Source organism: Mesoplodon densirostris, chromosome X (assembly GCF_025265405.1).
Source record: "Mesoplodon densirostris isolate mMesDen1 chromosome X, mMesDen1 primary haplotype, whole genome shotgun sequence".
Lineage (NCBI taxonomy): Eukaryota > Metazoa > Chordata > Mammalia > Artiodactyla > Ziphiidae > Mesoplodon > Mesoplodon densirostris.
In genome coordinates this window covers 80,857,180-80,929,268 of record NC_082681.1, presented here as the reverse complement: position 1 = coordinate 80,929,268, position 72,089 = coordinate 80,857,180, and positions in this window count along the sequence as shown.

Below are 72,089 nucleotides of genomic sequence, written 5' to 3'. Positions count from 1 at the left end.
GATCCCCAAGTAGGCTGTGACTTTTGGTTTCTAGTTCTCTGTCCCCAGGGGAAAAGAATGAGGTCAGATTGCAAGGGATCAGAGAGGCTGTGTCACCATTGACCTCCTGAGGGGCTCAGGGGAGGACAGCAGGACCCTGGGGCTGCTCCGAAGGAGGCTCCACCCTTGTAGAGGATGTTTGCTTCCACCTCAAAGCTGTCCCTGACGCTAAAGCAGTGGTTCTCAATCAAGGGCTACTTTGCTCCCCAGGGGATAATTTCCACTGCCTTGAGACATTCTTGCTTGTCACATATGAGGGACTGGGGAGGGAGGTTAACTGCTAGTGGCACCTAGTAAGTAGAGACCAGGGATGCTGCGAAGCATCCCACAAATGCACAGGACAGCCCCACACAACAAAAATGGTCTGGCCGAAAATGTCAGTAGCGTCAAGGTTGAGAAATTCTGCTCTGAAGCAAGGGTTCTCGGCCCTGCGTGCACCTTAGAAACACCCAAGGCTTGGGCTCCAGCCTAGATCAATTAGAACAGAACCTCTGGGCTGGGGCCCAGGCATCGGCATTTTAAGAGTCTTCCCCAGGTGATTCTAATGTGAAGCCAGCCTTGGGAACCTTCTGACTAGAGCCTACTTTCTGGGGAAAGCTTCCAAGGATGGAGACCCACTAGCCCCGAAATCACCCAGGATAGTCTCTGCCTCAAACATTTTGCCCCACAGCCAGGCCCCGGGGCCTGCTGGTCATTTTGGCAAATCTGGCTGCAGCGCTCGTGAGGTATTTCAGAGCGCTGAGGGGACAGCAGAGGCCCTCTCTGCTCCCCCTTCCCTCCCCTGCCCATCTCTGAAGGGGGAGGGGTGCTGGTGAAGGAGAGGGGAGGGGCTGGGGAGCACAGCTGGGATTCCAATCACCTCCGACCACAAAAATCCATATCAAGCCATCTTTCCCCCTTCTCCCCCTTCCAAGCTGTGTTGTAGAGAGAAGCACTCCCTTCCTGAAAGCAACCCAGAGGCCCCAAGCTGATGTGGAAGGAGGGGCTCGGCGGTGTGGAAGTTGGGGAGGAGGGGCAGGAGCCCATGGCTTCCTGAGCTGGCCCTAGTTTGGGGAATGTGTGTGAAGGTCTCCACACCTCTTGAATCCAATCAACCCTGGGCCTAAGCAGGCCCCCTGTCCAGCGAAAGGAAGGAGCTGGGTAGGTGAGGAAAGGTGGGTTTCTCTGCCATGGGACAAACTTAACCCCTCCCTCTAAAATAGTGACTTCAGTGGGCAGACCCAGCCTGGCTCCCCCATTCCCTCCCCAAGATGGCATTAGGTATCCATAGCAGACTGTGGGCCTTCCTCGCCGGGGAGAGCCCCCGCCCACCTCCACTGCTCTCCCGGGCCAGGCAAGCCCTGATCCCAGCCTAGGCAATACCAGCCAATGCTGCTTAGCCACAGAATGCTAGGAAGAGGGGAGGCTGGAGAGAGCAGGCTTCCATGGAACACCCTGACGAGGAAGACTTCTCCAGCCCAGGAGCTGCTGGGATTCAAGATGGGAGAGGCCACAGTTCAGCCAGGGTTTGACAGTAAGCCTGCGAGAAAGTGAATAAGTTAAGCCAGATCTGGACTTCGGGGCCAATTCCTGAGGCCTAAATTGGGAAAGCCATTTCCAGAGGGCCAGAGCGGAGGCACCCACAGAATGAAGCTGAGAGGCAGATTCGTGCTGCACAGAGTTAACCCTGGAAGGAGATCTCTGAAAATGACAGGGGAGGCTCCCGAGAGCACTGGAGCGAGATGCTGACTGCCCTGATGTGGTGAGGGCAAAGGAAGGGGGATGGGAAGTGGCAGGCTGGTGACATTGGAGTAAGACCCTGAAGCACAAGGGAGAAATTGCAGAAGACAGAGAAGAGTAATCAAGTGAGGACAAGTGGAGGCAAATGCCCAGAGGTTTGCTGTTTTGGGGAGCTGGCACATTGGGGCTTGTGGATAGAACGCATGGTGTGAGCAGGCCAAGGGTGACAGAGCCGGGGTGGGGGCCGGGCCTGCTTGGAGTCGGAAGGTCTGTGTATTCACCCGGATGAGAAACCTGACTTTATCCTGAAATCCATGGGGAGCTATGGATGTACTTGAAGCAGGGTAAGTGATATGATCTGATTTGACAGATGTAATAGTTTTTCCCCTCACGGTTGGAGGCTGGATTGGGGCATGGGAGGGTCCAAGACCTGAAAACGAGGGACCATATGGAGGCCAATGCAACAGTCTGGGTGTAGGCCCATGAGGTTGATGACAGAAGGCATCAAAGGTGGCAGAGAGCCATTGTGGAGCTACATTACTTGAATGTCAGCGTGAGGAAGACTGTAAGCAAGTGAGTGAAACTCCCATCAGAGTTTCACTCACTTGCTTAAAGCATTCTAACAGCTCCTGACGGCTCTTAGAATAAAGCCTAAACTTCCAGTGACCTACAAGGCCCAGGTGCCCTGGTGCTTAGCCATTTCTCCAACTCCATCTCCTCCCAGGTACGCTATACGCAGCTTCCCTCAGTGCCCCCCACCACTAGCTGCACACTCTCCCTTACCCTTGCCCTTGGCACATGCTCCTCTCCACCTGGAATGCTCCAGCGTGCCCTCCCTGCCACCCCTCCCCCAGCCCGACAACCCCACATACTGGGCTCTGGCCTCCTCACTGATCAGGCCTCAGCTTTCTGGGAGGTCCTCCACAATCCCCACTCCTCTTACAGACTCCCTCAGTCCCCTGGACTGCTCTCATCTCAGTCCTTAGTAACCTGGACAGGGATTTTTCTGTCAGCTGTAGAAAGGCAGGGAGCACAATCACTTGTTCACCCCTGTCTCCCAGCTCCGTGCCCAGCACTGGCATGTGGTCAATGATCACCGGAGGAAGGAAGGAGAGAGGCACGTCGAGAATGATGCACAGCTGACGGAAGGTGACATTACTCCTGGAGACATAGGATGGATTTTATCTTCGGAGCTGGGGAGCGATGAGTTTAGATTAGGCCCAGTTGAGCTGGAGGTATGGGAGGTCATTCCAGAGGACATATCGAGTCAGCTGTCAAGTCTGTGGGCCTGGAGCTCAAGGAGCAGTTTGGACTGGCCCGGTCTGACGTGAGGTGAGAGCTGAAGCTGTGGGAATGAATTTGAAACTTGATGTTTCTGACTCCTAAGTAAACAGCAAGCCAAGAACCAGTATGTTTTGAAACACTGCTGGCCAAGGACGGGACAGGAAGAGGTGGAGGGAGGCGGCGGGAGGTGGCACCCTCCCCTGGTGGGGTTGAGGGGATCCCTCCTCTGGAAAGACCCTGGCTGTCACACAGCTCCTCTGGGAGAGAGGGCCCTGGCTGGAGGTCCTGGCTTGGGAAGGAGGGCTGGACAGAATAAAGGTCTCCCTGGCCAATCTGTGCCTTGTCCCTGACAGGTGGCCCCAGTGCTCCCTGGGTCCTTTCCCTGGCTGGAGCCTGTGGACCTCGGTTTGCTGTGGGTCCCCCATCTCCACGGACTCACCGACATCCCTTCTACACTGCCTCCCCCTTGCCCTAGGCGGCCTCTGTAACTCAATGCTCCTGCTCCTTCCTTAGCTGGGCCTAGGAACCTTGCCAAACATTGTGCTTCCTGGCCTGAGGATGACTCAGCCTTCCCTCCCAGCACCATCCCCAGCCCCTGAGCCATGCCATAGGCAGAGCAGGGAGAGGAGGTGGGGGGCAGCCTGACTCGAGGAGCTGGGTAGGCAGGCCTAGGCCCCTGTTCCTAGTGCCAGCCAGGTAGCATCCACAGGGGCTGGGAGTACTGCAGGCAAGGTGTCAGGGCTGGGGATCAGTGGGAGGCCTGGCAGGCTGGCATCAACAGTCAGACATGACAATACCCTAGGAACCAGCCCATCAGTAAGCACCTATTCCATTTCAAGCTCAAACCCTGTTTGCAGCAGGCCAGACCTTCTCACTTATAGCCTTAGAGTTTTCCACTGAAAGTGGAGGGGCCACTCAAGTGTTCTACGGACCACAGACCTGACCTAAAATCCCGATGCCAACTCTTCCATGCTGAGTGGCCTTGGACAAGCAAGTCACTTTGCCTGAACGAGCCTCAGTTTGCTCATCTGTACAATGGGGAGAAGAAGAATACCCTCCTCCCAGGGCTGTTGGGAGGATGAAATGGAGGAACAAGTTGAAAGCACTCTGTAAACAGTCAAGGGCTGTAACAGAAGGGGTGTTATATTTATCTACATGGTTAAGATGGAGAAGAAGAAACAGGTGGCTCTCTGCTTTTCTGTCATCCGGGGGCACATTCCCCGGGCCTTTCCACTTGATACTATGGGATTCCTTGAGGCCTCGGCCCATGGAAGGTCAGGACTCAGAACGGTGGTTGCATATTTTGCTGGAGGACCTTCAGCAAGTGACTTGACTTTTCTGAGCCTTAGTGAGCTGTGTACAGAGGGGCAGAGAAAGGGAGAATTTCTCTGCTCACTCCCCTCCCAAACTCTCTCTCTCTCCCTGTGGCTGGTGCGATCAAAGAAGAGGTTCACACAGAGGTGAGGCCCAAAGGCCCAGCACCCTTTCCAGATGTGCAGAAGAAATGTGGACATGTGGAAGGCAGGGCCAGGGCTGGCCTGTGTGTGTGATCAAAGGCACAGCATTGGGTGGGGCAGGGGGTGGGGGGTGAGTTCTTTGCATTGCTGAGGGTTTAGTGCTTTCTCTTGGTTGCCTGGATGCCTCGATGTTGCCCCCTCCCCAGTGTTCACCGGGGGCCTGTGCCTGTAGCCCCCACTCAGGCCTAGTGTGAGCGAAGGGGACGCTGATTACCTGGCTAGTGAACGCTTGGCGGATCACTTGCTTGGCCAGCTGTCAGAGCCCTTCCAAGCTGACTGCCACCTTACCTAGCTGTTGTGTGTGTACCCATGGGCCACGAGCTTCCTGGACTCACTGTTGGAGGACTGCCCTGCCAGCAAGCTGCCCGTGGCCTGGCTATGTGAGGCATCCCACCGTCCCACCGCCTGGCACTCGCCAGCTTCCAGCGTGTGTGAGAAACGGCCTGTGCTGTGGGTGGGTCTGAATCTCTCAGACTCCTGGCTCAGGGCAGCAACTCCTGTGTGGCAGTGTGGGCGCGTGCAAGCCTGTGTCCTGGGCCAGAGGAGGAAGAACTCAGCTCTGCAGCCCCTGCGGCCTCCTCCAAGAGCAGGGAGATGATAGTAGAAATAGTGGCTTTGTTCTGGAGGACAGGAGGAAAGATGTAGGCCCTCCTGAGCCCACTCCAGTACCCCAGGGTCTCTGACTGCCGAGTCAGCCAGGAAACGTGCCTTCTAAACAATGCCCGGGCCAGCCTGTCCCGAGACCTACTTCCCATCCTTGGTGGGAGTCCTGGGGAAGACGCCTCTGAACCATTGTTCCCAGGGACAGCTCACCAGGGTCAGGTCTAGGCCAGGATGGTATCTTGAGCCCTCACATCCTGGGATGAGGCACATGATGTCTCCTCCACGCTTTGTTCTTGGCTGGGCAGACAGCCACTCAGGATGCCATGTTTCGCTGGGGTGAGGGCTTGGGGTAGACAGTGCTCCTTTTGCTTTCCCTTGGGAAGAGTTTATGGGGGTACACTGAGGAAGAGAGCAGACACTTGGCCCAGGATCATAGTGGAGTTGGAATGGCACCACAAAATGGGAGAAAGCCCAAAGTGTGCATAGTTGCCCTTCAGAGTCCTGGCTCCGTGGGGACAGGGACTTTCTTTTGTTCTGAGCTGTATCCTCAGTGACTAGAACAATGCCTGGCACATAGCAAGCTCTCAAGCAATATCTATGACTGCATGAACCCCTCTGCTTTCCCATCTGGTGCTCCACCCTCATGACTGAAGGCTGCTGAGGCTCAGAGTACTCTGGAATCACAGTTCAGTCTACCTCACTTTCCAGCCAGATGACCTCAAGACTCAGTTTCTTTACCTGTAAAATGGAGATAGCTATTCTCACCTCCGAGTTGCTAGGAGGATTTTTTGAGATAGCTTTGGGAGCTTTCCTGGCCCATAGTGTATGCTCCTTAAAGGTGAGTTCTCACCCCCTTTCTTCTCTCTGAGTCTTCTCTCGTCCAGGCAAAACAACCCAGCAACCTCAGACATTCCTTATTATCTCATTTTTGAGCCTCCCAACAAGCCCTGTCATGTGTGGTGGTGTCTATATCCCCATCTTACAGATATGGAAACTGAGGCCCAATGAGAGAGAGATTCTGGTCACATAGTAAGTGCTAGAGGCAGGATTTGAACACCATTCTGTCTGGCTCCTTGCCTTTTTCTCTAATGTAATATTTGACTCTTACCATTCACAATAGCGTAGGTCTGACATTCTTAGCTGTGTGACCTCGGGCCCCTCGCTACATCTCCATAAGCCTCGGCTTCTTCAGCTGTCCAATGGGAATAATTATCCTGACTGCCCGAAACCTTGATGACGATCCAGGGCAGTTGGCCGTATCAGCCGTGCTTCGCCTGCCCCCTGCTTCTCTCCCAGTAACTGACAGACGCCGAGCCTCTGACCGCCATCCTCTCCAGGCATTCCTGGCAAGGCGGCTGGAACTCCAGCCCTTTCGCTCTTTCCAGGAAACATATCTGAATGCAAGTGAGCGAGAGGGACGTTATTAGAGGGATAACATTGGGTCAACTCTAGTTTATTAAAATAGCCATAAATCATTTTTAAGGCTATTATTAGCAACAAATGACTTTCGACACACTGTGCAACTGATTGTGACACACCAGTGGGTCATGGTCACAGCGCCTCAGGGAGAATGGCTGGTGTTTCTGGTAGGTCTTTTGCAACCATTTAAGTCCTATGGAAATGCAAGTAATAATTAGTATTGTTATATTACCATTGTTCCTATTCTGGAAGGGCATGTGGTACAGATTAAGACCATGGGTTCAGGAGCCAAACTGATCGAGTTCAAAGACAGGCTCTGCCTTTCCAGCTGTATGACATTGGGCTAGTTGCTTAAGTTCACTGTGCCTCATTTTCCCCATCTAACAAATGGGGATAATAAGAGTAGTGTCTACTTCCCAAGGTTGTTTGAGGATCAGATGAGATCATGTAAATAAAGCGGTTAGTACAGTGTTTAGTTCAAGGGTCAGCAAGCTACAACCTGCAGGCCACATCTGGCTCTCTGCTTGCTTTTCATAAATAAAGTTTTATTGGAACGCAGCCAGGTTAATTTGTTTACCCATTGTCTCTGTTTGCTTTTGTGCTACAACAGCAGAGCTGAGTAGTTGCAACAGAGATTGTATTCCCTGGTCCCTTACAGAAAATATGTGCCAACCTCTGTGCTAGTTCATAGAGGAATTGCTCACTAAATGTGAGCTGTTATTATTTCAATACACTTCCTTCTTCTATTTTTTTTTAGCCAGGTGATCAAATGTTTCTTTTAATTCTTACAAAATACTATAGAAATGAACCCAAACTAAACAGATATGTACATATACATATGTACATATGTACAAAATTTTAAATAATCTATAAAAGTAGATGGTTAAAATAAAAAACAAACTTAAAAAGATTTAAAACCAGTACTATGAAATTGATTTTCTTCTAAAAGCCCATTCATTGTAAGAAAAAAATGGAGGTACAAGTCTAGAGAGGGTGCCTAAGGCCACACAGCTAGGATGGTACAGGATTGGGTGTGGAACCCAGGCCCATTGACTCCCAGTCCAGTGAACTTTCTAGTACATGACATTGACTAGAGATCCCCTATGCTTGGAGTCCTTGGGCTGAAAGTTCTTCCTTCAAGACATGGAAGGAGCTGGCTTAGCTCCCAGACCAAAGGGATGTCAGCTACGAAGCCAACCTCTCTCCCTGTGTCAGAGGCTCTGCCAGGTCAGCTGGCACAGAGCAGCTTCTTTGCCCCATGCGAGCCCATCAAGATCCTTCTCTGACTTTCTATACTTGAGTCCATTGCCCTGGTAGGCTGGGCTGGGGTGGCAGCCTTGCTGGGTGATTAATGTTTCTGTCCCACGCTCAAGACTCTTATCTGCTTGCTGGCCTTGCCCTTGCTCTTGTAATGGGCTGGCTTAGGCCATTTACATTTCCCTTGGTCTGCTCTCCTGTCCAATAGCAACTATGACATAATTATGTTGCTCTCCCTTATCCTTAATCCTCTCAAACTGCCTAGTTATCTTTAATTTCCTGTCTGTTTCCCTTACTGGGGAGCTAAGTAGAGCGAAGTCATGCCAAAAGTGGTGGGATAGCACGAGAAAGCTGATAGATACTTGCCCAGGGTCCCTGGAGCCCAGAGAGGTAGCTTGGGCTCCAGAGCCTGTGAAGGCTGGCAGGACACAGTACATCCCAGTTTGGGCTGCCTTTGTTAACAAGTATAACTCATTGGTGGGGCAGGAATGGAAGACCTCTGAGGTCCTTTCCTCCTAGCTTGCGCAGTCTGGGAGTCTTCAGATTTCATTTCAGTGGGTTCAGTAACCACTAGCCTCTCCACCTCCCCTCGGTACCTATATCACGTACTATTCCCGTCTCCTCTGTCTGCCTTGGGTCTCAGGGCCCCAGGAGTGGCAGGCCCGGGACTAATTCTAGCTAGAGCGAGCATGTGTGTGTGCATGTGTGCATGCACACATGTATATGCAGGCTCATGCATGTTCCTTTGACACCATGGACTCCTTTGACACGGGGTCTGGCATACGGTAGGCACTCAGGACTGTTCATTTTCTTCCTCTCGGCTGACTACAGTGCTTGATGTTGGGCAGAGCTACTTGGGTGGGCATGCAGTAGATATTCAATCAGTGTTTATCAAATGAGTAGGTTGAACAGGTGTGTTCTTCCTGGGGATGGGTTCTGTGTGTGTGTGTATAGTGTATGAAATGTGTGCACTTTGGGTATGGAGTGTGTGCTCTATGAGCATGTGTACCACATGTGTTTGACATGTGAGCAAGAGGATATGGCGTGCTGTTGTGTAGGTCTACCCAGGAGTGGGTGCAGGCAGGAGGGTGCGGTAGTTTGGAGTTCAAGGCACAGGCTCTGAAGTCAGACAGACCTGGGTTGGAATCCCAGCTCTACACTTTTTTTGTATGGTGGTACATGGGTTCCCGAATTTATCTAAGTCCCAGTATCATCTGTAGAAAGAGGGGGTACAAATTCCAAACTCACAGGGACATAGCAGGAAATGTGTGAAAGTAGACGAAAGTCCTAGCACATGATCTAGCCCATGGTGAGTGTACAAGATGATGATGATGATAATTGGTATGTGGAGAGCTTGGCTGTCAGGGGCATCTGTGCTCTGTGGGGAGTGTGAGCATGTGCATGTACGTGCCAGTGTGGGGCCGAGTGTGTGAAGGAAGACCCGATAGGAGAGGCTGGAGGTGTTGGGCAGACCCTGGGGATGTCCCCCTGGAAGGAAGCAGGAACAAAGGCCACATGCACAGAGAGAAGCCTAGACTTGGGTGCATGGAGCTGATGACTTAAGAAGCCTCTTCCCCTCTCAACATCAGGATTCATGGCATGAAAGTGGGCAAAGGACAGTTTATCCAGAGATTCAAGAAACAGCCCTCAACAGGGCAGCCTGTTAGCTTAAGAAACAGTCTCTTCCAGGATGCTATGTGGTCCTCACCCAATGCATTTCAAAGCCCTGCCTGTCCAGCAGAGGATAAGAGAAAGCTGGGAAGATGGAGAAGAAACAGCAGGGAGCTAAGGAGCAGATGCTGGGAGGCAGGCTGGAGGGGAGACTGGGAATGGTGCCAGGTGTGCAGGCAGTAGCGGGAGAAGGGGTTGAGAGAGGAGGGGGTATTAGAAGAAGGGAGAGAACAGGAGGCTCTGGAAGGCAGGGGAAGGAAGAGGAAAGCAATGGCACTGGGAAAGCCACCTCCTCCCTCTCCTTGGGTCTAGTGGAATCTCCTTTAGGCTGGGTGTTGCAGCCTCTCAGTGAATCACAGAGGCTGGTCCTAGGGCCGTTCCATGCCCCAGTGACTGAGAACATGGAAGGTGACCAAAACTCCAGGGTGATCCAGGGACATCTGGATACGTTGAAGAAATGCTCCTCAACCAGGGACTGAGTCTAAGAGCCAACCACTCTATATCTCCCTAGTGCCCTTCCATGGCATTTTCATCCTACCCCTATGCCCTGTCCTTTGGCTTCTGCCTCTCAGGCCTGGCCTGGCCCTGGTCACTTTTGAGGCTCAGCCGGGGCTGACTTTTCATGTACTCTGGGAGTTGGTGGCTGGCTGCCCTTACCATCTGCCACTGTAGGTCTGAAGTCCTATCCTGCTTCCTTCACTCTCCAGGATAGAGCTGCACCCCTGAATGGGGACACTTCTCTGGCCACAGTTCAGACGGACATCTGGGGACTTCAAAATTCCTACACTTTTGTTCTCTGTCCTTATGCTCTTTACTTTCTGCCTGAGTACCTACCAATTGTCTATGGGTCCTTGAAGGCATGAACCACAATAATATATTTCATTAATGATAAAAATGGTGGTGGTGGTGATCATAATATTACTGCCAATGAATATAGTGATAGTGTCAATGGTGGCAAGGAAAGTGTTAATAATAATAGCGTTGACGGTGATGGCGGTGATGAAGGTAAAGGTAAGAAGGACGATAGAGGTAGTGATAATGATGAAGGTGGTGATGGTTGTTAGAGATAAAAATGGTGATGAGGAAGCGGATGAGGGTGATGATGGTTGAAGTGGTAATGTTAGTGATGATGATGGAAGTGGAGATAGTAATGTGGAGGTAGTGATAATGGTGGGGAAGGTGGTGATGATGGTAGATGTGGTGCTTGTGATATTAGAGGTGGTGATGGCGGTGATTGATGGAGGAGTTAGTGATGTTGAGACTAATGGTGGAAGCAGTGGTCGTGAAGGTGGTAGTGGAGGTGATGGTGAGGATGGTGATGCTGATGGCTGTGATAGCAATAAATATGGCAATGGGGGTGGAGATGGTGGTGGCAGTGGTGATGGTGATGGTGATGAAGAGTGGAGCAACTGACAATGATGATGGTGATGACATTTATGATAGCCAAGAGTCCAGTAGGTCTACTCACAAGGTCTAATGTTTTTTACATTATTCTGGACTTTTCTTCCAATACCCTCCATCTTAGCTCTACCTTATTTTCCATTGAAATTCTGGAGAATTTGAAAATTGGGCCAACCAGTAAAGATGCTGTACAGCTGTTGGTTTCAAGAAGAGTAGCTGGGTCCCCCAGTCTCGTTTGTTGTTGGGAGAGTCATCATTCAGGCAGTGACTTTCCCCATTTCCACTAAATTCAAAACAGCAAGGACTTGGCATCATGGGCTAAAGTTAGGTATTATGAAGAGCATCCTAACAGTGAGGAACGCCACGCTGAAAATTTACCCAAGGAAGCCTATGGAATGTCCTAGCTTTGAGACAGTGCAAAACAAGAGAGAGACCCCCATTGATCTACATGAATCATGCCTAAAGGTGGGGCGGAAGAGATCTCTGTAGGTCAGGACCAACTTCAAGAGTCTGATTCTTTGGCTTACTAGGCAGGGAATGGAGATGGATTTGTCTATTGAACCCTGGAGTTCCATCTCTGAAGCAAATGATTAAGAGATGAGAAGAGGAGGTTTGGGAAAGGAGGAAGCAATGTAATCTGGTGGTTTACAGAAATGTTGGCATATTCTCGTCCAGATTCCTTGTGGTTCTGAGTGGGAGGTGACCCAGGATGTGGGCCTCTGTGGCACTGCCTTCAGGCCTGCAACTGCCAAGAGGCCGCCCTTCAGGACCATGGTTCCCATACCCCAGCCAGGCTGTGGTAAGAAGGAGGGAGAGGAAGGAAAGAGGGAGGGACAATGTTCACAGTTCCCAGGAGGAATCTGCTTTCTCCCACAGACTCTTGGAGCTCTTACGTCCCCCACAGTTTTCCTTTCCCCTCCCGCCTCTCAGTTCCCTGATTTCTGAAGGCAGTTCACTGAAGCCCATGAGGGATAAGCTTCCTGTAGCAACTGGATGGGTACCAAGGCAATGGTCAATGCCAGGGTAAGAGGGCACAGAATGTTGCCCAAATAGCATGGGCTTTAGAATCAGAACAAGGGCCAAGTCATAATTTCATTACTTAATCACTGTGTGACTTTAGACCTAGTGGTGCCACTCTCTGAGCCTTACTGTAAAGTGAGGACCTACCTCCCAGAGTTTTATAAGGATCAAATGAGATAATACATGTAAGGTACCTAATATTCTACTTGGCACCTAGTGGATGTTCAAGAAGCATTTGCTTTCTTTCCCTGTTCCCTCATCCCTTTTCGAAGGGGAGAGAGTAGGCGTGGCCTAATCCACTTCCAGGCTCCCTGAGAACATACCCTTCTCATCTAGTTTTGCCATCTGAGCCTCCTCCTCACATTCCCCATGAGACTGGGAAAGTCTACAGTAGGTTAAAGGGGCAGGCACCCCTTCCAGCCTGGGTGCTAGGTTTGGAGTCAGAGGACTTGCTAGTGGCGTGACTTTGATCATTGCTTAGCTTCTCTGGGCCTCAGTTTCCTCATCTGAAAATAGAGGTAATAATTCCTGCTCCGCTGGCCTCGCAGGGTTTTAATGAGACTCAAATGAGATCATGCTTTGGGAAATGCAAAGTGTTGGATACATGTGGGGGTTATTAGCTTAGTCTGGGATGGCAAGAGGGGAGGATTAGTCCCTAGAGCCTGGGTTAGTGCTCCACTCAGAGGTTTTTTCCCCTCGGGGATACCAGGGCCAAAGTATTCAGGGGCTCAGGGGTGGCTGGGGACATAAAATTGGAATCTAGTCATGAGGCCATCCGCGTTCAGCTTGGGTAAAGTGGGACAGGGGGTGCTCATTTATGTCCCTTGGCATAAGTCACAGGTAACTATGTCAATTATGGGGTTTGGGTCAACTGCCTGGGGATCTCTTGAGCCAGATGACAATCCCAAAAAGCCAAAGGCCTCCCTCCATTCCTTCCTCCCACCCTCTGGCTCTACTGAGGTCAGAACTTGACCAGTATCTGAAATTGCCAGTCCTTCCCCACCTGCCACAGGAAACCATGGGCCAGGCCTTCGGAGTGACCTAGAGTCAGAGTAGGGCTTTGGCTGCGTTGGGAGCTCTGATGGGGTGCAGTCCTTTGCGGTACCCTCTGCCTGCATGACTGTGAGCCCAGTGTTGGTGGCATGACAGCCCTCATCATGGTCTTCTTTCTCCCATGTGTACTTCCCCCTTGCTTCCCTCATCAACAGCCCACTCTTCTTTCTCTCAACAATGCCCGACTCCTTCACACTTTCAGGTCTCATCAGTGGGTCCTCTTCTTCCCGACCAGTGTCTAATTCTCCACTCTCACTTCTAGGCAGTAAGGGTGCCCGTGCCTGACACATGCCCCAGTCTGATGACATAGCCTCCAAGTACATTTCTACATTCCTCTATTCTTTGTTCCCCGTGTACCCCACCCTCAGCCTCTTGCTCTTCTTTGAAAGCCTCATTTCCAAGCCCCTGTACGAGCCTCTGGCTCCTCCTGCCTCATTTCCCAGCCCCTGCCTCTCACTTCCCTGAGGGCAGGCTAGAGGGGCATGGAGGCTCTCCTTCCAACCCGTCTCCCCTCCACCAGTCTTCCTGTCTTTCCACCATAGCATCTCCTCTCACCTCCTGACTCAGCTTCTGTCTCAGGCCCCTGCTGCTGCAGAGGCATCCTTGTGCTCCTCCCACCACAAGCAACCTGAACGCGGGACGCCCCCTCACCCCAAGTCAGCTTGGGTCCTGCCTGGCCCCCACCAACAAAGCTCAGTCCAGTTGGTCCCTCCCTGTGAGTGTACCACGGCAGTCAGCTGCTGACTGCCGTTCATTGGTGGGGACCACTACCAGCCACCCCTGGAGCCAGAGTTCAAATGTGGACCTCCTAGCCCGTGTTTGATCAGCTGAGGCCAAATCCGCAACCTTCTAGGAAATGGGGCCCACCAGCTCTTCTGTGTCCTGGAGCCAGTGTCCTAAGGCAGGCCTAGCATGGCCCAGTGGCCAAGACATGGGGAGGGAGGGAGGGCGAGGGGAGAAAAGCTCTTTTTCTCTTTTCAGTGTGTGTGTGTGTGTGTGTGTGTGTGTGTGTGTGTGTGTGTGTGTGTGATGAGCGGGGGTGGTGGTAATGTATGTATTGTGTCACTGTGTCAGAAAGTGCTGGGTGCCACAGGGGTGTTTGTTGGTTTGTCACTGTGCTGTACAAGTGCCAAGCACTTACTCTGTGCGCTGTGTGCCAGAGGTTGGAGGGCTGCCACGCTGTGGGTGTGGTGTGTCAGGTGTCGTTATGTCCTGTGTGTGCTCATGCTGTGGCTGAGATGCATGCTGGGCCAGTGGTCTGGGGTCTGGTGGGTGTTCTCATGGGTGTGTTATCTCACTAGGTGGCGGTGCTGTGGGGGGTTGCCTCACACTTGGCTTCTTGGAGACTTGGGTGTCACGGTGCTGGTGTGTAGTGGGGATACGCTGTGTGTTACTAGGTGTTTGTGTCTGTTGGGAGGCTGTGACCTGTGTGGTGTGAGGTTCATAAACCCCAAACCCAGTTCCCAGTGCCTGTAGCTCAGATCCGGGAGTCTCCAATTTCAGGTGAATCGGGACCAAATTCTTGTGTAAGTTGTCCCACTTCCCACTCCACCCCTGCCCTGTAGGTCAGGTCATCCTGCAGTTCCTGCGGTTTAAACCAAACCATCAGCTGAAGTTCCCTGAATACTCGGCTTCTGATGACCAGAGTGGGAGGAGGTAGAGGAGAAGCAGTGGGAAGAGGAGGAGTGGGAGGGGGAGGAGGGGAGAGCGGAGAAGCAGGAGGAAAGGAGGGGAAAAAAAGAAGGAGGGGAAAGAGGAAGAGAAAGAGGGGAAAGAGGAATAGGAGGAGAGGAAGCGTGGAGCATGGAGAGCCAATCGGAGGGCTTGCCTGAGCCCTGCGACACTCTTTTAGGCCCTGGAGATGCAGTAAATCCAAGTGAGGTCGGCACTCAGAAGGCCAAGTTCATGGGGTTGTGGGAGAGTCAATCAGGCGGACCTGGTTTAATCTGGGGGAGCAGGAAAGATGTTCAAGAGGAAGAGATGTTTGGGCTGATGTCTGAAGGTGTGATGTGTGAAATCTGCTCTGGGTTTCTGATTCCAGCACTTGGGAACATTTTCACTTACTTTCTTGGTTACCCAGGCTCAAGCTAAGGGGGTTATCTTTGGATGATTCCTCTTCCCCCACATCCAATCAAGTTGGCAGATGTTGCAATGGCTCGTGCATTTAACGGTTCGCTCGACAAATCGTCATGGAGCCTGGACTCTGCTAGGCTCCATGCCCGGCCTCAGGAAGCCAGCCATGAGCAAACGGGACCAGGTTCCTGCCCGCATGGGTCCCACCCTCTCCACACGGCCCTCTCTGCCACTGCTCTGTGTCAGGCCCCAGGCAGGACTCTGGCAGCCTCTTCACTTCTCTCCTGCGTCTAGGTTCACCCATCTGGCCCATGTCCTCACTGCAGCCAAGGGAGCTTGAAAAAGCTGTGTTCATTCAAGGAAGTTCATTGTGGTCCTACTGCACGCCAGGTAGAGTTTTAGACACTTGGGATATATCAGTGAGCAAAACCAAGTTCCCTCACAGAGCTAACAGTGGAGCAGGAAGAGATGAACAACAAGCACTAATATAATAAGTAAATTATATGGCATGTTATAAGCTGGTACATATTTTGGAAAAATCAAAGTAGAAAAGTACTAAGGATTGGGGATGCTAGAGTGAGGGGCAGGATGCAGAATTACTTAAGGTGGTCATGGTAGGCCTCATCTAGAAGGTGATATTTGAGCAAAGACTTCAAGGAGGTAAGAGAATTAGCCATCTAGCTATCTGGGAGAAGATCGTTCTGGACAGAGGGAACAGTCAGTGCAAGGGCTGTGAGGTGGGAGTGTGCCTGGCATGGTTCGGGTATAGCCAGGAGACCAGTGTGGCTGAAGTCCAGTGAACGAGGGGCTGGAGATGCTGTGGGTCGGATTGCATGAGGTTTGGAGGCCAGTGTAGGGATGATAGCTTTTACTCTGAGTGAGATGGGGAGCCTTGGGAGGATCTCAGGCTATGTTGTAAGGGGTTCTTCATGGGCTCCTTAGTGGGGGAGTCTGGAGGGGGCAGGGGCATAGGCAGGGAACCAGTCAGGAGGCTACCGCAGTGATCCAGGCAAGCTCAAACAGATCAAATGGCAGAGGAGCTAGGATGATGGGTTTTGTGTGCTCTAAAAATCTGGGCAGGTAGGCGGGGGCCATGGAGGTGTCATCATTGCTGGCAAGCAGAGGGGTGGCCACAGAAAAGTCAGACAGGCAGACAGACGTGAGCTGGCCACCGAACACATGCAGGGGCACGGGGGGCCCTAAGATGTGCATGGAGTCCTTTCTGCTCAGGCCAAGCAGCTAACCCCACCCCAGCCCTCAAATCATCCAGTAATGCTGGGCCAGGTGCAGGCTGAACATATAGACTCATCCTAGAGCTTATGGAGCCCTTGCTAAGCCACTGTCTTACATACTCCTTCCACAATGCTGTGCAGTAGATGTTTGCATCCCCATTTTACAACAACAGTAGCAATAGCTGCAGCTTGCATGTTGCTTACTATAATGCAGACGCTTATTCTCAGAGCTTTATGAGCAGCATTTGACCCTCACGGCCATCCTATGAGATAGATATTGTTATCATCCCCCTTATACATGTGATGAAACTGAGGCACAGGAGAGGTCAAATAACTTGCCCAAGGTCACACAGTTGATAACAGACAGAGCTGGCATTTAAACTGAAGCATCCTGGCTCCAGAGTTTGTGCTCTTAACCCCTATGCTGATAGGAAAACAAAACTCAGAGACATGAGCGACTTCCCAAGGTTATACAGCAAGTTTGTGGTGAAGTTCATATTTGCGCCAACACACCTGACTCACAGCCCAGTGATTCCTCTGACATGTCCCACATTTCCCCAGCTTTCCACCCTAGCACTCCAAGCTCACACAGGTTCTGAAGGTCGGCTATTGTCTTTAGATTTTATCTTCATTTTTTAAAAATGTTCTTTTGCCTCATCCCCTCCCCCACTTGCATGTTTCCAAGTAGAAACTTGGCGCTTTCACACCAGCCCATGTCCTGAATGGCAGAGGCCAGGAAAGGAGACTGAGCTGCCGACAAGTGAGTGGCATTTGCTGGAGGCATTTTTCCATTCAGTAAGCGTCTTCATCCCTCAAAGGCTAAAGGAGAGATCTGAGCAAAGAGTGCTGTGGGCTGGGCTGGAACAATCCCTCCCAAGCCTCCCCGAAAGGTACACCCATGTTTGTGGTTGTTCACAAATATGTGTGCCTGTGTTCTCACACATACGTCTGGACGAACGAGGTGTGGGGAGGACAGCGTTTGTAGGAGCTTCTGTGTGTATCTGTCTGGGCGTGTTTGTATTTACTGATGTCTGTGTGTGTGTAAAACTGCGGTGGGGTGGGGAGTGAGTACATGTGAGCATGCGTGTGCCCGATGCACGATGGGAGTGTGCTGGGTGTGTGCATGTGTCTGTGAGTGGGGATGGGTGTGTGAGGTTCTGGAGCACGGGCTAACCTCTGGGCCCTTCTGCTGATCCAGCTGGCCTCAGCCTGCCCTGCCCAAGTTGGGCACACCTGTTGGCCCAGTTCTGCAGCCCACATCCGAGATCGCCTGCCTCTCTGCTGCAGCTTCAGTCTCCTTGTCACTCCCACCCGGTTCGCAGCCTCTCCCTCAAGACCATTGTAATAGAGGTAAGCACGCACTAGTCCAGGACCCTGAGACCTGGCATGATGGTGTTCCTAGGGGCCTGGGATCAGGCAGAGGCTGCTACCATCAGAACAGGAAGGGATATTCATATCGAAGCACTGTGACAACTCCACTTTCCCCACGGCACAGATGGCGACTGTGTCTGTCGAAATGTAGTCAGGAAAACAGAAACCATCCTAGGTCTTTCAACAGAGGAAGTTTCATCCAGGGGTTTAATCGGGTAGCACAGACTCAGGAGTCAGACAGCCCAGCTTCAGGTCCTGGCTCTGCTGTTTACTTGCTGTTTGACTTGAGTAAGTTACTTAACCTCTCTGTGCCTCAGTGTCCTCATCTGGAAGCTAGGGATGATAATAGTGGTATGTAGCTCACAGGCTCATGGGGAGATTAAATGAGCCCATGTATGTAAAAGTGTTCACAGCAGTGCCTGGCACAGAGTAAGTGCTGCATAAGTGCTGGGTGTTATTGGTAGTAGGATGGTGGCTGAGGAGTTGAGATGGACTTTCTGGGTCCCTAGGATTTGCCCCACCTTAAGAGCGTACTTTCTTCTCTCTGGATCTCTGCCTGTCCCAGCATCTGGTCAGGAAATCCTTACACACTGCCAGTATGGTGGCAGAAAGAGGCAGTGGGCAGTATCTTGCCACTTGGATCTGAACTGGGGCCTCTCGCCCTCTTTTACCCAGAGTGCTCTTCATCAGCTTCCAGATGCACATGCACATCGGGATGCACATCAGAGGCTCAGCCCCATTCCAGGCATGGCCCCAGCCCTTTAATCCCAGCCCCTTGGAACATCCACACACACTGCACAGCTCGTGATTCACAAAGGACTCACCAGCCATTAGCTCATTTGGCAGACATGACAATCCTGGGACATGGAGATTTTTAACCTTTTTCCTCCTTGACAGATGAAAGCTGAGTCTCAGAGAGGTTGGGCAACTTACCGAGGGGCACACAGCTAGTACATGGCAGAGCCAGGACGTGAACTCACAGCTGTCTGACCTGAGGCCCACATTCATAACCACTCTAAGCCATGAGGGTCGGTGGACGTGGTCTCTCCCACAGCAACCTAAGCTCCCTGGAACCTGTGTCTGTTTGTCAGTCGGTGTCCAGCAGTGCCTGGCAGAGTCGAGTACCCAATGGGGTACAGCCCAGAGGCCAAACTCAGCCTAGGTACAGGTTTTGCTTAGCTCGTACAATACTTCTAGGAAGTTTAAGATTAGTCATCAAGATTGCAAAATGGGATGACTTTATGTAAAAATCCCAATTTTCTGCTCCTTTCTAAAAATTCAGGAGCCCTGGCAACCCTGGGCTTGCATTCCAACATGGAAATAAGCGAGGAGCCACTGCTCTGGAAGATGGGGCACGTTGCCTCCATTTCACCCCAGCCCTGAGCACTCCCTGCTGGAGCTCCAGCTGCCATTCCGCAACCTGCTTGCCCCATGGCTTCCTGTCACTTGAATGGGCATCTGAATGGGCAGAGTGTGAGCCTGAGCCCTAGGGAAGGGCTGGGGGCCAAGGTGGCTCTCTACCCACATGAGCTCTCCAACATTAGCTATGTATTCATCTATCCCCCAGCTCATTCACCCAGGCCTCTCCCTATCTCCACCCCATCTAGCACAGGACTTGAGACAGGGACACAGACACGATTTTTGCTCATAAATCAAGGGCTTTGGGATGGTAGAGGATAGGGGCATTTCCTCTGGCCAGAGTGAAATCGGGGGAAGCTTCCAGGAAGAGGCTGCATTTGAGCCTGGAAGGATAGGCAGGCTTTTGGATGAATGGAGATGGGAGCGGAAGGGAGGGTGGAGTTAGCAACACAAGTAACAAAGGCAAGGAGGTGGCCGTGTCCGTGTTGTGTGCTGGGACACTTGAATGGTTGAGTACAGCTGGGTCTTGGGGTGATGGAGGGGAGCAGCGGAAGAGGGGATGGGAACTAACATTTGCTGACCCTTCATTTCTGGAGATCCTAGTCCCTGCCTGACACCCTGGGAGGTACACGCCTGCAGTAGCCCAGTTAGTTCTCACAGCAATCCTGTGAACCCGAGACTACAGAGGCAGTCATTATAAATGAGTGAATTGAGGTTCAGAGGTTGGGCCATTTGCCCCAAACCACACAACTAGTGGAAGAGCTGGAATTTCCCCCAGGTCCATGTTGAGAGACAGTGGGCTGGGGAGCCAGAGAAGGCTTTGAGCAGGGGAGTGGCCTGGTCTGTCATGCCCTCTGGGCCACAGGGAGGTGGCCCAGGGGATATGGGGGTGGGGATCGCAGCCTCTTCCGCCTCCTCCCCCCACAGCTTACACTTTCCAAGCCTGTTGATCTCACCTTCTAAATAGGTCTCCAGCCCCACTGCCTTGCCTTTTATCTAGACCCCCATTCCTCTCAGCTGGACCGTGGCAGGAATCTTCCACCTAAGTCTCCCTGCTCACATTCTTTCTCTCTTCCCATCCACTCTCCACCGCGGCCGGAGTGAACTTCCAAAGGGTCAGAGCTGACTGTGTCACCCCCACCCCATGCTCACAGCCATGGGGTGAGCATTTGCTGGGAACTCGCCAAACAACTCCCTGTTGCCTGAAGGGTCTGCTTTCCCATCAGCTTCTGCCTCTGTCCTTTCACTCTTCCACGCATTTCAGTGCCCAGCTCACTCCTTACATCCTTTAGGACTCAGTTCAGGTGCTACTTTCTCCTGGGAGCTTGTGCTGACTTCTCTCCTCCCATAGCTGGTTTAGGCGCCCCCACCCTGGATTCTCAAAACTCTCTGGGCTCACCTCCACCGTGATCCTTTCCTGTGCATCGTGCAATAACAGTCCCTTCCTTTGCAGTCTCCTGCAAGACCGGCCTTCCTCCCTGGCAGGACCGAAGGCCGGTAGGGTGCAGTGGTTAAGAGCATGAACTCTGGACTCAGATTGCCTGGCTTTGAACACTGGAACTGCCATGTAGTAGATGTGGGCGCTTGACTAAGTCCCTTTGCCACTCTATGCCTCAGTTTCCTTCTATAAAATGCGGATTATAATAGCATCAACCCGGCTTTTGTGAGAAAGAAAGGAGAGAGTCCACATAAAGCACTTAGAACAGTGATCAGCTTACAGTAAGTGCTCAACAAACACAGCTATTAATTACTCATTTCTGTAGCCCCAGGGCTTGGCACCAAGTAGGAGTTTGGTGGCTTAATGGGGGGTCTGGAGACCATGGGTCAGGGGAGACTGGCCTTCTTGGAGGGAGGCCTTGCTGGAAGATGAGCCCCTTGCTAAGTGGCTGGAAAGGGGTTGGGGGCAGACGTGGCCCCCCGGGGAGCAACTTCAGAGCTAATGGCTGCTGCATGTGGCAGCTCCTATCTGGTCCAGTCGCCAGCCTCCCCCATCAATGTGGTTCTAATAGTCAGCTGACACCTCATTAGCCTAAGTCCAGGCCCAATTCTGCTGCTGCGCAGTGAGCGAGCAAGTCGCTGGGGGTCCAGAGGCTCGTTAGGGCCAGGCCTTCACCAGGGCCAGAGGGCCCACAACCGCTCAGGGCCCAGTCAGTGTGTTTCCAATCAGCAATTAGTCTTTAATTAATGGGGCTGCAAAATGATTGTTTTCCCGTCTGAATGGTGGAGTGGGCAGGGAGCCGGCAGGAATGGCCATCTGGGGAATGTTAAGCTGGAGTTACAAGAGGAGACATAAAGAAAGGAACCAAACACCCCAATTTGGGCCCAAATCATGGCCCTGGGCGAGCTGAATGGCACCCAGCCCAGTGGCAAATGAAAGACAGGCCTGGGCTCCTGGTGGCACCTGCTCTTGCCCAGGGTCCAGCGTCCCCAGTGGCTCTGGGGATGGCCAAGAAGATATTATGTGGGGCCTTAGTTTCCCCCGATGCACCACGAGGGGTTCCTGCTGGTTCTCTAGGGGCCTTCACAGCTCTGGGGCACTGATGGAATTGCCCATGTCATACATCACTTAGTGGGAAAGCTGTTTCTCCCTCCTTGACATCCCAGCCAGGCCTCATCTCTAAAATGGTCATCACCATTTCTACCTCCTAGGCTCATTGGGGTGGAAAATAATCCTGTAAACTGAGAAGAGCTGTGCTGGGCCCCTGGGGCTTGGGACTGGGAAGCCAGCCATCAGCTCCTGGTGGCTCCTGTCCTGAGTGCCTCTGAGCCCGGTTCTCATATCCTCTACTCACACCAGCCAGAGGAAGGAAAGCGAATGAGGACAGAAGCCACTGTACGTATTAAGCGGCTGCTGAGTTTGTCTGCTGCACTATCCCATTGAAGCTTTGTTATAGCTCTCTGAGGCAGGGATTGTTTTTATTGCCCCCAGTTTACAGAAGAGGAACCTGGGCTACTGGGCAGTTTGCTGAGTGAGCATTGAATCCAAAGAGGTTCCACTTTGGAGCCCAAGCACTTAACCACCAAATAAGGAGCAGCTTCTCTTTATTTTGGGAGGCCCCATCTTGGACAACAGTTTGACACCCTTCCCTGACATCTAGAACCACAGGCAAAGGACATCAGCCCTGGTTGAGCCGTTAGTGATAAACATATTCAGCCCTCCCACAGTGTGGATGAGGAAACTGAGACCCAGAGAGGGTAGGGATGTGTCCAGGACCATACTGTAGGCTCTTGACAGTTCTGGCCTTGAGACTCAGCTTACTGACTCCTAGGTCTGTTCAGTTGGAGCAAAATCCCGTCCCTGGGGCTTTTCCCTCTCCCTCATCCCTGCTAGCCTGTTGATTCTGGCTCCTAGATATGCTGCTTATACATTAGCACCTCCCCATTCTCTCTGTGCCTTCCCTGGGGTCAAGTCTTCTCCTACTCCCCCTACCCAGAGTGGCTGCCTCAGCCCCCTCGATGGCTTTCAGATGAATCTTCCAAACGTACACCTCGGATCCTATTGCACACTTGCTCAGAAAGCCTCAGTGACTCCCTACGGTCTGCTGAATGAAGTACAAACTCCTCAGCCTGCCATACAGGGCTTTCTACATAAAGCTCGAATCCACTTTTCCAGCTTTGACTCCATTTTCCCATTAATAAATCTTATGCCTTAGTCAACCTGAACTCCTCAAAGATTGGTTTCCTGCTCCATAGGATTATTGTGAGGATTAAATTAGTCACTCTATGTAAAGCCCTTGGAACAGTGCCTGGCACAGAGCAAGGGCCATATTAGCGTTGTTAAACAGATACAAAAACAATATGTGGACCTGCCTGATCTATGCCCATCTCCAGGCTTCTCTGCTCACTGGGTTACCTAAACCCTAACCCTAACCCTAACCTTTCCACCACTCTCTCTGCATAGCCAAACCCTACCCAGGCTTCAAGGCTTTCAGCTGTCCCATGTTACTTCCTCCAGGAAGGCTTTCCTGATGTCCTCTGCCCTGGAATCCCACTGGCATTCTCTTCATCCTCTCCCATGGCTGCCTAGTCAGTCTTTTATTAGCAATTGGTGTGTGAATATGCTCTTGAGTAGCCTCGAAGCAACTCAAGGGTAGGTGATGTGGTGTAGGGAACAGAGTGCAGGTGTGGGCATCAGACTGACTAGCATTTAAATCTCAGCCCTGCCAAGTTCCAGCTGTGTGACCTTGAACCTTAGCCTCTCTAAACCTCAGTTTCCTCAGCAGTAAAATAGTCCCTACCTGACAGGGTGCTTTTGAAGGGTTTGGCCCAAGAGGGAGTGAACTCGCTGGCACACAGTGGGAGTTCAAATCTCTTACCCTTTTGTGCTGAGGAACTAGAAAGGAGCCCTGGCAGTTATGGGCTGAGACTTGGCTGCTTCTGGCCTGGGAGTTATTTCATAGGTGACTTGACCTCTTCCCATATCCTGAGGCCCAGGTGACTGAGCCCTTCCCCAGTCCTCTTCCCTAGTCCAGCCTTCAGCACTTACAGCAGTGACCTGAGCTGGTCACAAAAGCCAGCTGTCCTTGTGTTTCTTAAAATGATATTTGCCATTGACCGAGGAAGGGTGGCCACCCTGAGTCAGTGCCTTCTGGCAATTTCCTTCCAATCATCTTCATGGGAATCAGAGGGCAAAAACCCTGGGAATTCTCCATGGGTTCCAGCCCGCCTGCCAACCTCCAATGGCCTGCCCAGGCTGCTTCCTTGCTCAGCCTGTGGGCCAGCCCTGCTTGCATTCCCCACATCAAGGGAGCTGGAAAATGACCCCATGTCTGGCCTCACCTTCTGAGGATTCCCAGGTGGGCAGACTAGGAGCTGTGTAGAATGCCTAGGGAGGCAAGAGGCCTGGATGTTGTTCTCACACTGCCGATGACTGGCCATGAATACCGGGGCCAGTCCCTTCCTCTCTTTGACCTTCAGATTTTGAATTTCTACCATGACACAGTCCTGGCCTCCATGATCTCTTACCTGGATGACTGCACTAGCCCCTGACTCATCTCCCTGCTTCCACCCTTTCTCACCTCAGTCTACTCTCAATACAAAAGCCAGCAGGGTCCTGTTAAAACATATACCACATCCTGTCATGTCTCTGCCCAAAACCATCCCTTGGCTTCTTAACAGCCATAGTAAATTCCAAAGGTCTTATAGTGATCTATAGACACCAAATCATGGATTTCCACTCTTGGCTGCACATCAGAGCCATCTAGGGAGTTTTTTTTTTTTAAAAAAAAAAAAAAACTAATACCTGAGTCTCATCCCCAGAGGTTCTGGCTTAATTGGTCTGGGATGCAGTCTGGGTGTGGGAAGTTTAAAAAGCTCCCCAGATGAGTTTTGGTGAGAACCACTGCCCATGTGATCAGTTTCCACCTCCCCCCTTACCTCTCTGACTTTATCTCTTACTCTCCCCCCATTCACCCTGCTCCAGAAACTGCCCTTGCTGTTCCTTAAACACTCAAGGAACACTCCCACCCAAGGGCCTTTGCACTTACTGCTCTGGCTGCTTGGGTTGCTTTATCTCCAGCTACCTGTGGAGCTACCTATGTCCAGCTCCCTCACTTTATTCAGATTCCTGCTTAGATGTCACCTTCTCAGAGAAGCTTTCCCTATTCACCCAAGCTAAAATAGCACCATCCATCACCACTATTACTCTCTGACCATTGCCCTGCCTCATTTTCCTTATAGCACTCATCACTATCAGGCATATTGTTTGTTTATTCATTTATTTATTTGTCTGTCTCCCTTCACTAAGATATCAGCTCCATGAGGGATAGTGTTTTGTTTTGTTTATTGCTGTATCTCCAGCATCTACAATAGTGCCTAGAACATAGTAGATGTTTTATAAATGTTTGTTAGATAAGTGAATGAATCAAAGCAAGGGAAAGGAAGCTTGGGAATTGGTCCCATATAGATTGGAATTTCCAGCTCAGTCTTTTCTAGCTCTGTAACCTTGGGCAAATCATTGAACCTCTCTGATCTTCAGTTTCCTCAGCTGTTAAATGGGCCTAGGAATGTCCACTTTATAGGGTTATCATTTAGACCGATTGCTTAAGCCAGGTGACTGGTCATTTGCTATTTTACCTACCTCCTAGCTTTCCCCTAACAATTGTTTAGCTTTTTACTTTGAAATGATCATAGAGTCACATTACAAAGACAGTACAGAGACGTTAGCAAGAATGGCAGAGTGAGGACTTCCAAAAAACCACTCCTCCATAGAAACAACCAAAACACTGGTCAAAACAGTCAGGATCAACTTTTTTACCACTGTGGAAATTAACCGAATGTTTTCAGCAATCCAGGGAGTGTTAATTGAAGAAAAGAGACTGAATCTTAGTAAGAACAGTGAAGTTTTTGGTATTATAACTTGCTTCATTCCTACCCGCGCTCCCCAGCTCTACAGTAGCCTTGAAGATGAACAGCCTGAAATCACAGTGAAAACCAGCAACCTGGCAACCACTGGAGAAGGAAGAATAGGATCGGAGCCTCATGCAAGCCTTGTCATTATTTAACCAGACTAAGAGTTCACCCAGTGCAAAGAGCTTTTTCCTCAGAAGTATTTGTTGAAAAAAATCAGTGGAAATCATTCAATTGTTTAATATCATAGCTATCTGAGGTAGTAGATAAGAGCTGGAACAAATGATAGGCTAACCAAAAAACTTAAAAGGAAAAGCTAAATAATGATATGCCCATAAGGGTCTTGGAAGAGCTCTCATATATTCTTGTAAATCTAGAAGGACACACAGGCTTTGCACCTGTTCCTGAAATAATTGAGAAGGTCCTAAACACTGACTTCTGGCTGACTTTGAAGCTCTGAACAAGCAGGAAGTGAAGGATAAGGTCGAGTTGTAAACCGCCTGGCTGAATATTGAAGATGTGCCCCCAACCTTGTGGCAAAGACTGGGAAATTTATTAGTTCCAGGCATTTAAGAAAGTTTCTGTTTAATCATTAGCTGACCACTAAACAAGCAGAAACTTCACTGGCCACACATGTCAAAGAAGACATACTTTCTGGAATTAGTTCCAGAAAACTCACTAAACAAGTGAACAGCAACAGCAACAAACCCTGATGACAAGGGAGAGTCTGATTTTTCATAGTTGCCTTATCATATTATTTTAAATGTTCGGTTTTGAACAACAAAAAAATGAAACATGCAAAGAAACCAGTATGGTCTATAAACAGGAAAAAAAAGCAGTTCATAGAAACTGTCCCTGAGGAAGCCCAGACATTGCATTTACTAGACAAAGATTTTTATAATATGTCCAAAGAACTAAGGGAAATGAAGTCTAAATAATTAGAGAAAAATATAATAACAATGTCTCACCACATAGAGAATATAAAAATAGATACATTATATACAAGGACCAAATATATGTTATAATAACTGAAATGAAATATTTACTAGGGGGTCAACTTCAGATTTAAGCAGGTAGAAGAAGGAATCAGCAAAGCTGAAGATAGGTGAATTAATGTTATTCAGTCTGAAGAAGAGAAAGAAAGAAGAATAATGAAAAGTGAACAGAGCCTCAGAGTTCTGTGGCAAGCATATCAACATATTCATGATAGGAGTCCCAGAAAGATAACTGAGAGAGAAAGGGGCAGAAAGAATATTTGAAGAAATAATGGCTGAAAACTTCTCAAATTTGAGGAGAAACAATAATCTACACATCCAAGAAGCTTAATGAATCCAAGTAGGATAAACTCAAAGACATCCACACCTAGACACTTTGTAATCAAACAGTCAAAACACAAAGCCAAAGACAGAATCTCAAAAGCATCAAGAGACACGTGACTCATCACATAAAAGGAATTCTCAGTAAAATTAAGAGCTGATATCTCATTAGAAATAATGGAGGCCAAAAGGGAGTAGGATAACATATACAAAGTGCTGAAAGAAAAATGTCGCCAACCAAGAATTCTATATCCAACAAAACAATCCCTCAAAAAATGAAGTAAAAATTAGAATATTTTCAGATACACAAAAACTGAGAAAATCTATCTTTACCAGACCTGCCCTGTAAGAAATACTAAAGAGAATAATACAGGTGTTGATGAAAGGGCACTAGACAGTAACTTGAATCCACATGAAGACATAAGGAACACCAGTATTTTTTGTTTGCAATGTTTCTTCTCTCCCATCTGATTTAAAAGACAACTGCAAAAACCAATAATTATAAATCTGTGTTGATGGCTATACAATATATAATAGTGTAACTTGTATGACAATAAAAGCATAAAGGAAGGAGGAGGGAATGGAATTGTATAGAAGCAAAGATTTTGTATACTACTGAAATTAAGTTCTATTAATCTGAACTTGATTGTTATAACTAAGATGTTTATTATAATCCCCAGGGCAACCAATAAAAAATAACTAAAAATATATATATAGTAAAAAAAAAGACAAAAAAGAGGATTAAAATGATACACCAGAAAATACCTATTTAACACAAAAAAAGGCAGCAATGGAGGAATAAAGGAACAAAAAGACATAATATATATATGAAAAAGTGGCACAATGGCAGATATAAATCCTACCATGTCAGTAATTACATTTAAACAAATGGATTACATACTCTGATTAAAAGGGAGAGATTGGCAAAATGGATTTAAAAAAAAAACCCATGATCCAGCTATATATGCTGTATACAAGAGACAAACTTTAGAATCAGACAAAAATGGATTGAAAGTAAAAGAATGGAGAAAGATATACCATGCAAACAGTAACCAAAAGAGAGCTGGAATTGCTATACTAATATAAGACAAAACAGACTTTAAGACAACACTTGTTACTAGAGATGCAGACTATTTTATAATGATAAAAGAGTGTCAACCCATCAAGAGAATATAACAATGATAAAAATATATGCACCCAAAAGCAGAATCCCAGAACACATGAATCAAAAACTGACAGAATTGAAGGGAAAAATAATAGTTAGAGACTTCAATACCTTACTTTCCATAATGGATAGAACAAGACAGGAGATCAACATGGAGATAGAAGACAACACTTTAAAGCAACTAGGCCTAAAGATATCTATAGAACACTCTGCCCAGCAACAGCAGAATATACATTCTGCTCATATCTATGAAACATTCTCAACATAGGCTCTATGTTGGGTCATAGAAGAAGTCTCAAGAAATTTAGAAAAATTTAGATCATGCAAATTATATTCTCCAACCACAATAAAATGAAATTAGAAATAAATAGCAGAAAGAAGTTTGATGATACCTCAAATATATGAAAATTAAACAGCACACTCCTAAATAACCAAAAAGTCAAAGGAAAAATTACAAGGTAAACTAGAAAATATTTTGAGATAAATAAAAACAAAAACACAACATACCAAAACTTATGAGGTGCAGCTAATGTACTGCTTAAGGAAAAATTTATAAATGAAGATGGTTTTATATAAAAATAGTGATTTCAAATCAATAACCTAAACTTCCAACTTAAGAAACCAGATAAAGGGATAAAACTAAATCCAAAGTAAGTGGAAAGAAGGAAATAATAAACACTAGAGTAGAAATAAATAAAATAGAGAGTAGAAAAATGACAGAGAAAGTAAAAGGAACCAAAAATTTGTTCTTTGAGAAGATCAACAAAGTTGTCCAAACTTTAGCTAGACTGACCAAGAAAAAAAGTTGGAAATCTCAAATTACTAAAATTGGGAATGAAAGAGTGTACATTACTACAAACCTTACAGAAATAAAAATGATTATATGGTAATACTATGGGCAATTGTATTATAACAAATTAGAAAACCTAGAGGACAAATTGGACAAATTCCTACAAAGGCACAAACTACTGAAACTGACTCAAGAAAATCCTAAGGAACACACACACACACACACACACACACACAAAAGCTATTAGAGCTAATAATCAAGTTCAGCACAGTTGTAGTATACAAGATCAATATAAAAATTTTGTCTCTATGCACTTGGACTAAAAATTAAAAATAGAATTAAGAAAATGCTACTGTTCACAATAACATCAAAAAGAATAAGATATTTAGGAATCAATTTAACAAAAGATGTGTAAGGTTGAACACTACAAAATATTGAATAAAATTAAGTCCTAAATAAATGGAAAGACATCCCATGTTCATGGATGGGAAGACTTAATATTGTTAAGATGCCAATACTTATCAAATTGATCTACAGATTCAACACAGTCCCTAACAAAATCCCAACTGCCTTTTTTGCAGAAATTGACAGACTGATACTAAAATTCAAATGAAAATACGAGGACCAAGAATAGCTAAAACAATCGTGGTGGTTAACATTAGGTGTCAACTTAAGTGGGCCATGGGGTGCCCAGATAGCTGGTTAACATTATTTCTGGGTGTGTCTGTGAAGGTGTTTCTGGAAGAGATTAGCATTTGAAATGATGGACTGAATAAAGCAGACAGCTCTGTCCAATGTGGGCAGACATTATCCAATCTGTTGAGTTCCTGAGTAGAACAAAAAGTCAAAGGATGGCCAAATTCACTTTCTGCTTGACTGCTGAGCTGGAGCATCGATTTCCTCCTACTTTCAGTGTTCCTGGTTCTCAGTCTTTTAGATTGGACTAGAAAGGACACCATTGGCTCTCCAGCTCTCAGACCTTTGGACTATACCACTGGCTTTCCTGGGTCTCCAGCTTGCAGATGACAGATTGTGGGACTTCCTAACCTCTATAGTCATATGAGCCAATATGTATATGTATATGTATATGTATATGTATATGTATATGTATATCTGTATCTATATCCTGTTAATTCTGTTTCTCTGAAGAACCCTGACAATCTTGAAAAAGAATAAAGTTGGTTCTTTGAAACTTCCTCATTTCAAAACTTGCTACAAAGCTACATTAAATCAAGTCTGGGTGGTACTGGCATAAAGATAGACATGTAGATGAACAGAAAAGGATAGAGAGTCTAGAAATAAACCCATAAGTTTATGTTTAATTAATTTTCAATGAAGGCATCAAAACCATTCAACAGGGAAAAAGAATGGCCTTTTCAACAAATGGTTCTGGCACAAATGGATATCTACTTGCAAAAGAATAAATTTCGACCTCTACCTCACACCATATACAAAAAAATACCTCAAAATGGATCAAAGACCTAGATTTAAGAGCTAAAATAATAAAACTCTTAGAAGAAAACATAGGTGTAAAACTTCTTGAACTTCAATTAGACCATGGTTTCTTAGATATGACACCAAAAGGGCAAGCAACAACAACAAGAAAACATAAATTAGACTTTATCCAAATAAAGACTTCTTTGCCTCAAAGGACACTATCAAGAAAGTGAAAAGACAACCCACAGAATAGGAGAAAATATTTGTAGATCATATATCTGATAAGAGACTAGCATCCAGAGTCTATAAAGAACATTTAAAAGTTAACTATAAAAAGAAAACACAATTTTAAGATGGGCAAAGAATTTGAATATCCATTGCTGCAAAGATGATATACAGATGACCAATAAGACATGAAAAGATGCTCTACATCATTAGTCATTAGTGAAATGCAAATCAAAACAATGAGATACCAATTCACACCCACTAGGATGACGAGAATCAAAAATTCAGGTAACAAATATTGAAGAGGATATGGAAAAATTCCAGCCCTCATACTTCGCTAATGGGAATATAAAATGGTGCAGCCTTTTCGGAAAACAGTCTAGCCATTCCTCAAAATGTTAAGTATAAGTTACCATACGACCCAACAATTCTACTCCTAGTGTAGGTATCCAAGGAAATTGGAAACATATGTTCACACAAAAGCTTGTACATAAATGTTCATAGCAGCATTATTTATAATAGCCAAAATGTGTAAACAGCCTCTATGTCCATCAACTGATGAATGGATAGAAAAAAATGTGATATATTCATACAAGGGAATGTTATTCAGTCATAAAAAGGAACGAAGTACTGATACATGCTGCAACATGGATCAACCTTGAAAAGGTCATGCTAAGTGAAAGAAGCCAGTCAAGAGGAACACAAATGATATGATTCCATTTACATGAAATGTCCAGAATAGGCAAATCCATAGAGACAGAAAGTAGATTAGTGATTGCCAGGCACTGGGGTTTTGGGAGGAAATAGGGAGTGACTGCTAATGGGTACTGAGTTTCCTTATGGGGTGATGAAAATGTTCTGGAATTAGATAGTGATGATATTTGTGCAACATTCTGAATATACTAAAAATACTGAATTGCACACTTTAAAGGGTGAATATTATGGTATATTAATCATATCTCAATAAAAATTGTATAAGAAAAACAGAGTCCAGAGAGGTTCCATGTGCCCTCCATCCAGTGACTACGTTACATAAATATAGTATAATATGAAATCCAGGAAAGTGACATTGGTACGATGCATGCATATAGTTCTATGCTATTTTATCACATGTAGATTTGTGTAACCACCGCCATAATCAAGACACAGAACTGTTCCATCACCACAAAGGTCTTCATGCTACCTCTTTAGAGTCACACCCTCCCTCATTTACCCCACTATACCTAGCCCATGGCAGTCACTTATCTACTCCCCAACTCTGTAATTTTGTCCTTTCGAGAATGTTATATAAACAGAATCACATAGCATGAGACCTTTGGTATTGGATTTATCAACATAATTCCCTAGAAATTCATCCATGCATCTATCAAGAATTTGTTTCTTTTGATGGCCGAGTAGTATTTAATGGTATAAATATACGTTTGTTAAACCACCTACCTATTTAGGGTCATTTTGGTTGTTTGAAGTTTTTGGCTATTACAAATAACGCTGCTGTGGATAATAATGCACAGGTTTTTGTGTGGACAAGTTTTCATTTCTCTGAGATGCAATCGACGAGTTGGATTGTAAGTATATGTTCAGCTTTTCAAGAAGCCACCATACTATTTTCCAGAGTGGCTGTACCATTACACATTCCTACCAGCGATGTATGGGATTTAGTTTATTTTCATCCTCTTCAGCATTTGGTATTGTCACTAATTTTTATCTTAGCCATTCTAATAGATATGGAGTGATATCTCTCATCATGTCCTTAGTTTGTAATTCCTAATTCTTATTGATGTTGAACATCTTTTCACGTGCTTATTTGCCATCTACATATCTTCTTCAGTGAAATGTCTCATGTCTTTTGCCCAGTTTCTAAATGGATTGTTTGAGTTTCACTATTGAGTTTTGAGACTTCTTTGTATAGTCTAAATAGAAATTCTTTGTTAGATATGTGGTTTGCAAATATTTTTCTCCACAATGTAATTTGTCTTTTAATCCTCTTTACAGAGACCTTTGTCGAGCAAAAGATTTTAATTTTGATGAATTCCAAATTATCCATTTTTTAATGTAATCAACTGTGCTTTTGCTGTTGTGTCTAAGAATTCTTCACCGAGCCTTAAATATTGCAGATTATCTCCTGTGTTTTATTTTAAAAGTTTTCTAGTTTCTAGTAAGTCTGTGTACAAGCCTTTTAAGAGCAGGCTTTCCATTCTCCACGGCATTTTAGGCCTGCTGAATGTAAGCCCCATTGGTTTTCAAAGCTGGGCATTTTGGGGGCTTGTGTCTCCAGTGCAGGTCCCAACAGTTGGGGTGTCTGATGTGGGACATGAACCCTTAGCTCCTCAGGGTTGAACTGCTTTTGCATCTTTGTCAAAAATCACTGGATGTATTCGTGGGTCTAGTTCTGGGGTCTCTATTCTGTGCCATTGATCTATGTGTCTATTCCTCCACCAGCACCACAGTCTTGATTACTGTTCATATATAAGTTTAAAATCAGGTAAAGTGAGTCCTCCCACTATATTCTTCTTTTTCAAAATTCTTTTAGCTATTCCAGTTCCTTGGCCTTCCCATATGGATTTTAAGGTAATCTTTTATATATCTACAAAAATATCTTGCTGGTATTTTGATAGGAATTGCATTAAACCTGTATTTCAGTTTTGAGAGAACTGACATCTTTATCATGTTGAGTCTTCCAATCTATGGGCACACTGTGACTGTCCATTTATCTAGATCTTCTTTGGTTTCTTTCATGAGCATTTTGTAGTTTTCAACATATAAGTCCTATACATGTTTTGTTAGATTTATTCCTAGGTGTTTCATTTTTTGAGTGATTGTAAGCAGTACTATATTTTTAGTTTCTGTGTCCATACGCTTATGAATTGTTCACAGAAATGCAATTGGATTTTTTGTATGTTGAATTTTTATCCTGAGACCTTGACAAACTCACTTATTAGTTGTAGAAGTTTGTTTCTGTATTTTTTTTTTTTTAGGTTCCATGGCATTTTCTATGTCAACCATAGGGTCACTTGCAAATAGGGACAGTTTTATTTCTTCCTTTCTGATTGACATACTTGTTATTTTCTTTCTTTTTCTTATTGTGCAGGCTAGAACTTCCAGTGCTATGCTGAGTAAGAATGGAGACAGTGGGCATCCTTGCCTTGTTTCTTATCACAGGAGGGAAGCATTCAGTATTTTACCATCAAGTATGTTGTTAGCTGTAGGGTTTTGGTAGATGTTCCTTATCAAGTTGAGGACATTCCCCTCTATTTTTAGTTGTCTGAGAGTTGTTATCATGAATGGGTATTGAGTTTTGCCAGATGTTTTTTCTGTATCAATTGATGTGACTACGTGATTTTTCTCCTTTTGCCTGTTAATGTGATAAATTTTATTGATTGATGTTCAAATTTTGAACCAGCCTTTCCTCCCTGGAATAAACCCCACTGGTAATTATATGTTTAAAAACGTTGCTGAATTCTATTTGCTAATATTTTGTTAAAGATTTTGTTTCTACAGTATGAAGGATATTGATTTGTAGTTTTCTTTTTGTGCTCTCTTTGTCTGGTTTTGGGATCAAGGTAATATTGGCCTTGTTGTGTATGAATCTTCTATTTTCAGGAAGAAGTGGTATAGAATTTGGTGTTGATTTTTCTTAAAAGTTTGGTAGAACCCTCCAGTACAACCATTTTGGCCTGGAGACTTCTTTTGGGAGAAGTTTTTAATAACAACTTCAATTTCTTTGATAGTTTTGGGGCTAATTAAATTATCTGTTCCGTATTGTGTGCATTGTTGTCGCCTGTGCTTTGCTAGGAATCGGTCCATTTCATCTAAGTTGTCAAACTTATGAGTTTAAAGTTGTTCATAGTATTCTCTTTTCATCCTTTTGATTAGTTCAGGGTTTGTGGTAGTATCCCATATTGCATTTCTGATATGGGGTGATTTGTGTCTTTTCTCTTTTAATCATCAGTGTTGCTAGAGGTTAGTCAATTTTATTGATCTTTTCAAAGAACCAAATTTTTATTCCATTATTTTTCTCCGTTGTTTTTTCTATTCTCAATTTTATTGTTTTCTGCTTATTTTATTATTTCCTTCCATCTGCTTGTTTTTGGGTTTAGTTTGCTTTTCTTTTTCTAATTTCTTATGGTGAGAGTTTAGATAATTGATTTGATTTTTTCTCTTTTCCAATGTAAGCAGTTAGTGCTATAAAGTTCTCTCCTAGCACTGCTTCAGCTGCATTACACAGATTTTGACTTATGTTGTGTTTTCGTTTTTCTTCAGTTCAATGTATTATATACACACATAACCTATCATCATCAACTGGTGTGAACATTTCACCATTTTGAGTAAAGTGTAGAAAACCTACCTCCTTTTATGTTCCTCAAAATTCTCCCATTCATCATATAACTTTCTTAAATATTTCCTCTACCTACACTGAGAACTACATTAGACATTGTTATAATTTTTGCTTTAACTCTCAGACATAATTTAGAAAATTTAAGAGGAAAAAGAAAGGCCATTGTATTTACCCATATTTTTACTCTTTCAGTCATCCTTTCTTCTTTCCTGATATTCCAATATTTCCGTTTTTTATCACTTCTTTTACATTTTAAGAGCTTCCTTTAGCCATTCTTTTAGTGTGGGCCTATTAGCAGCCAATTCTCTTAGTTTTCCTTCATCTGAGAATGTCTTCTTTTACTCTTCATTCCTGCATGATAATTTTGCTGGATATAGAACTCTGGGTTGACAGTTCTTTTCTTTCAGCTCTTGAAAATACTGTGCTACTTCCTTCTGGCTTCCATGGTTTCTGATGAGAAACTCACTGCCATTTGAGTTGTTGTCTCCTGTAACTAATGTGTCATTCCTCTCTTGCTGCTTTTAACATTTTTTTTCTTTGTCTTTAGTTTTCAGAAGTTGGACTAGATGTGTCTTGGTGTGGATTTTTCTGGGTTTACCCCATTTGGGATTTACTCAGCTTGTTGATGTCTTTTGTTGAATTTGGGGGACTTGGGGCCATTAATTTTTTTTTGTAGGTTTTCAGGCCCATCTGCATTCTCCTCTCCTTCCATGACATGGATTCCAGTGACATGAATGTTAGATCTTTTGCTCTAGTCCCACAGGTCCCCGAACCTCTCTTCATTTTTTTTCGATATATTTTCTCTCCACTGTTCAGATTGGATCATTTCTATTGCTCTGTCTTCAAGTTCAATTATTTCCTCTCTCTCCTCCATTGTTTTTAAGCCCATACATTGAATTTTTCATTTCATTGTATTTTTCCACTCAACAATTTACATTTGGTTCTTTTTTATATCTTCTGTTTCTTTGCTAAGACTGTATTTTTTCATTTGTTTTAAGTATGTTTGTAATTCCTTGTTGAATGATTTTTATGAAGACTGCTTTAAAATTATTGTCAGGTAATTTTAATATCCGTTTCAAGTCATTTTTTGCATCCAAGTTTTGGTTTTCTTTTCTCATTCAAGTTGAAATTTTCCTGGTTCTTGGTATGCCAGGTGATTTTTAAAAATTAAAACCTGGACATTTTGTATATTATCCTATGGGACTCTGGATTTAGTTAAATATTCTTTATTAGCAGGAGTCCTCTAACACTGCGCTAGTAGAGGAAGAAGAATACCACCTCCTTACTGTCAGGTTGGGGTGAAAGTCCAGTTTCCCCACTCTGCCTCCTTTGATACCCCAAGTTGGAAAGGAGTGCCTCATTACTGCTAGATAGATAATAGGATTTTAGGCTCCCCACTAGACCTCCACTGACAGTAGGAGCAAGAAAGGCCTCGTTACTGCCAGGTAGGGATAAAAGTCCTAGCTGCCCACTCAGCCTTCTCTGATACAGTCCCAGTCAGGGGAGAGGGGGCAGGACTAAGACATCTTGTTACAGTCTGGTAAAAGCAGAAGTCTAGGCTCCCTACTCAGCCTTTGCTGTCATAGTGGGGGTGGAGCCAGAGCATTTTCTTTTTTAAAAAATATTTATTTATTTATTTGGCTGTGTCGTGTCTTGGTTGCGGCATGCGGGGTCTTCATTGCCTCGTGTAGGATCTTCACCACAGCATGCAAGATCTTTTTAGCTGTGGCATGCAGGATCTTTAGTTGTTGCGTGCAGGATCTTTTAGGTGTGGCATGCAGGATCTTTAGTTGTGGCAAGCGAAATCTTTAGTTGCAGCATGAGGACTCTTCGTTGTGGCATGTGGGATCTAGTTCCCTGACCAGGGATCGAACCTGGGCCTGCTGCATTGGGAGCACGGAGTCTTAGCCACTGGACCACCAGGGAAGTCCCTCCACAGTTTCTTCTGTAGTGTTAGGTTGGAGTAGAGTGGTTATTGTCTAAAGGTTTACTGTCTTGCTGTACTGTCCTTTTCTTGTCCTTTGGCTAAAAGAGAACAGGCATTTGTTGGGTCTATGTTTTTAAATGTTTTTCTGTTTTTTTTTGTTGTTGTTGTTTGCTGTTGTTGTGTCCATTGGTATTTCTGTTTGCTGGCTTCCCTAGCATCCAGGGAACTCACCACCATGTTGTTCTTTGGTTCCTGAGTTCCTTAGCTGGCCTGTCTTCTTCTCGCCGCCTTTCAGAATCTTCTTATATTTGTTTTATGTATAACATCCAGAGTTTTTAGCTGTACTTAGCAGGAGGAATCAGGAGAAGGCTGTCTACTCCTCTCATCTGGAAGAAGTCCCCCTTTGTTACTACCTTTTTATCCCATTTAAGTAAGGCCATAGGGAGAACATGAATCTGCTCTAATTGGCTTTTACAAAAGGAAAGAGGAAAAGACAGGAAATAATTTACAATCTTCAACTCTTTAACTATGATTAGTGAGTGATAAATAGCTCATAACACCCAGAGTGTCTTGACAATGAGACCGAGAAGGACTAGACTCTAATTCTCAGAAAGGAGGAGGCTGGGACGGTGATTTCATTTTAATACCTGCAGAGATCAATCCCCTCCCACCTTCTAAAGTTGCTTCCAGCCTTTCCCCTTACCCATGCCTACCCCATTTCTGGTTGGGGACAGTCTTAGGGGTGTGCCCACAGAACCTTGGTATCTTGACCTCCTTTATCCTGTGAGTATGGGCACAGGGGACAGTGAAAAAGTCCAGGCCATCCTTCCTGGCCTTGCCCTGGGGCCACTGCCTATGGACCCTCAGCCCCAGAGGCTTTGGCTCTTGGGATCATCCTTCTTCTTCTACAGCTTGTCTCTTTATTCTCAGCTCCTTCCCTGCAGGATCTCCCCCCACACCATACTACCCACTCCCTAATGGCTCAGGGAAGCACATTCCACACTCCTTCTTGGGGCTGAGGCCAATGAAGTTGTGGCAGCTGTTCAAGAATGCAGGTTGTGTCTGTGTGTGTGTGTGTGTGTGTGGAAGGGAGGGCCTGCCTGCCTGGTTGGCCTGGAGCTGGTGGTGGAGGATCCCCCAAAGGGCCATAGTTCTGAGGGCTGTTGGGTGAGCTGTGGGCTGAGGCCAAAGAGAGGGCAGCAGCCTGTGGCATCTCTGCCACTAGAGCCTTTGATCTCGGGTGGGAGCACAGATATATATTCTCTGTGTACTTCAGTCCTAGAGTTAATTACTGAGGCCACCACAGTCCCTCTTAGGAGGATGTTTGACAAATGTCTTTTGGGGCCGACCCTACCACAGGGCTTGGTTGACTAGGCTTATTGGGACCAGCTCCTTGCCTGCACTGTAGCCTCAGTTTTTCCACTTGCAAAATGGGGGCAATATTCTTGGAGCTTTTTTTTTTTTTTTTTTTTTTTTTTTTTTTTGCTGTACGCGGGCCTCTCACTGCTGTGGCCTCTCCCGCCGCGGAGCACAGGCTCCGGACGCGCAGGCCCAGCAGCCATGGCTCACGGGCCCAGCCGCTCTGCGGCACGCGGGATCCTCCCGGACCGGGGCACGAACCCACGTCCCCTGCATCGGCAGGCGGACTCCCAACCACTGCGCCACCAGGGAAGCCCTCTTGGAGCTTTTATGTTCTAGTTTCAGAGGCTTCTTTGGAGACCTTTTCAAGTGCTGGCACAGCCCCAATTTCCAAAAGGTCTGATGGCCCTTTGACTGAGTAAATAACTATTATTGTGAATGCACTGAAAAGCTAACCATTGTTGGTATTTTAAATACGAATTTGAATCTCCCATAGAAAATATACTTAAAAAAAAACCCCAAGCACCCCACCACACATTTTTGCATGCCTTGAATTTTGGACTTGCCCATGGACCATTTAAAGGCCCCATAGACCACCACTATTCCTTGGAGCACCCCTGGAGAACTGCTGTCCCAAAGGAGGTCTGTGAATGGGCTTTAGAGAGTGAGGTGGGGCCTGGCAAAATGGCTTGGGGAGGGTGTTGTCCTGGGACAAGGAAGTGAGTCAGGGTGTTAAGAAGTAGAACTCTGGTGGGGGGGAGGGCAATAGCCCTAGGCCTGCTCTGATAAGCCTACTGGGAAATGGGTCGGGTAGCCCTGAATGGAGGTCAAACTCTGGGTGGAAGAAAGCAGCAACAGCAATGAGGGTACCAGGCTCGCCTGCTTGAGGGCTGGATCTCAAAGGGAGGGAATCTCAACTGGAGAGCCTAGCCCCCGCTGCCAATTGCTTATGGGAAAAACAGATACCCAAAGATCTGAGCTGTGGAGGGAGCCCAGAAAAGATCTGAGGTCAGGAATTCCCCACTCTTGGAGGAAAGCCCAGGCCTCCCAGAGGGGAACCAATCATCCATCCATCCATTCATTCATTCACTAATAATTGTACTATGTGCCCAGCCCTGTGCTAGGTGCCAGGGAGACAACTGTGAGCAAAACAGGGCCCACCCTCAAGAGACTCCCTATGTAGTGGGGAAGACAGGTAAATAATTACAATACAGTTTGGTCAGAGAGCTATGGGAGCTCAGTGGAGAAGAACTAACCCAGATGTGAGGTCAGGAAGGCTTTCTGGAGGAGATGATATCTAAACTGGGAACAGAAAGGTGAGATGGCATTATCCAGGAGAAGACAGGGCAGAAAAGAACAGTGGTCTCAGCAGAGGGATCAGCGTGCGTAAGTTCTGTGGGCCACAGCAAATGTGGCTAACGCTGTGGTATTACTGGCTCAGCCTGGCAGGGTTTGTCATGACCTATCCCCAGGTCTTTGGGTTACCTTATGTCAGTGATGTCAGGGACCCTACCAACGCTTGATTGAACCTGATCCCACAGTAAAATAAAGCAGCACTGAACTCAGGGATCTCTGGGTGCAGGTGGGAGGGGGCAGAGTCTCAGAGAGAGCAGGGCTAAAGCATCCAGGGAACCAACCAAGGTGACCCTTGGCTGGGGGAAGATGTGGGCTAGAGAAAGTGACAGTGCCTACCCTGGGCCAGTGCCTGCTTCTGGCAAGGTGCTTTACAGTGTTCAAAGCCTGCATCCACCTCCTGTGTCTGTGAGGCCTCCAGTGGCTCTGGAGGGTGCAACTGAAGCAAGACTTACTACCACTGGGCATGGGGGGGGCACTGTGAGATGGATAATAACCTGCTTAAGATTCCCCAGAGGCAAGTGGTAGGGCAGGGCTTACCCCAAGGCTGTTTCTTCCTTTCACTGGAAGCCATGGTTTATGTACTCAGGGAACTCATGGCAGGAACTGGACATGTTGTAATCATGAGGCTACAAGGAAGAACAGTTTGTCTGCCTCTGGAAGCTGCAGGGAAGCTCATCCCACCCCCTCAGAGTACACCTGGGAGAAGAAGGCCCAGAGAGCAGAAAGACCTTGTCCAGGGTCATGCCGCAACCTCAGAGCTGGGGCTGGGAGTACGTGACCTGGGTTCTCTGGTTGAGTGGCCGGCTGTGGGCTACAGATGGGAGGAAATAGCAGGCCCTGGCTAAGCAGCAGCCTGGAAGGCAGACAGACCTCAGTTCAATTCCCAGCTTGGCCACCCCCTCACTGACCTTGGGCCTCAGTTTCCTATTCTGAAAAATGGGGATAACAAACAGAGCTAACATCCCAGGGCTGGGAAATCCAAAGAAACCAATGGATAGGAGCTAGGTCAGGGAAGAGAGTGGTGGGAGGGGGCTGGTTAGGACCTGAGAGCTGGTCCTGGCAGGTACAACAGCTCCTCACAGGGCACCCTCTCTGCCCTCTTGTACCCACCACAGAGAGAGACCGCCAGAGCTTCCCTCCAGGCCTGTTAGCAGCACTCTTGAGGCCCACACCAGTCCCTGATTTTTTTCACCAGTCCCCAGCTCCAGGTTATACTGCTCCCCACCCAAGGGTTAGGGGATCTGTCTGATGTCTCCGGGGCAGCTGGCCCTGGTGCTACCCCAGGGCCTCCTGTAGGTACGGGCCACTGTCACCAACTTTCAGCTGCCCTGCTCAGTCCATCATCTCTGGGCACCTGCACCAGGACCTCTGCCCTCAGAGAATCTTGCTTTTTCTGAAATCCTGCCCCTGGCTTTCTGGGGTGGGCCTCTCTCTCTCTGAATTTCAGTCTCTGCTCTACAAACAGGGCCACTCTTTCCTGCATCCTCTGTGGTTTCTGTCTCATCTCAGCAGCTGCTAGGGGTCAACAGGTAGTGAACATTTAATTGGAACAGCTACCATCGTTTAAGGAGCCTTCGTTGGACCAGGCATGGAGCTGAGTGCTGTACATTTGCCACCTGATTTGATGCTCATGGGGCACTGTAGTGCAGTGGTGGAGGGCACGGACTCTGGTGCCAGACATCCAAGCTCAGCCTCAGTTGCTTCCTAGCTGGATGACCTCAGGTCAAGTAACTTCACATCTCTGTCCCTCAGTGTCTCCATCTGCACAACAGAATACTAGTAATAATTACCTTGGTGGGTTGTTGAGAAGTTTAATCCAAGTAAAGCAATTCAGTAAGTACTCAGTGAGTGTAGCTATTATCCTTGCCATTTCATAGGTGGGGAAATACTGGTTCAAAAAAGGGCCAAGGGAGATGAAGTGGGGACCAGAACTCCCAGGAGTTTCTGCTGCACTGTGCTCAGGCTAGGGTGAGATTTGGCATCTTCGTCCCCCGATGCCCACCCCCTGCCCAGGAAATGGATATTAGTTTTCTGGCTTGTTGCTAGGGGTGAAGCCCAGATCTGAACCCCACCAGGTGGGCCTTGCTCTCACTAGCTCCTCTCCCTCATCCCCTTCTCCCTAGTCCCCACCTGGGCTCTCGTTCTCTCAGCAGAAGAACCAATCAGAATGGGTGCCAATGGCCTGACATGAAACATCGTCTCAGCCTCAAGACCTCCATTCATCTGCTCAGCCTCTGCCTTGCCAGCCCACCTTGCCCTCCCCTTCTGAACCACTATGATTCAGTCAGCTTTTACCTTTCTCAAGAGATGTCCCTCAGCAGCACTCACTTTTGGCCCTCTCCCCATCCCACTGGCTGGAACCATTTTGCCTGCAGCCTGCTTTGAGGATCGGCCCACTGGACACCTTCCCCTCTCTTCCTTCTCATACTCTCTAGGTCTGAAATATTTTCTCACATCCTCATAGCTAAGTTCCTTCCTCCCCACTTCTAAATCCTCCTGGATGAAGCCTCTTTCAGGTAGCCCAGAGTCCTGAGGGGTCAGAAGATGGGATGATTTCAAAAGCATCATCATTGGTTTACAAGAGCTGCCCCTACGGTCAAAAACTGACCCACCAAGGGCTCGGTTGGCATTTGACTCTTGCCCTCTGTTTCAGGGATGGTTTGTCTCAGAAAGTGAGCTCCCTGAACACTGGGGCTTGGTTGGCTCCTGGGAGACACCCACAGGGACAGCTCTGCTCTGTATGTGTAGAAGCAGTGGCAATCTGGTGCCAGCTCCCAGGAATGACAGGGTCCGGTCTCTGTGTCCTTGGGTGACTCAAGTGTCTGAAAGCTGGAGGTCAGGAGCATGGACTACTACTTGACACTTCAAATCTCCCGTCAGCCAGTCATCAGAATGTATGAAAACTTATGATATAGTGGAAAGAACACTAGAGAGGAAGTCAGTCTGACCTGATTGAGACCCACTCCCCAGCTTATTTGGTCATGTTATTCGGCCCTTGGGAGCCTTGACATGAGATCATGTGTGCAAAGCACCATGCCTGGCGCATAGTAGATGCTCAATACATTGGGCTATTATTATTACTCCTCCCACCTCCATTTCCCCATACCTCCCCCACCCCATCTGGCCTAACACAGATCCAAATCCCCTCAGAGCAGCCCAGATGCTCCCGTGCCTGGTGGGGCAGAGGGGGTGGAGGGAGTCCCCGCCCCGGGGGAGCTGGGCCGGGACTGCAGGGGTCCATGTCACCCCCGGGGCTCCTCCCTGTGCTCCGCAGCAGGCCTGGGGGAGCCGGGTTCACAGGGGCTCAGGCTGGCCCAGGCAGTGAGCTCAGGGACTGGGGCTTCAGCACCAGGAGTAGCCGGCTCTAGGAGCAGGAATGGTGTGGCCTGGAGTCTCGTAGCCTGGCTGCCAGTCCCAGATGTGCCGGGGACTCCGTTTGCCCTTGGCTGAGTCCCTGATCCTGTCTATGGTGTGGGAGTGGGCCTAGAGGTGGCTGTGCCAATAGTCTTTGAGGTACCTCTCAGCTTGGCCACTCCGTGGGTGCAAGAAGATGGAGGAGCAGTAGCAGGGGGAGCAAAAGCCTCCATATTTGACACTCCAGCAAGGGGCAATGCAGCCAGGGCCTGGCTCCGGGCCCTCTAGGGAATGAGTTACCACAGCGACCTCACAGGTGGGGAAAGTGTGGAGCAGGAAGCTGCCCTGTTGGCTGGCAGATCAGATTGGGAGCCAGGGGCAACCAGTGACAAATCACTCTCTTGTGTCTCCATCCAGAACAGCTTCCCCTTGGCAGGAGTGAGAGTCAACAAACAAGGCCAGGGCAGCCCCAGCCCTGTGCAGGCTGCCAGGGCCAGGCAGTGCCCCCGGGGACCCTGGGTGAGCCTATAGGTAGATTCTGGGCAACTGCTGAGGCCCCTTGCCCCCAACTTTGCCCTTCTCCCTTCAAAGACCTGGGCCTCGATGTAAGGGAAAGCCATGCTGGCGTCTACCTCTGGTCTCTGGGCCAGGCCTGGGGCTGAGGCGTGTCTCTAGCTGCTGCAGACAGGGCCAGCCCTTGTCCTCTCTCCCTTGGATGACCACTCCAGCCAGGACCCAGAGCCTGACTTTTTCTGACATTTCTGAGCCTGGATGACTCCAACCTACTGTCTGACCCCCTTGCCTTCTCTGGGCCTCTGTTCCTCATCAATAATCTGATGGAGGGTGGTCTTGGTGAACTCCAAGAATGCTTCCAATTGTGAAATTCCAGCAGTTGGAGATTATATTCCAGGTTCTGGTTTTCTTTGCCTGGATTCCAGGAGAACGCTGATCCTAAGTCACTCTCCCACCTCTGGGCTTTTGGGCCAATCGTTCTGCTGCCTGCACTGGCCTCCCTCCCTGTGAAGGAACTCTCTTCGACTGTGCAAATTCGAACCATCTCTCACCTTTCGTAGAACCTCCTCCACTTCTGGGGGAGCCTGGGCCACTTAAGTGTGTGCGCCCGTGCATATCTCTACCTCTACCCATATTCTTATCTGTGCCAGGAGAGGGGAAGTCACTTCCTGACCCCCTCCTCCCACACGGTTTATCTGAAGCAGTTGTAAGCACATTCCTGTGACGGAAATCCACAGGCATCAGGCCGACTCTGCATGGAACTTACCTTTCTTAGTCTCAGTTTCCCCATCTGTAATAATCCTCACTTTGTAGGGTTTCATGAGGCTTCACTTACTCAGCGAATACGTACAAAAGAATTTTTATGGGCCAGGCACAGTACTAAGTGCTGGAACTAAATGAGATGATAAGGTGAAGTGCTAAGTTCCACGCCCGGCATGTGGCAAGAGCTGGGTCAGTGTGAATTTTTTCTCCCTCATCCGCATAGTAATAGCTAACAACTGTGGATCACCTACGATGTGCCATGCACTGCCGGAAGCATTTGTATTCTTATATTTCTCACAACCAGCCTTTGACGGAGGCATTATTATTACCACCTTCATACTACAGACGAGGAAACTGAAGTACAGAAAGGTGAAGTTATTGTTTCAAGGTCGTGCAGCTACTAAATGGCCATCCAGCCCAAGGTCCATGCTCTGGACCCCTTTAACATACTGCCTGTCTGACTAGAGCTTGCAGCTTCTTCCACAATCAGGGCTAAGCTCACAGCCCCACAGCCACGAGAGAGATGTACGTGCTCATACACACACATCAAGCACATACACACTTAGGCCACAAATATCAGTGCTCGTGTTCAGTGGCCCAGGCCCAGTGCCAGCCCCACCAACATGAAAGGACACACCCTCCACATATTTACAATGCTTCCTCTCCACCAGAGCCCAGATGCACAGCCCCTACCCGGCGTGGCTCTGACCCAGCCCTGCTGGACACACAAGCACACAGACACAGTCTCACACAAGCACCCCTTCCTCAGCGTTCATGGCCAGGACGAGGGGGAAGAGAGGAGAAGGAATTTTATCTGCAGTTTGAGGCTGTGCAGTGGGTTCAACCGAGGTAGGCAAGGTCAGCAGGCAGGGAGGGGGGAGCTGAGGGGGATTGCCTTGGCCAGAGACAAAGGGCCAGGGGAGGGAGACGGCAGCAGCAGGAGGAGGAGGAGAAGGCGGAGGGGAACACAGTATCTTGATAAACCATGCAAGGTTGAACGGGGGGATGCAGAGACTGGACTTGCAAGAACTTTCTCAAGCCATAAATTTTCACTGGCTGCCTGAAGCCCGGAGCCTGGAGGCCAGAGGCCGGAAACCTGAGCGAGTCTCAAGACAGCCAATCTCAGGAGCAGCAGGGTCAGGGCCCGGGCCTTGGGTAGGGGGACGGGCACGGGGCTGCCCAACCTCTGGGCTCCAGCCCTGTTTCCCCCCATGCACGGAGGTGAGAGTGGTGCCCTGCTCTGGAGGCTGTTTCTAGGTTACCCCACAGGGCCAGTTCCTTGCATGGCTCCATGCGCGTCTGTGGATGTGGGCGCTTGTGCGTCTGTGTCCGTGTGGGTGCTTGCGTGGAGTAGTAGAGTGGTTCAGGAACATGAGCTTCGGAGTCAGATGGCACAAGTGTCCAAGTCTGAGACTTCACAGCCCAGCTGCATGACCCTGGGCGCTTGAGTCACTCTCGAAGCCTCTGTTTCCTCATGTATACATGGAGATCATTGTAGCTACCTTGCAGGGTTGGAAGGATGAATTGATAGAACACGTGCAACAGGCTGAGTGCAGGGCCTGACACATAGTAAGTGCTCAATAACTTTAAAGAAAGATTATTATTATGTTGGACTCACCAACCCCAGAGCCTCCCAAATTCCACCCCAGGGGCCATGGATCCTCAACTCCCAGTGAAGGTGGTCGCAACCCCCAGATCCCTTCGTGAATCCTGTGTCTTCATAAATGGGCATGGCTGGCTGTGCCCTTCTTGCACACTCAGCCTCCCAAGAGCCCACCGAGGGCCCAGTTAGTAGCTCAGGAGCCAACCTAAGGTAACAGACACACAGGATGCATGTATACACCGGCATGCACACGTGCCAGCACAAACCTGTGCACCCGTGTGGTGCAGGCATGTTTTCACGTGTTATTGCATGGGTGCAGGTGCCCACACATGCTCTTAGGAACACATGCATTAGCTGAAACACACACACTGGTAACTGTGATCTTGAACAAATTGCTATGCCTCACTTTTCTTACTTTTAGAACAGGGACACTTGACAGGGACCTTGAGTAGATTAAAGGAAATAATGCCATGGAAGTGTGGGGTAACCTGGAAAGTGCTATGAAAACATTACCATTTGCGCTGTCAATTCTGCCTCCAGAATCACTCGCAAACCCATCTTCCTGGTCCCCGTTCTGCTGCCACTGCTCTAGCCCAAGCCACACCCATGTTTCATCTGGGTCATTGCAGTGGCCTTCTCACTGGGCACCCTGTTTCCACTCCTTCCACCCTACAGACCACTGCCCACACTGCCAGGTGTGCTTTTATCGGCACATCATTGATGAGACCTCTGCCCCTGCTTAAAGCCTTCGGTGGCATCCATTGCTTCTAGTTCCCCCCTGTTTCAGGAAGTGTTTGGCACAGAGATCAGGCTCTGTAGCCAGACTGGCTGGACTCCTGCTTCTGCACCTTCTGTGACCTTGCACCATGACCTTGGGTAAGCAGTTTTACTTCTCTGAACCTCAGTGTCCTCATCTAAGAAATGGGGCTAATAATACGGTAGTTGAGAACATTAAATGACTTGTAAGACACTGAATTGGGGCTTGGCACAAAACTGTACTATTAGGACACAGGGCTGATTGTAGAACCCTTCTCAGTCTGGCCTCTGCTGACTTTTCTAGCCTCAGCTTGAATAGTACCTCCTCTAGGAAGCCACCCCTGAACCTTAGCCTAGGACAGGCCTCTCAGTCTCAATACCAGGGCACTCTGGTCATGCTCTAGTGAAATGCTCATCCAGGTGTAACTTTTTGTTCAATGTCTGTCTCCTTCACTGGACAGGAAGCTCCATGAGAGCAGAGCCATGGTTATTTCTGCCCATGGGTCCTGACACATAGTGGATGCCCCTTAAATCCCTGTGGAATGGATGAACTTTCTGATACGTGTTCTCAGAAGAGGGCAAGGGCTTCCAAGAGAAGGATGGATAAAGTAAAGGCCAGTGATCTATGTCCAGGGATGGCCATGTGCAAAAGGAAGCCAAGATGGCTTCCATGGTGGTGCAGTGGTTAGGAATCCACCTGCCAATGCAGGGGACACGGGTTTGATCCCTGGTCTGGGAAGATCCCACATGCCACGGAGCAACTAAACCCGTGTGCCACAACTACTGAGCCTGCCCTCTAGAGCCTGTGAGATGCAACTACTGAGCCCACGTGCCACAACTACTGAAGCCTGAGCACCTAGAGCCCGTGCTCTGCAGCAAGAGAAGCCGCTGCAATGAGAAGCCCCGCACCACAACGAAGACCTAACGCAGCCAAAAATAAACAAATAAATAAATAAATTTAAAGTTCAAGACCTTCTACAAGGCGCCAATAATATTAAAAAAAAAAAAAAGGAAACCAAGAGTTTGGTGGAGAGAGAGCAAGGGCCCTTGTACTCCCAATCTTGGCTCAGAGCTGAGATTTCTTTTAAAATCATGACTCTCTGCCTTTCATCTCACCCCACCTCCTGCAGGGAGAAGCTGGGTGGCAGCTGAACAGACAAGTTCAAAGAGTCTGATGCCCTACAAACTGCCCTGCCTGCCCCTGAGATTTTTTTTCTTTCTTTCTTTCTTTCTTTCTTTCTTTTTTTTTTTTGCGGTACGCGGGCCTCTCACTGCTGTGGCCTCTCCCGTTGCGGAGCACAGGCTCCGGACACGCAGGCTCAGCGGCCATGGCTCACGGGCCCAGCCGCTCCGCGGCATGTGGGATCTTCCCGGACCGGGGCACGAACCCGTGTCCCCTGCATCGGCAGGCGGACCCTCAACCACTGCGCCACCAGGGAAGCCCTGCCCCTGAGATTTTTGACTAAAGGTGAGTCCTCAGATTTGCCAAGCCTGAGCCTGGTTCAGGGACCAAAATACCAGAAAAGGAAGGCTTAAGAAGGAAGGTAGGAAGGGAACTCACATCTCTTGAGTACGCCCTCTGTACCATGAAGAAAGCCGTGCGTATTTGTTTTTCTCATGCTGTCCTTTAGAGTCTGTGAGCCCCTGAAACTCCTGCTATCCCAGAATGCTGGCCCAGCATCTGGCACTGGTCCTGCTGCCCGGAGCAGGACTGGCTCCACTTCCCACGTGTTTACTCTGATGGAAGGCCAGGTACAGACATGGAAGGCCAGGGGCTAAAGAAAACCCAGACGGGCCAAAGTCAAGACAAAGACAAGCAGGCACAGATCATGCAGAGAGGGAGGCAGAGTGCAGAGAAGAAAGACAGATGGGAGGGGAAGAAAGAGTAAAGAGGGGGAGGGAGGGGGAGGGAATGAGAGTGAGCGAGAGAGAAGGACGTGGGAGGAAAAGAGTCAAGTGTTTGCATACGGCCAGTGCCCTTGGTCCCCTCTGTCTCCTTCTCTGCTTGTGCCCACCCTGGTGATGAGATGGCGAGGCTGAAGCTTGCTCCAGCCAAACCATGGGCCATCTGCATGCAGAGCAAAATGAGAGGGCCAGAAGTCTGAGGCCTGGGGCATCATTTCCTCTTTGGTCCCAGGCCTGGCGAGGCAGGGCTGTGGGCACTGGCTAGAGGCCACTTGGGGGCAGGCCCTCATCCTCTGGTGAGCGGCAAGAGGCAGACACTGCAGCCCGGGGGAGACCTTGCTGTCTTTATACTTTCTACGGAAGCGAGCTCTTTCCCAGGCCTGACACAGGGCTGCCCCATGCCTCAGGAGGGTCGGGGGTGATGTCCCCTAAGCTCCTACCCCCAGGGGGTCCAGAATGCTCAGTGATGGGGACTAGCTCCCGGCTCCTCTGAGCACCTTGGAGCCTCTTCTTTGCTCAGCACTGATTTAGCTACTCCACACACGGCTCCCTTTCATTCTCAAAACCACTCAAGAGAGCTTCAGTGGCTTCATTTTGTGTGTGTGTGTGTGTGTGTGTGTGGTACGCGGGCCTCTCACTGTTGTGGCCTCTCCCGTTGCGGAGCACAGGCTCCGGACGCGCAGGCTCAGCGGCCATGGCTCATGGGCCCAGCCGCTCGGCGGCATGTGGTATCTTCCCGGACCGGGGCACGAACCCGTGTCCCCTGCATCGGCAGGCGGACCCTCAACCACTGCGCCACCAGGGGAGCCCCAGTGGCTTCATTTTAGAGTTGAGAAAGTGACGCTCAGAGAGGAAAAGTGACTTTCCCGCAGTCACACCTCCAGGAAAGTGCCGGCGGGACTTCAGTCACGATCTGTCTGGTTACAGGGCTGATGACTCTAATCCCCGACCTACTGGAGAGAAAGGGCTGAGGGGTCAGAGGTCCCATGCCTGGCAAGTCCCAAGTAATGTCTGACAGGGAGTGTCATAGGCAGAAGTGGCCTCAAGGGCAGTCGGGTTCTAACCTAGTTCCTCAGTTGAAAGATGAGGAAAATGGTGTCTGAGAGGGAAAAGGGCTTGACTTGTCCAGGGCCACAAAACCTCTTAAGTGACAGGACAGAGACTGGAACAGAGAAATAACTCAGATGCGGGCTCCGCAGAGTGAGTTCAGGGGTACCAGAAAGGCCTTCAACATTTTAATTCCACAAATCCTGGCATCCGAGGCTCATTTTGATGTGTTTGTGGAAGTAATGGGACCACACGCTGGGATTTGGGATTGTCCCAGAAGATTCCTCCTGCATAACTGCTACGTTGACCCTTGAAAGCTGCCAGTCCTAGGGTCTGGCGATGAAGGGGAATCAGGCACCTTGGTCACTGACATCTCAGGCTCAAGGTGGCTCCCGAAGCTTCATCCAAGAGCAGTGTCTCACCGGGGAGCAGGAAGACCAGGAGTTTATGCCGTGCCTCTCACAGAGGAGACAAAGGGCTGCCTGAGCGTGCCAACCAGCACTACAGTCCAGCGCCTTGGCCCCCCAACGACACAGGCAGATGAACCCAATATGGCAGTCCTGGTTGGGGCAACCCCTGCCTTACGCCTTTGGACTTGTGAGTGCTGGGCCTCCTGGGAGCTTTCCTTTGAACTCCACTAATAAGGCCAAGCTGTCCTGAAGCCCCTGCAAATTTTTGTCAGATGTCCCCAGTTCTCCCACACCCAGGGAGAGATAAGTCCCGCTGGGTGCTGGGAAAAGGGTGGGCAGGAGGGCCCACGTGGGACCTGGGGCTTACCCCGCTAGGCATCTCCCATTTCTCAGGGCCTGCCGAAGGGGAAGTTGGCACTCACAGCCTCTCTGCCCCAGAGCAGAGCCCAACCAGGAGATTTTCCCGGTTAGGCCAGTCCAAGCTCACTCCAACTCTACACAGGCCTGAAGAGGTGACAACCCTATCGACCAGCTCCTCCTGGCCCCCCATTTACATCTTGATTACATTCCTTGGGAAACCGTCCAGGCCACATTCCGCCTGGCAGGCTGCTGGGAAGACCCACAGAGCACTATGGCAACGCTGGAGCGGCCAGGCCTGCTGGCCAGCCGAGCAACAGCCACTAGGCTGGGGAACCTCCCTTCAAGGGCTAGCCTGGATTCCTCAACCCCGCCAACGCCAGGCAGCCCCCACTTCTCCACGTGCTCCTACCCCAACCCCCCTCGCCCCACTCCCATTTCCAGCCAAACCCACAAATGTCCAATGCCCAGCTCCCTTTGCCCAAAGTCTCAGACAGGGCTGCTGTATTTCTCCAAAGCCACTTCCCCAGGCACCACTATTCAGGCCCCAGGTGCAGGAAGGGGCAGTGGAGGGTGCGGAATCCAGTGCGACCTTGGTGCTGCTCCTCATGAGCTGTTCACCAAGAGTGCTGGGCCGCAGCTGTAGCTTTCAAGCTTTTTTCTTTCTTCTTTCCCTTTTTCAAAACATAGTTCTGAATTAAGACCCCAATAAGTCAAAGAGTGTGAAACAAAAACAAAACAATTGATTAGTTCCTCAGGCTATTTATGTCTTCATAGTTTAGTAGAAAATATTTCTTTTTGGGTGGAACCCTAGAAGCATCTCTGTAGACCCTCCAGAGCTCCTTAGAATATCAGATAAAGCTTCCTTCTCCAGCAAATCTCCCCAAAACCTCCCCAAGAGAAGCAATGCACTTTCTTTTCTCCTGTTCCTTTGGCTACCCACAGTCCTTTAGGAGAGGCCAGGGCCAGAAGGGAGGGGAGCGGAGGCCTCCCTCTCCAGCCCCTCACTCAGCTCCCTGTTTGAGCACAGAGGATGGACGAGTAGCCAACCCTCATACCCCAAGTCCTCCTCCTTTCCCCCCTCCCCTCCCTTCCTCCCTCCCTTCCTTCCTTCCTTCCTTCCTCCCTATATTCGCAGCAGAAACTTTTCAGCAAGCAAAACCTTACGTGAAAGCCCAATGTTGGGTTGGGTAATGGAGGCCTTGTTCTGGTTAGAGGCAACAGAATCCTATAGTCCCACCCACTGGGCTCCCACTTGTGCCCCAGAGGTCCTGGAGGCATCTTGGAGCCTCCAAGGAACAGAGTTTGAAAACCACTGGCATTGTCAGGTCCGGCAATCTCTGGATAGACGCCTCTGCTTCCTCTTCACGTGCCCCCCTTTCTTCCTCATCTTCCCTCCCTTCCTTCTCCCTCTCTTTGGCCTTCTCCTCTCTCCTTTCCTCCCTCCCTGGCAGAGCCCTGGGTCCAGTCTGGCGCTGCTTTTCCTGCCTGGGGGCGAGTGGGCACAGGCCTCATTCCAACACTGGGCAGTAATTTTGGGTCCCTGACTTGGCCAGACAGTGTTTGCCAGTCATGTGAGCAGAGGCCCTGGAGCCAGGCATTCCTGCCCAGCCCTTTCAGCTGTAATCAAGGCGGGGGGTGGGGGGTGGGGGTGGCACCAACTCCAAAGGGTAGCTGGAGACGTTTTGTTGTTGTCTGGGACAGTGCAGGGCGGGCGAGGGAAGGTCAGGAACAATGTCAGGTGCAGACACATCCTGGGATAGAAAACCCCTCCCCTCCGGCTGAAGGGTGTGGGACCAGACAGTTGACGCTGCTGTGGGTTGGGATCCTGCTTAAGAAGCCAGAGCCCTCTAAAGTGCCATGCTGCCATGGAACTCTCCAGAAAGGACACATGAGAGGGCCCTGTTCAGCCACAGACAGGGGAAACAAGGGCAGTTAGGGGCTGGGTGCCAAAGTCTGAGCCCGAAGCCTACTCCCAGCCGGGTTACAATCACCTGGGCCATTGCCTTGGAGGGGCTACTATGTTCCAGGCACTGGGGATGTGGTTGCAAACGAACAGACCCAAATCCCTACCCTCATGGAGCTGACATCTTAGTCAGGGAGACAGATAATAAACAAAAGTGTTATGTAGAATAGACAGAGAGTGAGAAGGGCAAAGGGGAAAAATAAATCAGGGAAGGGGCATCGTGAAGGGAGGGGTGGAGGAGGAGAGAGGTTTGAAATAGGGTAGTAAGGGGTCTCACAGAGGCAGTAACACTTCAGCAAAGGACTGAAGGAGGTGTGGGAGTGACCGATGCAGATATCCAGTGGAAGAACATTCCAGGCAAAGGGAACTTCAAGTGCACAAGCCCTGGGGTGGTGATATACTGGCATCTTTGAGGAGCAGCAAGGAGGTGGGTCTGGCTGGATAGAGCAATGAGGAGAGTGGTGGGCTATTCTAAGAACTTCAGCTTTTTCTCTGAGTCACATGGAAGCCAGTGCAGGATTCGGAGGCAGGAGAGGGGCATGACCTGATGGAACCATGTTAAGACATTGTCTTGGCTGCTGAGCTGAGAATAGACTCGGGGCAAGGGGAAAAGCCGGGATGGTGACCCAGGTGAGAGATGGTGTTGGCACAGACCAGGGTGGAGGGCTTCTGGATACGCTTGGAAAGTAGAGCTAACAGGACTCGATGTGGGAGTGAGAGCCCCCTGTGTGCCGGATCCTGAATCCAGGGCCCACCACTTCAGGAGCTCCCCATCGGGGGTGGGGGGGTGGGGGGGCTATGGATCCCACAGGATGGCCCTGTGTGCAGGCGATTCCAGGGGGCTACAGAAGCCCAGGGGGGAGGCTCTAACCCTGAAATGCTAAAGGGACAGAGAAACTGATTTCTATATAGAGTTTGGGAAGTAGGTCAAAATGTGGTCAGAGTCCTGACGAATCTCAGATAAAGGCAAAAGAGGTGGAGCGCCTGGGCTGTGCGGAGCAGCCTGATTTCCACGTCAAAGTCATACACTCCTCTTCTCTCGGGGCTGGAGGCCTTCGGAGCTCGACTCTGGCAGTACTCCCTCATGGAGCAGTCCCCCAGCCATTCCCTTATTTGCTGAGTCAGTCAAGGAACATGGATTAGCCACTCCCTGAGCTGTGCTGGGCTGGCAGGCTGAGCTGGCCAGCTGACCTCTCTTATCCCATAGGACTTACAAGACTTCCTGGGTAGCAAGACAAAAGAGAGAAGTTGCAGCAGTAGGTGAGTTAGCCCCTGAGAGTCAGGGAGGGTGGAGGGGGGCGGGGGCGCACTGGGACCTGGGCTGCCACCAAAGGCGTGGTTAGTTTTCTCATCAAACCCATTTCCCAAACCGGGCTCCTCCTTCCCTTTGCCCTGGCCACCTCCAGGGGCTTGAGCCCCCTACTCCTGGTTCTCTGGAAGGCGGGAGTGCAGGGTGCAGGGCTATGTCAAGCCAAGCCAGGGCTCATAAGCTCGAGAGAGGGCAGTTGGAGCAGGCACTAAGCTGCCCCAACTGAGGGACGCAGCCCCCCCACCCCAAGCCCTGTGAGAGGAAAGGGCCGAAGTCCCCTGGCCAATGTCTGGTGCAGGACCCTAGCGCTATGCTTCTCAGGCCAGAGGGATATGGACAGTTCATGAGTCATACATTATTTAATGTACTGATAGAAGGCAGAGAGTCCATGGAACACTGCCCGCTACCCTCTGTCATCTCACTTCACATCCTCGTCAGTGAAGCGAATCGCTGGTTCCAGATTCCAGAAGGTCCGGTAACAACAAAACAACAACAGTAGCTGTTGTTGAGCGAGTCTCTCTGCAGCGTAAAGATCTGGACACTCTACACACACGTTTTGTCTCATTTAAAACCCTACCTGGAGCCAATGAGGTGCCAGCTATTAGTGTGATCATGTTAGCGATGAGAAGACTTAGGCTCAGAAAACTCGAGTTCCCCGTCCAGCACACACGGCTCAGAAGAAGCAGAAACAATCCAGGAGCACATGCTCATTTTGGTTAAGGGTGAGCCCAGAGTCACAAAACCAAAGTTCCCTGGCTGCTCCTGGTGGGGAGGAGTAAAGGAGGATTGGAGCCCTTCTTACTGGAGCTGTCCTCCCCTCTCCTCTCCCCCCCCCCCCCCACCTCACTCAGCTTCCCTCGTCCTTATTTTTCTCTTCCCCCTTTGCTGGTTATGCCGAGGTTGTAGAGGCTGGGGCAAGGGCCCCTCCATCTTCCAGATCTAGAGATGCAAGGCCTGGGGCTGGGGATTCAGGAGGGGAAATGTTTTGGCTAGAAGATCCAGGGCAGAGTGGGGGATTGGAGGAGTGGGGGGTGTCCCAGGGAAGGAGGATCATACTTACAGATTTGGGCAAAGCCCCCCAAAGCTACAATGAGGGTCTGACCTGGCTCCAAACCACTGTGGTCTGGCTCCTTCTTGTTAGTAAGGAATGATGAATTTGAGAAATTACTGGAAGGATTGGGGGAAACAATGAATTTCCTCAGCCACACTTGGGGTGGGTTTGAGGAGTGAGGAGGCCTTCCCAAAGGCCCAGAGCCCCATTCCTCAAAACTCTTCTCCAAAGCTTTACGGGGTAGGTACTATCACTGTATCTGCTTTTAAAATGAGGAAACTGAGGCATAGGGATGTTTAGGAGCTTACCCAAAGTTGTGCCATAAGTGACAGATCCTGACTTGAACCCAGATAATTTTGCTCTACAGCCATCTGGGTGACTAACTGAGGTGCTTCCTGAGTTTCTCTTCTGATGGACCGAGGAACAGAGCAGAGCTCCAGGAAGCCCAGCTCTGCCACTCACTGGTTCTATGTGGAAGCCTGGGCAAGCTATTTCATCCCTCTGAGCCTCAGTCTCCTCATCTATGAAATGGGGCAATAAGAAAACTCCAGCAAGGTTGTATATGAAAGTACCTCTTCCCTACAACCCAGGAACAGCCCCTGCTCGGTCTCACATTGTTGGGCCCGTACTGGGTCTGACTGTTGGGGCTGCTTTGTGAATCCCCCAGAGGTCTTGGTCCTCCTGTGGCCAGCACCACAGGTTGGCTGGACTGGGAGAGGTGAGGCTAGCGGCTGTGGACCTGGGGTCTGGCCTTGATCTCCTATCCTGGTTCTGAGCTCTGATTGGTAACAGTGTCCCCGTCCCTACCTTGCCCAGCCCTGCTCTGGTCCCTGGGTACCCTTTCTAGTGCCTCGGTGACCTGCCCAGTCCCCTAAAGCCCTGAGGAAGCTCTGCCTTGCCTTGGCTGCTCCTCTCAAGGGCTAGAATTCAGCCCCCCAGCCCCTATTGGGGTCCTGCCACCCCCTCCTCACCTGCCCCTGGGCATTTTGCCATTGGTCATGTCCTCCCTCCGACTTCCTGTGGGGCTGCAGATCCCATGGCTCCCTGCAGGTCCCCGACTACCGACTGGGGCCACCGTCCTTCAGAGAGCCTGTCGGGCCCAGGAAGGACCTGATTCCTCTCCTCTCCTCTCTGTTGGGTAGGTAAGGCACCACACCATGAGAAAAAAGAAATAAGGAGTTTCCTACACCCAAGTACAACGGCTGAGTGCTTAGGCTGAGCCAGGAAAGCCTTCTGCCCACCACGGGCATGCCCTCCAACCTCCCCCTCCCAGCCTAGGGGGTGGAAGGAGTGTGGGGAGGAGCGCTGGGAGCTGCTCCTCGGCCCTGCAGACCCGATCTAGTTTGTGCCTGGCTCCAGGAGGTAGAGGTCAAATCGCAGCCACGAAGGAGCAGAAGAGAGGAGAGAAGAGGGAGGAGGAGGAAATACGATGAGTCCGGTGGTGGAGAGCCGGGGCCAGGGCGGGCCGGGGAGGGAGGGGGAGCTGGGCCCAGGGCTATTTCTGTACAATAATACAGGGGAAGAGGGCCAAGCTGACAGGACAGTGATTAGTCTTCAGGGAGCAAAGGCGAAGACTCTGCCGGCAAGCCTGGGGCTGGAGGAGCTGGCCTGGGGCCCAGTCCGGTGGGCTGGAGCAATGATTTCAGAGGCCTGGAATCTGAGGCGAGCTGGGCCCATGGACTAGGGAGCAGGAAAGGTGGGAGCAGGGAGAGGGGAGCCAGCCATCCTCCAGGCCCCACCTCCAAGGCAGGAGGCTGGGAAGGGGGTGTGAGTTGGCCTGCCCCGTCGGCCCAGTCCGCCACCACGGGGTTATCTGGCTGCTGGTAGGGGCAGAGTTTCTGCAATCCAAGCTTCCTGGGCTCTGGCCTGTGGGGGAGATGTCGTGAGAAAGAGCCAGGAACACAAGGCTCGGAAACCTCAGGGGAAGAGTCAAGCTTGCTTTTTCTTTCCCACGGGATTTCCAGTCATGGGGGCCGGGAGAGGAGGTGTGAGACGTCAGGGAGTGGGGAGGGATTGCAACTCATTTCTGCAGCACTGACTCTGTGCTGTGCCTCTTGTACGTTTCCACACTGACGCCTCCTACACACCAGGTGAGGTGGGAATGCTCACACTTGGTTTACACTGAGAAAGCCGAGGCTCAGAGAAGTGAAGTACTTTGCCTAATAGCATGCAGCTAGGATGCCCAGAGCCGTATCCATCGTACTCGAAAGCCCTGGCTTTGGTGACAGTATAGCAAAGTGAGGGGTTAAGAGTCTAAGTTCTCCGCGACTACCGGCTTTGAATCTCTCCCCTGTTCCCTGCCAGCCACGTGAGCTTGGGCAAGTTACTTCCCCTCTCTTAGCCGCGGTTTCCTCATCTGTAAAGTGGAGTTGCTAGTAGTACATACCTCCTAAGTTTATTCTGAGGATTCAAGGAATTGCTATATGTGAAGCGTCTAGAACAGCACACAGTACACAATAACTCATGCGGAAGGAGTATTATGTGAGTATTCAGCACTGCCCTCCGTGGGCACCATTAGAGAACAGAGTGTGAGAGAGGTGAGGGAGTTGTGTGGGAGAAATACAGGGCAGAGAGTTGCCCCAATCTCTTTAGAACTGGAGTCCTCCCACATTTGGACAATAGTATCAGGAATCTTCCAATATGGGGAGCCCTTGTGACCCAGAAATTTCACTTCTGGGAATTCATCCTAAGGAAATAATGGGTCAAGGGAGCAAAGATGTATGTACCAGGATGTTCGTTTTCAGGCTGTTCATTATAGTGAAAAACAGGGGCTTGCTTAAATGAATTATGGCCTATTCATACACAGCAGCCATTAAAAACAATGATGTCACTCTTTAGGTATTGATATGGAAAGAGATTCCTGATACAGTTGTTAAGGGAATCAAAGCAGTTTGCCACACTGCAGGTATGTGGGGTCTGGGAGAGGAGGTCTTGGAGGGTCAGGGTTGGGGAGGGGAACTCATTCATATTTGAAATTTGTTTACTGTGAACACTTATTACTTTAATAATTAGAAGAAAACAGCAATGAAACTATTTCCATTTTGAAAAAATAACCTCAAAGATTCAGAGACTTCCAGCTGGAAAGTGGTTGTGTGCCTGTGTCCTCTGGGCATTCAGATGAGGGGTTCCCTGGGCAAGAGTGCTCTCCCCACTCAGGAGCAGGCCTGTTGTTTCAGCCCCTCCCAGTTCTCCCCGCCAAGTGGAAGGGCGCAGCAAAAGGGCCTGGTGGGATCAGACAACCCTGGCATCTGCTGCTGAAACAAAGTTTCAAAGTGACCAACCAAGGCCAACGTGACCTTCCACCTCAATTCATTCATTCCTTTATTCATTCATTCAAATATCAAACGAGCACCTACTATGTGGCTGGACTAAGTGATGAGGACACGACAGTGAATATAATAGACAAAATCCTTGCTCTCATGGAGCTGATGCTTTAGTGAAGGCAGACAGACAATAAAGACAGATTATACAGAGAGTCTATTGGATGGCAATAAGTGCTCTGGAGAAAAACAAAACAGCAAATGATAAGCAGGAACATGAAGTGGGGTTGCAATTTAAAACTAGAGTGGTCAGGGAAGGCTTCCCTGGAAGAGTGACATTTAAGTCAACACCTCAAGAAGATGAAGGAGCGAGCCACGTGGATAGCTGGAGGAGGGGCATTCCAGGCAGAGGGAACAGCCCTGGGGCTGGCGGGTATTTGGTGTGTTGAAGCATAGAAAAAAGGCCAAGCAGGGGTAGCAAAGGGAATAGGAATTGCACATGAGTACGAAGAGGGAACGAGCAGGAAAGCAGGCAAGGCTGTACCAGACAGAGAAAGGTTTTGGGTTTTCCTGTGAGTGAAATGGGAGCCAGTACAGGGTTTTGAACAGAGTAGTGCCCACTATTTTAACAGGAGCACTTTGGCTGCTGCCATGCAAACAGGCTGCAGGAGGAAGGGTTAAGGAGAGAAGCAGGGAGACCAGTGAAGGCATTGTTCTGAGCACCTATGGCAGTCAGCGACACAAGAGGTGATGGTAGATCAGACCATGGCAGTGGAGGTTGTGAGGAGTAACTGGCATCATAGTCCCTTTCTACTCTGACAAGCTAGGTCCAGATTCCCTCACCAAATCCAGAATGAGCTGTGGCAACCTTTCCTCTTTAGTGAGAATAATACACACAGTGTGTCCCAGTATCAGAATACCCTTCTTAGTCCCTCTCAGCCCCCACCTGCTCCCAGGACCGGGCCCGCCCCTCCGGCCGAGGCTAAGGCTGTCAGCTCCAGGAAGGTAGGGTCTTTTGCCTGTTTGGTTCACTGCTGTACCTCCAGGGCCTACAACAGTGTCTGGTACTCACTTGGCACTGAATGAATGAATGAATGAATGAGTAAACAGAGTGCTGTGGCAGTCTAGAGGAGGGGGTAAGGAATTCTGTTGGATGGTGGGAGGAGGAGAGGGGTGGGGATGGGTGGGCACATCTGCTCTCCCTACTCAGCTAGATCCCTGCAAAGTAATCCGGGACCCCAGAACATACATGCAAGTGCAGGTGGGCCCTTCCCCTCTCAGCCTCGCTGACTGACCATGAGTGTGAATGTTGGCCATGCCATTGCTTGGTCATGGGAGAAGGAGAAGTGGTCACCTTGCCTTCCTGCTCGGACAGGATCACTCCCGTCCTAGAAGTAGGGAAGCAAGTTTAGGGGAATGTATAGAGTCAGGGTCCTGACTGAGGAACAGGAATTGGGGACAGACAGAGTCCAAAGCCTGGGCCCATCCCAGTTCTGGAAAACAAGTAGAAATCATTTTTCACCCTCCCTCTCTGTCCTCCACTCTCTCCTTCCCTGCCCTCCTGGCACAATCCTCCCCCAAGAGCCTTATTCCCATTCAACGATATGCCTTCCCAACCCCTCTGTCCTCCCTCTTGCTGATTCTTCACCAGACTCTCCACCAGCCCTTTCATTCCTTTGAAACCCTCACTCCATTCAGTGGAGATTCCCCGTAATCTTGAAACTATCTCTAACCTCCTTTCTTAGCAACCACCTGATTCTTTGCAGACACCATCACCCTCATCTCTGCAATCTGCAGAGGGAAGGGCAGATCAGCTGTCTTCATCAGACTACGGGCACACCATTTTCCTTGTATGTTATTCATGGTTATGCTGTGAGCCATTAACGTGATCTGGGGCGGGTCTTACAAAGACTTATCAAGCATGTTACCAATAAGATAGGTAAGAAACTGTATCTCACTATTGTTTTCTTTTGCACTCTCCTGCTCATTGGTCATTCAGGACTTCTGGTTAAACATGGCAGATCGAATAAGTACATTTAGTGCTGTTCCCTGCCCAAGTCCCACTAAAATGACAGTAAAGAGATTTCGAAGAGACATTAAGTTAGACTAAGAGAATAGCAGAGGAGACAGACAACTGCAACAAAATATTGAAAGTTGGCAAGCAGATAGAAGAGGACCAGAGAAAGGGGAACCCCAACATGGCAGTGTGGGAAGCCCAGAAGCAGACTGATTTGTTCCATAAAACTCCAGAACTGCTTAGGAACGAGGTTCACCAGATACCTCTGGAAGTGGTGGTGTGTTGGGGCTGAAAACAAGTGGATTGGTTGAAGGTCTGTGTAAGAAAAATGAGACTTCCAAATCCCTCCTTCCACATTGGCAGAACACCAGAGATCTACTCTCCAGAGAGGTTGGATGTGGAGATGCCGGCCTCAGCTGAAGATAGGATTGCATCACTGAAACAGGAGAATAAGATGATCACCGACATGCTGAACAGTGAGGTCTCCAGCATACTCTTCCTCACTCCACTCCAAGAACACTGGCAGCCATGGTACTGTGTCATTTCTACTCCCCTGCAAGAGATTGGAGGCTTCCTTTCTGGGGAATCTGATATTTGGATGTTCCCTAAAAAGCCCAGAGAACTCAGTCTACTGTGATCAGTCTTCTTAGTTCCTCACTCTTAAAACTGAGCTGACAGTCAGGGATCACCAGACATTTGAGGAAACCTTTTAACGTAGAAGACAGAAAGCAAAACAAACAGAAAGTGAATTCAGAGAAATTAGAAACAGTGCAGGGAGCAGAAGAAAACTAAACACAAACAACCACAACATGTCAGTGGCTTGCAACAGCAAATGACCTTTTGCTCATGTCATATGTTATATGCATGTTGACTAAAGTTCTGCTCTATGTGGTCTTCACTCCAGGATTGAATCGAAGGAGCAGCTGCTATCTGGGGTATCGTCAGGCTCATAGCAGAGAGGAAAGCAAGATGGTAGAATCACACAGTGACTCTCAAAACTTCTGCTCAAAAGTGGGACATGTCAATTCCACTCACCTTACACTGACCAAAACAAGTAACATGTCCAAATCTGATGTCAACAGTGCAGGAAATATAGACAGGCCTGATGGACATGTGTAGCGAATATTTTGTCAATACCAGAATCTATCAGAATTCATGAAACAAAAACAGGAGGCAGTCAAAGAAAAAAGAGAGAGAGAGTTTATAAATTACCAATATGAGAACATAAATACAAAATTGAATAAATGGTTAGGAAGAGCAAGTTGACAGCAAAAAGACAAAGGAATGAAAAATAGAGAAAATTAGAACACTCCAATATCTGAATAAAAGGAATACCACCAAGAAAGAACAGAGGCAAGAAAGAATAAGAAACTAGGAATGAAATAGTTCAATTGCATTTCTCAGGATGGAAGGATATAAATTTCCGAATTGAGAGGGCACAAGTATCCAGCACAGTCAATGCAAAAAGACAAATAACAAGGCACATCCTTTGTGAAATTTTAGTACACTTGACAAATAGATCCTAAAAACTTCCAGAAAGAAAAAAAAAATAGGTGCATACAAAGTCTCAAGGATCAGAACAGTATCGAACAGGAATTCTGATAGATTCTGGTATTGACAAAACATTTGTTACCCATGTCCATCAGGCCTGTCTATATTTCCTGCACTGTTGACATCAGATTTGGACGTTACTTATTTTGGTCGATGTAAGGTGAGTGGAATTGACATGTCCCACTTTTGAGCAGAAGTTTTGAGAGTCACTGTGTGATTCTACCATCTTGCTTTTCTGGAGGGTTCCAGAAGAGGTGCTTCCAGGGGAAAGATGTTTGAACAGACTGAGATGAGATTTACTCTTCTGGCAGACAGTTTGCCCATGGATTAGTTATAAGTACACAGAAAATCAATCAAACACACACCAAAATTGAGACAGTTATTAATTCTGGGGAAATACAAAATATATTCAATAAAGGGCATGTAATCATAGGACACCTCAGGGCTTATAGTTATGTTAATGTCAGCACTGAAGATTGATATAGCTACATCAGGACAATGGGAAGAAGGGAAGTGCTTATGTGTAGTCAGGTGGATGAGAAGAGAGTGAAATCCTTGTCTTCTAGAATGAAAAGTCAATAGATGATATCTAAACCTGAAAAATCAAGATATATCAGAACATAATTTAGAAATAATGGAGAAGAAGATAAGAAAAATATTTTTCAGCTAAAAGGGATGAACATATTTGCCTCCAAGGAGAGGGAATTGGGTATAGAAAGTACTAGGGCAGAGATCTGGTTTTTGTTATAAGCCTTTCAAACTATGTACATTCACAAAATTTTTTTTAAATTTTATTTTCCTAATTCATTGTGAGGTTGAATACCTTTTAACATGTTTATTGGTCATATTTGTAATTCCTCTTTTATAAATTCCCTGATCATATCTTTGCCTATTTTTCTTTTGGGCAGCATACCTTTTTAAACATTCATTTCTAGGAGTTCATTATACATTATAGATCCATACATTAATTTATTCAACAAATATTAATTGAACACCTATTGTATTCCACACACGTAGTAAGTGCTGGAGATACAGCAGGCAACAAGATAGGCCAAGTCTTCGCTCTCATGGAGCACACATCTAAGTGGGGCCAGAGAACAAGTGAACAAATACACAGACACGCTGCTTTCTGATAAGAGTAAGTGCTCTGAGGAAAAGGCAAGAAGGTGACAAGATGGATTGTGAAATGTGGGTGTGGCTTCTTTGGATTGGTGGTCTGAGAAGGTGAAATTTGAGTCATTCAGGCCTCAGGAGGATTTGGGGACAGATGTACCATTTCGGACACCAGAAATAGCAACTGTAGATGTGCTAAAGTGGGAAAAAAAAGGAGGAGTGATAGAGGAACAGGAGGAAAACCACTGTGAATAAAAGTTGCCAATCATTCCTCCAAATCTGTCACTTGTTTTAACTTTGTTTATGTTGTCTATTCTCACATAGACATTTCAGAATTTTGATACCATCAAATTTATCAGTCTTTTTCATTTACAGCTTCTGCTTCTTGTGGTTTCTTTAAAATAAGATTTTTCCCGTACATCAATATTATAACCATACTTTTCAATATTTTTAGAATAGCTTCATAGTTTGTGTTTTACATTTTTGCTTTTAATTTGTCTGCAATCTGATTTTTAAGTGGTGTGAAGAAAGGGTCCAATTTTTTTCTTAAATGGATAGCCAATTGCCTCAATACCGTTGATTGAATAGACCATTCTTTCCCTATTGATTTGAAAGGCCACCTTCATTAAATACCAGATTACCCCGTACCCATGGATGTGTTTCTGGTCTCTATTCAGTTGCTTTGTTCTACATCTCTATCCCTGCACTAGGTCTGATTATTAGGCCAGTAATCCTGCCTGAGGCTAAATTGGCTATTCAGGGCCCTTGTCCATTCTGATTGGTCTGAGCTTATGCCACACCCATTGTTATCCGTCTTGAACAAGAGCCCTAGCACACACTTTTCATTCCCCAAAATGTATAAAATATTTTGATATGTGGCAAAGCAAGTCGCCCTTTTCATTGTTCTTCCCTTTCAAAATTGTCTTAGCTATTCTTGCACATTTTCTCTCACACATGAATTTTCTAATCAATTTGTCAAGTTCTGTGAAGACTCCTGCTGGGAATTTGACTGTGATTGAATTAAATTTATGGATTAGCCTGGAAAGAATTGATATCTTTACAATATTGAGTCTTCCCATCCAGGAACATGTAGGTTTCTCCATTTATTTAGATGTCTTTAAAAGTTCTTCAGTAAAATTTTATAGTCTTCTTTTTATACATCTGGCATGCTTCTTGTTTGGTTTTTCCTAGATGTTTTACAGTTTTGTTGCTTTTGTGAAAGGAGCCCATTTATCTCTTTTATTTCTAGTTGGTTGTTGCCGGGTTCTATTGATTTCTTTTCAAATTAACTTCATTTTAAAACAGTTGTAGATCTATAGAAAATTCCAAAGATAGTAAAGAGAGTTCTCATATACCTCACACCTCGTTTTCCTTATTTTTAACAACTTAACATGACTACAGTACATTTGTTACAATTAATGAACCAATATTAGTACATTATTATTAACTGAAGTCCAGAGTTTATTCATAATTCCTTAGTTTTTCCCTAATGTCCTTTTCCCATTGCAGGAATGCATCCAGGACACCACATTACATTTACTTGTCATGTGTCCTTAGGCTCCTCTTGGCTGTGACAGTTTTCAGACTTTCCTTGTTTTTGACCACCTGGACAGTTTCAAGGAGTACTGGTCAGATATTTTATAGAATGTCCCTCAGTTGGGAATTACCTAATGTTTTTCTCTTGATTAGACTGCGGTTATATGTCTTGGGGAGGAAACACACAGAGGTAAAGTGCCATTTTCATCCAACATATAAGGGGAACAATCAATAAGACTTACCACTGTTGATGTTAACTGTGACCATCTAGCTGACTTATGTTTGTCAGCTTTCCGCATTGTGAAGTTACTCTCCCCCCTTTCCACACTGTACCCTTTGGGAGAAATGAGTATGGGCAGCCCATACTTAAAGTGTGGGGAGCTATGATCCATTTCCTCGATGGCAGAGTATTTATGTACAATATTCGGAATTCTTGTGCATAAGAGATTTCTCTCCTCTCCATTTATTAATTTATTCAGTCATTATATCTATCAGTATGGACTCATAGATATTCATTTTATACTTTGAGTTGTAAAATCCAACACTATTCTTTGTTTCGTTGCTCATATTTTTACTTTGTCCGTTGTTCACTCTTACAGTTGGCTCTTGTGCTCCTTTGACATCCCCCCAACAATGTGTGGGTTTTATTTTCTTGTTTTGGGTTTTTGGGGTTTTTTTGGTACTACCTTACTTGCTTGATACTATAAGATGCTCCAGGTTTATCTTGTATAATTCCTGCACCAGCCCTGAAATCAGCCATTTCTTCAAGGATCCCTGGTTCCTTTTATTGGAGGATGGTATTACAAAACAAGATCTGGGCACTAGGTGTGCTCGTTGCTACCAAAGTATCATTGCCTCTAGGCTCTCGCAGCTGACAGAACAAAGAAATACCTGTGTGTATACTAGCCCATGTGTATAAACATATCTATAAATTTTTCTATATGTAACCATCCAGATCTATATATCAAGCTAAACATGAGTTCTCACTGGTGTCCTCAACTCTAATCCATTACCACGTGGATGATTACCAGACTACACACCTATTAGAATGGCTAAAATTCCCAAACTGACCATACCAATTGCTGACGAGGCTGTGAAACAATAAGATACTCCAGGTTTCTCCACTGCAAAGTTACTTTCCCCCCTTTCCATACTGTACCATTTGGGAGTACAGTATATATATATTGGGGTGTATATATATATATATATATATATATATATATATATTCCCATACACTATACATGTATAGTGGTATTAGAATTGTTAACCCATATACCCTTGTGGGAAACAACTTTATCAACTGGAGTATAGTGCCTATGTACAGGGTTGTTTTTTGTTGTTTTTTTGTTTGTTTATATTTTCTTACAGACTATGCTGATTTCCAAAGTTACTATGGGCAATACCTTTTCCCCTCACTGTCCTTCAGTGAAATTGTTTCATATGTTTGCAGAGCGGTTAGATTCTCTTGTAACATTCTGCATTCCATCCTGGGATCCCCAATCTCCTAAATGATTTTTTAATTTGCGTACATTAAGATTCCCTCTTTGTGCTGTAAAGTTCTATGGGTCTATGGGTTTTGAAAAATGCAGTTATATATCCACCACTACATATCATACAAGTATTTTCACCACCCTAAAAGCCCCCTGGCTTCACCTATTCAACTCTTACCCTCTCCCTTTGATCCCCTGCCAACCACTGACCTTTTTACTCTGATAGTTGCTATAGCTTTGCCTTTTCCAGAATGTCATATAATTGTAATCATATTGTATGTAGCCTTTTCATACTGGCTCCTTTCACTTAACAATATGAATTTAAGATTTACCCATGTCTTTCTGTGGCTTGATAACTCATTTCTTTTTAGCAAAATAATATTCCGTTGTCGGGATGTACCACAGTTTGTTTATCCATTCACCTGTTGAAGAACATCTTTGTTGTTTCCAGTTTGGGACAATTATGAATAAAGCTTCTCTAAACCTTTGTGTGCAAATTTTTGTGCGGGCATAAGTTTTCAAATCAGTTAATACCTAAGAGTGCAATTGCTGGATTATATGCTGAGACAATCCTCAGCTTTGTAAGAAACTGCCAAGCTATGCATTCCCAGCGGCAGTGAGAGTTCTTATTGTTTCACATCCTCATCAGCAATTGGTATGGTCAGTTTGGGAATTTTAGCCATTCTAATAGGTGTGTCGTGTTGTTTTAAGCAATTCCCTAATGAAATATGATGCTGGATATATTTTCATATGCTTATTTGCCATCTATAGATCTTCTTAATGAGGCTGTCTGTTCAAATTGTTCACCCATTTTTAATTGGTTTGTTTTATTTTTGCATTTTGAGTTCTTTGTGTATTTTGGATACAAGCCCTTTATCAGATATGTGTTTTTCCACTTCATCCAAGTTATCAAATTTGTGGGCATAGAGTTTTTCATAGTATTTCTTTATTATACTTTTAATGTCCATGAGATCAGCAGTGGTAATCCCTCTTTCATTTCTGATATTTGTAATTTTGTATTTTCTCATGTTAGCCTGACTAGACGTTTAGCAATTTTATTGATATTTTCAAAGGACCAATTTCTGGTTTTGTTGATTTTCTCTGTTGTTTTCCATTTTTCAATTTCATTGATTCTGTTCTAATTTTTATTATTTCTGTTCTTCTCTCTTTAGGTTAAATTGCTCCTCTTTTTTTCTGGTGTCCTAAGGTGGAAGCTTAGATTCTAGATTTTAGATTTTTCTTCCTTTCTGTTATATGCATTGAAAGCTATACATTTTCCTCTCACCACCAATTTTGCTGTATCTCAAAAATTTTGATATGCTTTATTTTCATTTTTATTTAGTTCAAAAAATTTTTAAATTGCCCTACATTTCTTCCTTGACTGACACCTGTCATTTAGAAGTGTGTTGTTTAATCTCCAAAGATTTGAGGCTTATCTATTGATTTCTTAATCTTAATGTTTTAATATGTTTGGTAAAGCTGAATTTTTACTTGTTCTAATAATTTTTCAGTTGTTTCTCTTAGATTTTCTAGGTAGACAATAATATCATCCAAACAGATAGAGATACTTTGTTTATTATTTTCTAATATTTATACTTTTTAATTTATATTTCTTACTATATTACATTGGCCGGGATCTTCAGTACAATGTTGAAGAAGAATGATGATGGTGGGCAACCTTGTCTCGTTCTTGATTTTGGTAAGAAAACATCTAATAATTAACCACTATGTGTGATGTGATGTTTGCTGTAAATTTTTGGTTTCATCCAGTTTTCTGAGAGTTTTGTTTTGTTTTACTAAGAAATGAGTATTCAATGTTATAACTTTTTAAAAAAAAATCTATTAAAGTAATGGTGTAATTATTCCCCTTTAATATGACAATATAGTGAATTACTTGATACATATTTCTGATGTTGATCAGCACTGGGAGGTGGGTTTAAATCCCAGGTTTTCCTCCACTTATAAGCTGTGAATTTACGTAACCTCTACCCTCAGTTTTCTAACCAATAGATGCTTCCTCATGAGGCTGTTATGCAGAAAATATTAATAAATACATACATACACACATACATACATACATAAATTTATTACACAAAATATATATTATATAAACAAACTAGAACCCAGAACAGATCTTAGTACATAATAAGTACTAAATACTATTAAAAACTATTGCTTTCTTGGTGGTAAATTCTACAGGCTTATGATTCATTTAACATGTTGTTAGATTTTGTTTACTAAATATTTATTTATGGCTTCTTCATTTGTGTGATTAGCTGTAATATTCTTTGCATATCTTGTTTTAGTCCACCTTCAGAATCAGGGTTATGCTAACTTCCTATAGTGAGTTGGATAGCTGTCCATCTTTTTCTATGCTCAGAAACAGTTTATATAATAAAGATATCTGTTGTCTATATTTGTATTAGTTATATATTGCTGTACAATAAATTATCCTAAAACTTAGTGGCTTAAAACAACAAATATCTATTATCTCACAGTTTTTATAGATCAAGAAACCAGATACAGTTTAGCTAGATACCTCTGGCTCAGGGTTTCTCACAACCTACAGTCAAGGTGTTGACTGGGGTTGCAGTCATATCAAAGCTTGACTGGGGAAGGATCTACTTCCAAGCTCACTCATGTGGCTGTTGGCAGAATTCAGTTCCTTGCGGGTTGTTGGATTAAGGACCTCAGCTCCTCACTGGATGTTGGCCAGAGGACTTCCTCAGTTCCTCGCCATGTGAACCTCTCCATAGGGCAACTCACGACATAGCAACTTGCTTCATCAAGGCCAGCAAGGAAAAACCAAAGAGTGCCAGCAACACAGAAGTGACCTAATCTTTTTCTAACCGAATCATGGAAGTGACAACCCCATCACTTTTGCCACAATCTATTTACTAAAAACAAGTCACAAGGTCCAGTCTATACTCAAGGAAAGGAACTTAAGCAAAGGTGTGAATAGGAGCAGGTAGGGATTATTGTGGGCCATTTTAGAAGCTGTCTATCACAACTTTTACAGGTAGATCTTTGACTATACTTTCAATTCCTTCTATGGTTATTGTTTAACCAGTTTTATACTACTTAGAAAATTTTGATGATTTATGATTTCTTAGCAAGTGATTTCATCCAGGTTTTCAAATTTATTGGTAAAATAAAACAATTTTCTCTGGAGCTGAAGTTCATTCCTATTATTATGTATGTCTTACTTCTCTTTTTCTTTATCAGAAAGAACATTCATCTATTTCATTGATCATTTCAAAGAACCAGTTTTTAATTTATTGTTCAACTATTTTTTGTATTTTCTTCCATTGATTTCTGCTTTTATCTTTATTAATTACTTCTTTTTACTTTTGTTTAGCTTATTTGTGTTTTTTTCTTAGCTCTTAATAACTTAATTTACTTATCTTCAATATTTCTTGATTTTTTAAATAAATGCATTTAAGACCATGCATTTTCCTCTGAGTACTACTTGGCTACACCTCACTGGTATTGATATATATATATATATATATATATATATATATATATATATATATATATATATATATATATATATAATCTTATTGTTTTTCATCTTGTATTGATTTGTCATTTTCTATCTGATTTTGTCTTTGACCAGATTAGAAGTGTGTCTTTCCCCTCTTATTTCCAGGGGCATGAATTTCAAACCATTACTTTGTTGTTAAATGTAGTTTTATTGCCCCTGTGGTTAATATGATTTTTATTATTTAGAATTTGTTGAAATTTCCCTTTGGGTTTAATATATCATCCATTTTTGGAAGTATTCAATGTGCATTTGAAAAGTGTGTTCATTTTGTTAGTTAGAACAAGCATACATATGTTCAAGTTTGTTAGTTGTATTATTTAAATTTTATTTTATTTATTATTTTTTAACATCTTTATTGGAGTATAATTGCTTTACAATGGTGTGTTGGTTTCTGCTTTATAACAAAGTGAATCAGCTATACATATACATATGTTCCCATATGTCCTTATTTAGTTAGTAGGTTAGTTAGTAAGTAAGCACCTGATGTGCCAATTTCTGCAGAAGTTGGGTTTTTCACACTACAATTGTGGTCTTGCTGATCTCCATTTTAAACCTAAGTTGTAAAGGCTTATAGGTAAATCTTTGTAGTGGCATGTACCTATCATCAATAAAATATCCTTTATCTTTTAAAATGCTTTTTGCTTTGAATTCTGTTTTGTCTGACATTAATATTGCTACATCTGTATTATTTTTAATGGCTCAAGTATATTTTTCAATTCTTTTATTTTCAATCATTTTCTGTAACTTTGTTTTACGTATGTGTCTTGTAAATGGTTTAAAAAATATACATTTTCTTTCTAAGGTTTATCTGTACATTATTAATACACATACTAAAACATACACATTTTCTGTCAACATTTAGCATTAATCTGTATCTCTAGTCTCCCTCTAAACAAGGCAAGAAATATAATTTGCATTTTCTTACCTCTGCTCCCTCTTTACCAGCCACTGCCGATGCTGCCACCCTAATCACTTCTTGTATTGATATCTTCTCTTACATATTGGCTGATTTCTTTGCTCATTGCTTCTTACACCCTACTTGTGTAGGTGTCTCTTAGTGGTACATATCCACTATTGATCATTTCAGAGACAATTTGTGACTGATAAAATTTCTGAGTGCTTACTCGAGAAAATGCCTTCATTTCACCCTCTTTATGGTCTCTTTGTATTGGTCAAATATATTCCAGAATGGCAATATTTTAAAATACATAGTATATTTCATTTCTAGAGGTATGGGATATGACGAGTTGTAGGTGGACTCAGTCCATCATTTTACTCTCCCATACCTGCTTCTTACCTCAGGTCTCTGTGGACCAGGGCTGGGAAAACTGCCCTTCTACCATCCCTTTCTATGCTCCCCTGTCACCACCAGGAAGATTTGTCAATTATCGGGACACAGATTGGGCCACCAATCAGTAGGTCAAGTCACTATGCAGCACAGTCAGGATAAAGGTGTCGATTGTTCTTTTTCTCTTTTGCCCATGTAGCTGGAGCCATGTGCTAGCTTAAAAACAGCTTCTAATCAGCCACTACTCTTTATTGTTTCTTTCTTTCCCAAAGCCAATAAGAGTGAGCTAAGAGCCGAGATTCAGGTTTGGCCTTGCAGTAGGAAGAGATCTCTAGTCTAGAGTCCACAAGATCCAGCCAATTGCATCACGGCTTGTACTGAAGTTTGAGACCCAAAGCCCAACTAACCATGAAGTGCTACTTTGCTTTCCTTTGTTATTGTTCTATGTGAATATATCTCCACCTGAGAACCTTGTGGGGAGGGCCGGCTTTGGTCTGGGGCAATATTTTGGTGTTCCCAGGTCCCTTGGCCACAAGAGAACACTAACTGTACTATATTTCCAACAATAGCTTCATGGTAACATTATTGCAGTTCCATTTCTTTAAAGATATAAAGAGTAAAATTGAATTCAGCACCACAAAACCAGCTTTACAACAAATGCTAAAGGAACTTCTCTAGGCAGGAAACACAAGAGAAGGAAAAGACCTACAATAACAAACCCAAAACAATTAATAAAATGGAAATAGGAACATACATATTGATAACTACCTTAAATGTAAATGGAATAAATGCTCCAACCAAAAGACATAGACTGCCAGAAGAGATACAAAAACAAGACCCAGGGCTTCCCTGGTGGCGCGGTGGTTGAGAGTCCGCCTGCCGATGCAGGGGACACGGGTTCGTGCCCTGGTCTGGGAAGACCCCTCGTGCCGTGGAGCGGCTAGGCCCGTGAGCCATGGCCGCTGAGCCTGCGCGTCCGGAGCCTGTGCTCTGCAACAGGAGAGGCCGCAACAGTGAGAAGCCCACATACTGCAAGAAAAAATAATAAAAATAAAAACAAAAAGATAACAATAAAAACAAGACCCATATACATCCTGTCTACAAGAGACCCACTTCAGACCTATGGACACACATAGACTGAAACTGAGGGCATGGAAAAAGATATTCCATGCAAATGGAAATAAAAAGAAAGCTGGAGGAGCAATTCTCATATTAGAAGAAATAGACTTTAAAATAAAGACTATTACAAGAGACAAAGAAGGACACTACACAATGATCAAGGGATCAATCCAAGAAGAAGATATTACAATTGTAAATATTTATGCACCCAACATAGGAGCACCTCAAAACATAAGGCATATGCTAACAGCCATAAAAGGGGAAATCAACAGTAACACAATCATAGTAGGGGACTTTTAACACCCCACTTTCACCAATGGAGAGATCATCCAAAATGAAAACAAATAAGGAAACACAAGCTTTAAATGATACATTTAACAAGAAGACGGACTTAATTGATGTTTATAGGACATTCCATCCAAAAACAACAGAATACACTTTCTTCTCAAGGGCTCATGGAACATTCTCCAGGAGAGATCATATCTTGGGTCACAAATCAAGCCTTGGTAAATTTAAGAAAATTGAAATCATATCAAGTATCTTTTCCAGCCACAACACTATGAGACTAGATATCAATTACAGGAAAACTCTGTAAAAAATACAAATACATAGAGGCTAAACAATACACTACTAAATAACCAAGGGATCACTGAAGAAATCAAAAAATACCTAGAAACAAATAACAATGAAAACACGACTACCCAACACCTATGTGATGCAGCAAAAGCAGACCTAAGAGGGAAGATTATAGCAATACAATCCTACCTCAAGAAATAAAAACATCTCAGATAAACAACCTAACCTTACACCTAAAGCAATTAGAGAAAGAAGAACAAGAAAACCCCAAAGTTAGCAGA